The sequence below is a fragment of the Zingiber officinale genome, chromosome 7B (genome assembly GCF_018446385.1).
Source record: "Zingiber officinale cultivar Zhangliang chromosome 7B, Zo_v1.1, whole genome shotgun sequence".
NCBI lineage: Eukaryota > Viridiplantae > Streptophyta > Magnoliopsida > Zingiberales > Zingiberaceae > Zingiber > Zingiber officinale.
Window position 1 is genome coordinate 106,299,207 of NC_055999.1, and position 60,948 is coordinate 106,360,154.

The following is a 60,948-nucleotide window of genomic DNA, read 5'->3' on the forward strand; positions in this document are numbered from 1 at the left end:
CCGGGCGCCCGGACTACCTTTCTCCAAAAACCAGCTTTCCTGCAAGACAAGGTTAGTCCGAGGTAAATAAATAATGTGTATCCTGCAAAACAGAGTGTTAGCACAGTTTATAAGTTTGACATAAAAAGTATGACTTAGATTCCGTCTTTCCGAGATCGGAATCTAGTCACGATCTCGACTTAGAGATCCGAAATGGATCTAAGCCGGATCGACGCCTAATGTTCCCTTCCTGGGAACGCGTCCTCACAGTCACTCCCTTCCAGTGACTTACCTTTACTTACCTGCCAGACGTCCGGTCAGCCCTTCGACCCGTCTGGACTTCCCGCCAAGCGTCCGGTCAGCCCGTCGACCCGCTTGGACTTCTCACCAGCTATCCGGTCAGCCCGTCGACCTAGCTGGACTTCTCGCCAAGTGTCCGGTCAGCCCGTCGACCCACTTGGACTTCATGCCAGACATCCGGTCAGCCCGTCGACCTGTCTGGACTTCGTCTGCACACTCGGTCAGAGTGTTAGATCATAACAAACCTAACTTAACCCGATTTGTCATCCATTAAAACCTGAGTTAGACCGTTAGTGCTAACCGCACCAATAATCTCCCCCTTTTTGATGGAATGACAACCTGGTTAAGTTAGTAAAAATATGTGAGAAAAAAAGTTAAACATTTTGTTCAAGCATGAGTTAGTTTTTAATTTTGTTTTTCTAACTTAACCACATATCCCTCTCCCCCTTTCGCATTCATCAAACAAGGATATATTTTAAACATTCAAAAATACAGAATACATAAAAAAATATGTTGGAAACGATGTCAAGTTAACTTGGGGGAGTTTTAAGTTACACCATATAGTAACTTAACTTTTGAAAAGTAGCTAATTGTAGCAAAATAACTTAGGATATTTTGAGATACTTTTTACAAAATTTTCAAAAATGAGTTTGCAAAATGAAGTGAAGTTTAATTTTCAAATCAAACTTTAAAGCTAGATCCAATTATTGAAATTTTCACAATAAGCTTGTAAAGTTAAAAAACCTTTTTAAACATAAGTTTTATAAAGACAATTTTGTAAAAGTAAGATTTTCAAAACCAAGTTTATCAAATTAGATTTTACAAAGATAAGTCAAATTTGTTAAACATATTTAAAATATTTTTAAAAAGGTATTTTTCAAAAACCAATTTTAAAATATTTTTAGTAAAGGAAAAATAAATATGAGACTAATTAATCCTCCCCCTGAATTTGACATAAAATTTAAAAATTTTGCTCAATTTTTTTTTTAATTGAGGTAGGATTTTCTAAAGAAATTTTAAAGAGAAATTTAAAAAATCTAAGAAATTAAAAAAACTTAGGGGAATAATTTTGTTTTTTAAGTAAATATAAAAAAATGTTAACCTCCCCTTGAATTTGATACTCTTTTAATTTATTACTTTCCCTTAATTTATTAATCCTCCTTATTTTATTACTCCCCCTTAATCTAATGCCAAGGTTTGGGTGTGTTAAATTTCAAAGTCTTAACACATTTGTCTAATTTAGTAACACTTATATTATTATCTCTGTATCCTTGGTATAATTATTTATTTGAGTTTGATTAATCAATAATTAATTTTAGATTCAGGCTTTTAAGCTTTAATCAATAAGATCTTATTAATTCAATAACAGTTAACCATTATCAATAATTTATTGATTAATTTTTACTTGATTTAATACTTTTTTAAAATAATTTAACCTTTGTATTAATTAATTGAATTGGTTAATGAAAGTATTAGTTATAACTTGACTTTCCTTTTAAATTGGATTAACTCAGTTTAAAGTTAGTAGTAATTTGAAGTAAAATTTATTAAAGTATTAAACAAAGTTAAGAAAGGTTCAATTTAAGTCAAACTTTAATTATGTTTTAATTAAAATAATTAATGATTTTAAAACTTTTTAATAAGGTTAAATCTAGGTTCTAATAAAATCAACCTTAGTTCTCAAATAAGGTTAGACTTAATTACTTGATTAAGTTTAAAATCAAAATTTTAAGTTTTAAGTATTATCTTAGGTATGAATTTAAAGTTTTAATTCTAAGTTATAATTTAAGTAGTTTTAAATTTAAGTTTTAAAGTTTTAATTAACTTAAGTGTCTTAGTTTTAACATGACTTTAAAATGATGATTAAAAGAGTTTATAAAAGAAAAAAATAAAAAAAAAATTAAAATAATTTTTAAAAGAATTTTTACAACGAGTTTTAAAATTTTAAAATAATTTTTAAAGGAATTTTTAAAATAAGTTTTTAAAATAATTTTAAAAGATTTTTTTTTAAATGAGTTTTAAAAGAATTTTTAAAATAAGTTTTAAAAGTTTTAAAAAGAATTTTTAAAATGATATTTAAAAGTTTTTAAAATAATTTTTAAAAGTGTTTTTTTTAAATGATTATTAAAATAAGATTGAAAATAATTTTTAAAATAGTTTTTTTAAGGATTTTTAAAATAGTTTTTTTTTAAAGGATTTTAAAAATAGTTTTTAAAGGAAATTTTAAAATAGTTTTTTTTAAAGGATTTTTAAAATAGTTTTTAAATGAATTTTTAAAATAGATTTTAAAAGAATTTTTAAAGTAGTTTTTTTAAAAGGATTTTTAAAGGAGTTTTTAAAAAAGAATTTTTAAAAGAATTTTTGAAGTAGTTTTTAAAAGTATTTTAAAAGAATATTTTAAAATAGTTTTTTAAAAGGATTTTTAAAATAATTTTTAAAAGAGTTTTTAAATAATTTTTTAAAATAATTTTTAAAACAATTTTTAAAAGAGTTTTTAAAATAATTTTTGAAACAAATTTTAAAATTATTTTTAAAAGAGTTTTTTTTTAAAATAATTTGTGAAAGAATTTTTAAAATGATTTTTAAAAGAGTTTTTAAAATAAATTTTTAAAATAATTTTTGAAACAAATTTTAAAATTATTTTTAAAAGAGTTTTTTTTAAAAATAATTTGTGAAAGAATTTTTAAAATGATTTTTAAAATAGTTTTTAAAAGAATTTTTAAAATAGTTTTTTTAAAATAATTTTTAAAATAGCTTTTAAAAGAATTTAAAATAGTTTTTAAAAGAATTTTTAAAATAGTTTTTAAAAGGATTTTTAAAAGAATTTTTAAAGTAGTTTTTAAAAGGATTTTTAAAATAGTTTTTTAAAAGGATTTTTAAAATAATTTTTAAAAGAGTTTTTAAAATAAATTTTTAAAATAATTTTTGAAAGAACTTTTAAAATTATTTTTAAATGAGTTTTTAAAATAATTTTTGAGTTAAAATAATTTATTAAGTTAAAATAAATTTTTGGTTAAAATAATTTTTTAAGTTTAATTTTTAAAATAAACTTTTAAGAAAAAATTTAAGTTTATTTTTTAAAATAATTTTTTTAAAAAAAAATTAACATGTTAATTTAATTAAATTGATTTAATTTTTAATTAATTTAATTTAATTTTAATTAATTTAATTTTTTTTTAGGTCCTTAGTCATCTTACCCGATCTATGTTTTCAATCAGGAAATCCTATAATTTTGTGAGATGAATTAGGTTCAATTTTGGGGTTTGTTTTAACTTTGTGTTAGATTCAGATTTAGCTTTAGGCTCAACAAATAGACATTCTTTGGATAAACTTCTAGGTTATGGTGAGTCACCTGGACATCATTAGAGTAATCATGCCTTCGAGGTTTTCCAAATAGTCCTATCCACTGAACTTAATACAAAACCTTGGTCTAACTAGTTAGGATCCGTAAGGGGTAGCTTCGGCTAGTTCCACTTAGGCAAATGCACCAGGTAGAAGTCATATCTTCCTAGACATGCATAGACTAAGCTTCCCTAACGTACTATCATCTAAAACTTCACCAGTACCGTAAGTCAAGTTAAACTTTTGTCCCTTTTTATTCTAGTCCTAATTACCCTGCCGGGCAGGTTAGTTTTTGGGTACCCTACCGGGTAAGTTGATTTCGGTTACCCTGCCGGGTAAATTATTTTTGGAGGTGCCAGCTATTCTGGAGCCTCCCCCTAAATTGTTGATTTTTCTTTATAAGATTTCTTGTATAATTAGAGTTGGTTTTAGTTAAGTTTTAATGTTTAATTTGTAATTTAAATTTAAGTTTTTAATTTTGAATTAATTAAATTGATCAAATTATCTTTCTTTAAAAGAGTATATTTAATATTTAAATTTTCTTTCAATTTCAATTTTATTGGGTTAATTGAATTATCTTTCTTTAGTAGCTTATTTTTAAAGTTTAAGTTTTTATATATTTTTGAGTTAATTAAATTGTTTGAATAATATTTCTTTAAAGGTTTATCTTTTAGCGTTTTATTAATTGTTAATTTTAAATTTTCTAGATTATTTTTGTTTAATATGTTATATTTGACATTTAATTTTGTTAACTTCCGTTTTGATTTTATCAAAGTGTTTGATTTTATCCTTATATTTTCTTTATCTTTTAAGTTGATATAATTAGTAGAATTTATTAAATAAGTCTTATCTTTAAAATTTAATTTTTTGTTAATTAAATTATCTTGGATTTGAATAGGATTTTCCAGATTGATATTGTCTAGATTATTAAACAATTTATTAATTGTGTCTAGATTAATATTGACCTTATCATCATTATTATTTGAACTTTCGGATTTGTTTAGGTTTAAATTTGAATTTTTAGGGTTATTAATTATTTTCAAATTTTCTGAATTTTCTAAATTAATTAGATTTATTTTATCAGAAAATATCCTAGGGGTATTTTTGCAAGTATTGTCATGTACGCTATTTTCACATATACTTTCAGACATATCCAAATTAACATGCACATATTTTAAGCTACTACTAGCACGGGTGTTTTGGTAAATATTACTAACCTTGAGCGCAACCCCTAATTCAGCAGGCTTCTCCGTTGGATCTGACTCGAGTTCGGATTCGCTTTTGACTTGATCGTCTGACTCCAACAGCTTCTCGTGAAGCTTGATCAACTAGGTCCAAAGCTCACACGCATTCTTGCACTTTTCTAGTCTACATAAAATATTGTTAGGTAAAACACTACAAATAATTTTACTTACATTTTTGTTCAGTTCCGAGTCTTAAGAAGATTTTCTCAATATCAGCCAATAGTCAAAGTTTAGACTTCCTAAGAAACATTTCATTCTTTACCTCCAGTAGTTGAAATCTTGATCGTACGGTGGTGGTTCGTTGGGGTTCCATCCTTCTTGAAGAAGCATTGGTCTTGCACACATGGAAACAGACAAAAAAATCCCAAGACTTGGTCTTGGATTAGCAGTGCTGGAAAATAATATTTCACTATTTTCGAGAGAAAAAAATAATAAAATATTATTAAAATATTAATAAAATATTAATAAAATATTTGAAAAATATTATTTCAAAATTTTGAAAGTGTAATATTTTGTCAATACTAGACAATGGTGAAGAGATGGCTATGTATTTTTCAAAAATAGTTTTGGAGGGAAAAAAAATGAAAGGCGTAAGGTTTTATTTTAATGACGAACGATATCTAATTTTTCTTTAAAAAACACCCCCCTTTGCCTGATTGGTGGTTGCACCAAATCAGAGCGGTACCTGCTCTGATACCACTTGTTGGATCGTGAAGTTTCGATAGAGGGGGGTGAATATCGATTAAAAAATTCATTCGAAAAGAGTTATGCGCAGCGGAAATAGAAAAACAACGCTAACACAAACCAATTTTACTTGGTTCGGAGCCTGTGTCGACTCCTACTCCAAGGCTCGCACACAAGGGTGCTTTCGGTGGGCAATCACTAGTAGTTCGAAAAATTATTACAAACTAAGTGCTGAAATGCTAATGAAAATTAAAGCGATACCGACAAGAAAATTAACCAAAGAAGAAAGAGCGCGTTGTCGGAGCTTTGTTAGCGTCGCAAGAACGCAGAGCAGCAGAGCAAGCAGTAGAAGATCTCTCTTTTTCAGTTGTATTTGAAGCTCCCCCCTGACCCTCCTTTTATATGAGTCTCGGGGCGCCCCGGATCCCTTCCGGGCGCCCTGGTGAGACGTGGCAGGTCCAACCAGCGAGCTCCACGTGGCGACGCGCGATCTGGATAAAAATCGCCTCCCGGGCGCCCAGATTCCTTCCGGCCGCCCGGACCTCCGGACGCCCGGACTACCTTTCTCCAGAAACCAGCTTTCCTGCAAGACAAGGTTAGTCCGAGGCAAATAAATAATGTGTATCCTGCAAAACAGAGTGTTAGCACAGTTTATAAGTTTGACATAAAAAGTATGACTTAGATTTTGTCTTTCCGAGACCGGAATCTAGTCACGATCTCGACTTAGAGATCCGAAATGGATCTAAGTCGGATCGACGTCTAATGTTCCCTTCCCGGGAACGCGTCCTCACAGTCACTCCCTTCCAGTGACTTACCTTTACTTACCTGCCAGACGTCCGGTCAGCCCTTCGACCCGTCTGGACTTCCCGTCAAGCGTCCGGTCAGCCCGTCGACCCGCTTGGACTTCTCGCCAACTATCCAGTCAGCCTGTCGACCTAGCTGGACTTCTCGCCAAGTGTCCGGTCAGCCCGTCGACCCACTTGGACTTCATGTCAGACATCCATTCAGCCCATCGACTTGTCTGGACTTCGTCTGCACACTCGGTCAGAGTGTTAGATCATAACAAACCTAACATAACCCGATTTGTCATTCATCAAAACCTGAGTTAGACCGTCAGTGCTAACCGCACCAACACCATATAGCTATGGGACCAACCTTAGGCGTAGAGGTCAAGCCAAAGATATTAGAGAAGGAATCCCTAAAAGTAGTTTTGGCAAGACCAATGTGACTAAGACTTCTAAGAAGTCTAACAAAGTCACAAAGAAGATTACAAGGGAAGTTATTCCTAGAAGTGACCTAGTAGAAGTGACCAAGACTTCTAAGAAGCCTAGAAAGGTCCTTAGGAAGGTATCTAGAGAAGTCATCCCTAGTGAATACCTAGAGCATCCAAGGAGCACCAATAGGTTTTGAGTTCCTAGGAGCATATTCTCTACACCCTAGATGGGTTTAGAGAGTGTCAACTCAAATTGGAAGGGTAGTTAACCCAACCTTATTAAAGTTGACACTTGAGAGTATTTTCAAGGTTATTGTTAACCTTTGAAAATGAAAAGGATTATGGGGTTACTCTTTGAAAGAGTAATATATGTGCCAAAATTTGAAGAGTTGAACTTAATCTAAATTGGCACACTTAAGAAAAGTATAAGAAAAATCAAGTTAGAATTTTGATACTTTCTTAAGGAATTAAGAGAAAACCCAGACTTTAATCAAATGGGATTAAGCCTTGAAGGGTAAAAAGGTGCCAAGTATTGAGGAATTGAAATTAATCTAAAATTGGTACACCTAAGGAAACTACAAGAAATACCAAGTTGAGATTTTGGTATCTTCTTAGTGTTTTAAGGAAAATCTAAGTGTTAATTTAAAGTGTTACTCTTGGAAAGAGTAAGATGTGTCAAAATTTGAGGAGTTGAATCAAATTTAACTTGGCACAATTGGGAAAACATAAGAAATGTCAAATTGGGGTTTTGGTATTTTCTTAGGGTAATTAAAAGAAAATCTAGGTCCTAATGTAAGATGTTTATTCTTTGGAAGAGTAAAATGTGTCAAACTTTGAGGATTTGAACTTAATTTAAATTGACACATTTAGAAAAGGATAAGAAATGTCAAGTTGGGGTTTTGACATTTTCTTAGAAGGTTAAGGCGAATCTAAGCCTTAATTTGATTTCATTTACTCTTTGAAAGAAATGTCAAGTTGGGTTTTGTCATTCTTTCAAGAGATAAGTAATCTAGGTTTAATTTTTAAGGGCATAGTTAAGGGATTAAGGATACTTAGATAGTCTATCTAGGTATATTTTATCTATGCTAAAGTGTCATGATTGATTGCCTATCATATGTCATGACATCATGTGTTGCATTCATTTGTATTATGAAAAACACAAAAATACCATGTCATGTCATTCATACATCATGTAGCTATAGCATGTTTTTCTTTTAAAAATTGCTTATTTTGATGTATGTCATTAATCATCATGCATTATGTTAATTTCCTTGTAATTAAGGATAAAAGACATTTATTAAGAATGGTAAATATCCCAACAAGTGAGATTATACCAAATGATATCATAGATGGATGATCATAAGTCTCTTTATGCCTAGATAGATATGCATGATCCCTTAGTTTAGGGCAAAACCAAATATACATCTCACAAAGAATCATAAGGTGACTTGTATGTGTTTTAGCACACATTAGATACAAGTGAAATGTTAGGTTGGTGAACAAAACTCAAGATATTGATTTAGTGCATCTTGTTGAGTTTTAGGTTCATCAAAGCACATAGTCATGTGACTTCCAATCATTAGGAAAGCTAATGTACAAGTCATGTGCATTGAGCCCAAAGAACATGGTTGGATATTGACTTTGAAAATGATTTTAAAATACTTTTGGAAAACCTTGGTGAAAACTATCTTTTGATAGTGATCATCATTGAATAGTTAGACACAAACTTGAAGAAAACACTAAAGTGTTTATAAGTTTTCAAATTTGTACCAATCTTTGAAAATAAGAAGTATTTTCATAGAAAACTATTTTTCCTTGATAAAGTATACCCTAAATAATGTCTACATGAATTTTCATGATTTTTAGAATTTTGTAGAATTTTTGAGGAGTTTCTGAATTTCGCTGAAATTGAATTTCAGGAAATCAGGAACCCAATCGATCAGCTAATCGATTGGTATGGGTTCGATCGATCAGCCGATCGATTGGGAAGCCAATTCCCACAAATAGAAGGGTAGTGAATCGATCAGCCGATCGATTGACCCAGGCTGGATCGATCAGTCAATCGATTCAGAGGGAATTTTTGCGAGCAGTAGCTTGCGGAATCGATCAATGGATCGATTGAAGTGATTTCAATCGATTGAGTCCCAACTTCAATCGATTGGGAAATCTGATTTTGGCTTGAAAAGCCTGATTTCAGCACTTCAAGTCACTTTGAGTCTCGTTAACTACTCCAAACCCCTTGGAATACATTTGTATACGTTTAGAGGGAGTTTTTCATGATAAAAACAAGTATGAATTGGTTAAGAGAAACCAAAGTGAAGTTTAGGATAAAGTTTAGTTTCAATTATGAATTTTGAAACCTTAAAACTTCAAGTTTTGATTTTCAAGGGTCATTAACCATTCCTAACCCTTTGGCATACGCTTGTATCCATTTATGGGAAGTTATCATGTTGAAAGCAAGAATGAATTGGTTAAGGTAGATTTAGGTGAAGTTTAGGTTGGGGCTTAGTTTCATTATTGAATTTTGAACCTCAAAACTTCAAGTTTTGGTTTCCTAATTGTTTAGGAATTCCAAGTCATTGTTGATGCAATGATAGAAGTTTGACCATGTTTTTAGGCGGGGTTACTCCTTGAATGCATGAAAATTTACTTTTAAGGACCTTGGGAGGGGGTTAAACCTTCGCGTTGGATAATACTCGGGATTGAGTATTAGAAAGCAATGGAAGATTGGTTATCTTCGTTGTTAGGATGATAAATACTCTCGGATGAGCATTTTGGAGTAGATTACTACTCTAGGGGGAGCATTGGATTAATGAAGGGGATCAGACCTTCATGGGTAAAGTGAAAAATGCTCATGGATGAGCAATTGAGAAAATGATTACTGCTCAAGGGGGAGCATTGAATACAATGAATGAGAGTTTCATTGGGAAGTTGATGCATGCTCTAGGATGAGCATTTTGAAGTAAAGTAGAGCTCAAGGGAGAGCTTTGGCGGTAATGAAGAATATGAGATCTTCATTGTGTTGTTGTTAACAACATATGAGGTTGTCGACAACGTAAAGTTAACTCTTATGGAAAAGAGTTTGTGTTCAGTGTTTGATGTGTGACAAAGGGGGAGAATGGAAAGTTAAGTTAGACCTTCATCCCAAGTAGGGGGAGTTTGCCCTCTAGGAAAGGGAGAGAATGAAAGAAACCTTCATTCATGCCTTGTCATGAAGAGGTTAAGGCTATGAGATTTAGCCTTGATATAAAAAAGATGTTAAGGTTATGAGATTTAGCCTTGGTATAAAGAAGAGGTTAAGGCTATGAGATTTGACCTTGTGATAAAGAAGAAGTTAAGGCTACGGGATTTAGCCTAACTTAGAGGAATTGTCAAACATCAAAAAGGGGGAGATTGTTGGGGCAATTTCCCTTGGTCAAGGTTGACCAGTTTGACTAAGCTTGAGTTGAGTCAAGCTTGAGTCGGGGTTTGAGTTTTGATGTTTGACAATATATGGAGATTGCTAGGGCAATCGTCCGGTTATGGAGATGGTCAAAGGGTTGACCAGGTTGATGAGAATACAAGTCAAGTAGGTCAAGGTTGACAAGAGACTTGACTGGGAAAGTCCTAACTAGAGGTTAGGCATATGAAAGTCCTAACTGGAGGTTAGACGTATGTAAAGTCCTAACTGAATGTTAGGCGTATGGAAGTCCTAACTGGAGATTAGGCGTATGGAAGTCGTAACTGGAGTTTAGGTAGTGGTGAAAGTCCTAATTGAAGTTTAGGTAATGGTGGAAATCCTAACTGGATGTTAGGCAAATTGGAAAGTCCAAGTGTGATCTTGGCAAAGGAGAAAGTCCTGGTGAGGAGCCAGGCAATTGGAAAGTCCAAGTGTGATCTTGGCAAAGGGTGGAAAGTCCAAGTGTGATCTTGGCAAGTGAGAAAGTCCTGGTGAGGAGTCAGGCAATTGGAAAGTCCAAGTGTGATCTTGGCACAGGTTGTAAGTCCAAGCATGTGGTCTTGACAAGGTAAGTCCTAGTGTGACTTGGCAAGGAGAACTCGATAACTAGGATGAGGACGAAGGAAGCTTTTGAAGGAAAGGCGTGAAGGATGGAGAGATATCCGAGGGACGCAAGGCTGATGGAGGAGGCTAGAAGGCTAGTTCGAGGTCAGTCGAGTGTGGTGGTATAATCCGACAACTAGGATGAGGCCGAAGGAAGCTCCTGAAGGCAAGGCGTGAAGGATGGAAGATATCCGAGGGACGCAAGGCAGATGGAGGAGGCTAGAAGGCTAGTTCGAGGTTGGTCAGGTGTGACCAAATACTAAGCACGGAGACCCAACAGGTCACGGTTGACCGGGAGTTGGGTTGGAGGCTTTGGACTTGAGTTTAAGTCAAGTCCAGGCTAGTCAATCGATCGGGTGATCGATTGAACCAGGGTTCAATCGATCAGTCGATCGATTGGTGTGTGCTGCGATTGTGGGAAGGCCCAATCGATCGGTCGATCGATTGGGATGTGAAATCGCGAGCACAGAAGCTTTCCCAATTGATCGAGCGATCGATTGGGAGCTGCCCAATCGATTGGTCGATCGATTGGGCAGAGGAGTTCTGGTGCGATCGCGAGAACACAAAACGCTTCTGAATTGATCCACCGATCGATTCAAATGTTCCCAATCGATTGGGATTCGACCGTTGCGCAGGAAACGAGCGATGGACGACTATGATGAAGCAGTGTTGACGTGGCAATCGATTGGGGATGAATTGGATCGATTGAGAGCACTGTTTAAAGCTTGGGCGGAGCGTTTTCTCCGTAGATCTTTGCGATCTTTTCCTGCGAGCTCACAGCGATTTTTCAATAGTCTTCTCCGAGCTTCTCCACCAGTTCTTGAAGGCTCTTGGGGTGCATCCCCAAAGTTCAAGAGGCAACAACAATCAACAAGTAAGCAAGAAGAAAGGTGTATTTCAGTTGTATTTTTGTATCTTCTTCTTGTGTGAGTGTTGTAGTGTTGTGTGTGTTTGTACGAGGCTTCTCCGACTCCGGCTGCGACCGAGAAGGAGTTGTTTACTAGTGGAGAGTACTTGAGTGTGTGGATCCTTGGATTAGTCACCTCTTCTTGAGGTGGATACCAAGTAAATCCGAGTGTTAGCATTGTGGTTGTTTCTGTCTTTGTATTCCGCTGCATATCATCAAGACAAAGCAAGCATAAGTGCGCGACGAACCGCTATTCACCCCCTCTAACGGACACAAAGGTCACAACAGCTACTACCTTCATAGCTGCCGATCTGAAGGTCGAGCAGAAAGCCGAGCTGATCAAGTGTCTCCGGCGGAACCACGATGTCTTCGCGTGGTCGACACATGAGCTCCCTGGGATCTCTCCTAAAGTTGCGCAGCACGAACTCTATGTCCGACCAGACGCTCGACCGGTGAAGCAGAGGAAGAGGAACTTCAGTGCCGAATAGAATGTAATCATCCGAGCAGAGATAGAAAAGCTCCTAGAGGCTGGCCACATCCGGGAGGTTCAATTCCCGAGCTGGCTTGCGAATGTGATGCTGGTCTCCAAGCCCGGGAATAGGTGGACAGTCTGCATTGACTTCAGAGACCTCAATAAGACGTGCCCGAAGGACTTTTATCCTCTGCCTCGGATCGATCAAATGGTAGATTTAACTGCCGGGTACGAGTTGATATGCATGTTGAATGCTTACCAAGGGTATCATCAAGTGTCGCTCGCCCAGGAGGATCAGGAGAAGGTCAGCTTCATCACGGCTGATGGAACTTACTACTACAACGTCATGTCGTTCGGACTGAAGAACGTCGCTGCTACTTATCAGAGACTGATGAATAAAGTTTTCCAGCGGCAAATAGGCCGCAACATGGAGGTCTATGTCAACGATATTCTGATCAAATCCCTCCGAGCTACTGATCTCAGCGTCGATATCAAGGAGACGTGCCAGACGCTGAGGACATATGTGATCAAGCTAAATCTGAACAAGTGTCTGTTCGGCGCAAGGAGTGGACGTTTCCTGGGCTACATAGTTACCATGCAGGGCATTGAAGCGAACCCGAGCAAAGTGAAAGCACTGCAAAATATGTCGCCGCCCAGAAATCTGAAGGAAACCCAGCGTCTCACCGGGCGGATAACTGGCCTGTCGCAGTTCATCCCCAAGTCATCCGACTGGAGCCTGCCATTTTTCAAGATACTACGTTGAGCCACCAAGTTTCAGTGGAACAAGGTATGCAACCAGGCATTCGATGATCTTAAACAATATCTCAACTCGTCACCCATGCTCGCTAAGCCTGTTGTCGGCGAGCTGCTTCGTATTTATTTGTCCTCAACCGAGCATGCGGTCGGTTCGGCACTAGTAAGGTAAAATGGTGATGAGCAGCCTGTGTACTTTCTGAGCCATATTTTAAAGGATGTTAAGTCTCGCTACACCAGTCTTGAGAAATTGGCCTATGCGCTGATGCTTGCCGCTCAGAGGCTTCGTCCATACTTCCTCGCGCACATAATCATTGTGATGACCAATAACCCTTTGGGAAGAGTCCTTCTTATCCCAGAGACGTCCGATCGATTGATCAAATGGACGACGGAGCTCAGTGAGTTCAACATCCAGTATCATCCCCGAACGACCATCAAAGCACAGTCCTTGGTGAATTTTATCACTAAGGTACAGAATCTTGAACCAGAAGCTGTTTGGAAGATATATATAGATGGGTCGGTCACTCGGCAGGGGAGTGGGATCGGATTACTGCTGATCTCGCCCCAAGAAAAGAGGATGCAGCTGTCCGTTCAGCTAGACTATCGAGCGACCAATAATGAAGTCGAGTACGGCTCGGCACATCGGAGCTATCCGAGTCCTCATACATTCAGATTTGCAGTTAGTCGCTCAACAGCTGATTGGGGCGTTCGAGATAAGCAACACCCGTCTCAGGCTCTACGCTGAAGCCTTCGAAAAGTTGAAGACCAACTTTCATGAGGTAATCATACAAAAGATCCCCCGAGCGGAGAATCAAGCAGCGGACGAATTGGCCAAACTGGCCATCTCTCTATCTCCGATCGGCATATCACAACCGATCAAGCAGGTGTCCCTGGTAGCCCACATTGATCGGATGGAGGGGCTCACCTTCCCAAACTATTGGAGAACGACACTGACTGAATTTCTGCTATCAGGAGCTACACCCTCCGATCGGGAAGAGGCTAACTTATTGAGGAAAAGAGCTGGTCGGTTCACTTTGATCGGGGACCAACTTTACAAAAAGCCATCACCAGGCCTCTGCTCAAGTGCGTCGGATCAGAAGACGCTGATTACATGCTACGAGAGGTGCATCAGGGATCCTGTGGCAGACACCTGGGTGACCGCTCGTTAGCAAAGAAGATCCTCCTGACCGGATACTTCTGGTCGACCCTCCAGGAGGACGCCGCTCGGACAATAGCCACCTGCTTGTCCTGTCAGAAGTACCACACCTTCTCACATCGACCGACCGAGGAAATGAAAGCGTCTACTGTGTCTTGCCCGTTCGACCAATGGGGCATGGATATCGTGGGACCCTTCCCAATGGCAACAGGTCAGGGGAAGTTCCTACTTGTCGCGGTCGACTATTTCTCCAAGTGGGTTGAAGCCGAGCTGCTAGCCAGGATAACCGAACAGATAGTTAAGAAGTTCATCTGACAGCACATCATTTGCCGATTCGGCATCCCCCGTCGGCTTGTCTCGGACAACGGGAGATGGTTCGTTGGTCAAGAACTCAGGGAATGGTGCGAGGGGTATGACATCCAACAGGTCTTCACCTCGATAGCATATTCTCATATTAATGGGCAAGCAGAAGTCCCCAATCGGGAGATATTACGGATCCTATGCGCGCGACTCGACCATATGGGAGGGAGTTGGACAGACGAACTCCCCAACGTGTTGTGGGTGATCCGCACGATCCCCAAAGAAGGAACGGGAGCAACCCCCTTTCACTTGGTGTACGACGGTGAAGCGGTCACCCCCGTTGAACTTGGAGTAGAGTTCGACCGGATACAACACTATAACGAGAACAATGACGAACGGAGACTCCTGGAGCCGGACTTGGTGGGCGAGGCACGTGCTAAAGTCGTCATCTGTCTGATTGCCTACCGACAGAGGATGAGGCAGAACTACAATCGAAGGGTGATCCCAAGATCATTCCAGGTCGATGACTTTGTGTGGAAGAAGGTAAAGTCGGTCGGCGACGTCACCAAGTTGGAAGCTCCATGGGTTGGACCCTTCAGGATCGTGGAAAAGCTCTGCTCGGACGCCTATTACTTGAAGGATGAGGACGGGAGGCTGTTAGAGTGTATACTAAAAGCCTAGCTTTTGGTATAAACAAGAATCACATTGGTCAAATGTCTACATTTATGATAAATGTAGTTGTTCAATTAATTTATATTGTAGATAACATGGTGTGTGGTGTCACACACAGAGGATCATGTTATCAGTACCTTATAAATTATAAACAGTAGCTCACGACCATAATGGAAAGGAACAAACCATTGGAAGGTCGTAGTGTAATTAGGTATTAGTTTATCTTAATTATATAATTACACTAGTACACTTAGAGTGTATTGAGTAGGACCATTAGAGGTCGTTTCTTTTATGCTGACTTTATAAAGAAACAAAGACCTCAGTTATTATGGAAGTGTGTGCTCTTAATCCTAATATAATAACAAGCACATATATTTGATATTTATTTCTTTAATTTATCAATGGGTGAGATTTAGTTCGATGAATCAATAAGCCCGATAAGTTGGGAAATGATATCACTTATAGTGTGTGTTGTTGATTATAGAAGGAAACTGTGTCCTAGTGATCTAGGTTGAGAATGTCCCCAAGAGGAGCTCATAAGGATTGTCATGTTAAACCCTGCAGGTGGACTTCGTCCGAGGTTAGAAGAGGAATACGGTAGAAGATCAAGAGGTCTTTCTAGAAGGTATAACTAGTAATTTTTCTTTCCGCATCATGCTAGTTATTTATGGAAATAATACCAAATACAAGAGGCTTACGATTCTAGTATTTCGAATATGTTTTTCGAAGTTGTGTTCTTTTGTTTTATTTTTTCCTTGTGATTTGATTGTTCTTTTCGATTAACCTAAAGTTATTTTAGGAAATTAAATATTAGATTTCTATAAAAGGTTTTGTCTAGTCGGTGGTGGTTGCTCCCATATCCAAGAAGGTCATGTGTCTCGCCACGTCAGTACTGGGAACCAATTATGGAAATTAATATTTAATGGAATTAATAACTTAAGGCGATTTGGGTCGAACGTGTTAAGTTCCGCAGGAGATCCAAGTCAAAACCTAAAAGAACAAATAGATTAAGTTTTGGATCAAACGTGTTAAGTTCTGCAGGCGATCCAAAATTTAATTTAAAAGAACACATGGTAGCTAGGAAAAGGTTCAGACCTTTGTACAAAATTTTTGTACAGTGGAACCTCTAGGTTTTCCGAGTAGCAACCAACAGAGGCAACTTGAGCGTCCATGGAGTGCGAACCATCTCCAATCATACCGAGTGGGATGAGAGGTGCGTTGATGTAACTAATGTATTTTCTATATCCCTACGCCCTTCAAAATGCAGGACTGAAAGCAAAAGCAAACGTTTGCCAAATTCTTTGCCGAACGACAACCCAAATCGTCGAACGGCGACGTTAAACCTATAAGGGATCGGTGGCCGGCTTGAAGGAGGATTAGATAGACGGCACCCCCAAATACTCGCTTCTTACTACGATGTTAGTTTGCATAGCGGAATACAAACAAAACAAACAAGCTAAACACTAAAAAAAATGCAAAGACTAAGAAAGACAAGCAAACCAATTAACATGTCGATGTAACGTTCGGAGATATCTTGCTCCTACTCCACGGCTGTCCGTAAGGTGAACGATCCATATCCGTGGGTGGATTATCCCCCGGCAAACTCAGGCTATCTCAAGTCGCTTCTTTTGGGTGGAGAAACCTCACCACAACACCAACCAAGACTCTTGAGACTAGTAGATTACTAATTAGGGTTTATCACCACTAATTTCGTCAATTATAACCAAATTCTCAAGGCTTGATTATATAGGCCACGGGTTAGAAACCCCGCATATCAATCGATTGTTAAAACTAACAGTCGACTGTCCACTATAAAAATTCGACCGTTCCATAAATTTAAGTTGGATAGTAGTTATCATATAAGCAGCAGCTGTTTCTTAAGGAATCTCTCCATTCGATCCACGAAGAGCAATGTTGTAAGGCCTCGATGTCTGCAAGGCCTTTTTCTCTTTGTGCTGTTGCTTACTTGGTAGCGGATACAATGGCCTGCCGTGAGACCCCAAGAGCAAGGAGAAGAAAAGCACACTAGTAGCCCCTATAGAACGTTGAGAATGTATTAAATCTTTTTCTGTTCGGAAAAAAAAAAGTAACTTTGATCATCTATAACGAATGTCAATATGAGAAAATACAAACCCTAGGCGTCCTAATCCACGGTTTATTGAAAAAATAATCAACAATCAAAATGAGTAATAGAACCAACGACTCCGCTGGGGATCGAACCCAGAATCTCTGGTTCCGTAGACCAGCGCCTTATCCATTGGGCCACGGAGTCATAGTTATTTGTTGATCGAACAAATAACAAGATCATAATTTCAATTTGTTAACGCATCCTTACAATAGGGATAGATAAGGCACCAGTTTGGACAACGACAAGAAAGCTGTAAATGTCAATAGAATTTATGAACGTTAAAGAAGAGTTAAATAATAAAAATATAATTTGTTTTCTCTATTTTTTCGACAAAACATAATGCACATATTCTTAAATGGTTTCTAATAAAACAAAATAAATGCGCATTAATTCCCTAACATCTCGTTTAGAGAGACTTCGAGGAGTGTAAATAAGTTAAATAGAGCTGACTTTATTTGTGTTCAAATTTATTTATTTATATTATTAAGCTTGTTCAAATTTGTTTCGTAATTCTTTTTATCAAATTTAAGTTGTTGTTTTTTATCAAACTCAATTAATGATATTGATTCAATACATAAAATTTATTTTATTTTTAATATATTATCAACGGATTGTAAAATTTTATAAATTACTGTTTTTATATATTTAAATAATGAAATAAATTTATAATTAATTTTATATAAGACTCAAGAAATTTATTTATAAATTGTTTATATATATACAGGAATACTATGTTGCGGATCAAAATATGCGGACTACTACGGATCGTCCTTGTGGCAAGTGTGTGTCACAGGTTTTTTATTTACTTCTTGCCACGAACCGAATGAGTCCCTCCCTGTGCCCTAGCTCGTGATTCTCCTCTTCCTCCCTCCCTGTGCCCTAGCTCGCCATCCTCCCGACGCTACCCATACTCGCGGTCCTCCTCGCCACACACTCTCTCGCTCGCTGTCCTCCCGACCCTGCCCAAACTCACAATCCTCCCTCACCGCGATCGTCCTCACTCGTTCCACTCCTCGCCGCAGAGACCCCCTCGCCGAGACAAGCTCTCACAGGCGCAGCGAAGAGTGGAACCCCCTGCATAAGCTCTTCGATCTGAAGCCCTGTCCCTCGCCTCACTCGTGATTCTCCTCATCGCAACCCTCCTCATTCGTGGCACTCATCGCCGCCCCCCGCCCCCGCCCCCGCCCCCCGCTCGACACAACCTCTCACAAAGCAGCAAGGAGTGGAACCCCTGCAGAATCGCTTCGATCTGAAACCCTAACTCACGGTCCACCTCTCGGCAGCCGTCCTAGCTTGGGGGGATTAACTCGCGGTCCTCCTCTTCGAAGTCGTCCTCACTAGCTTGCGTGATTCCTTGCTGCGACATATTCTCACAGGCACTGCAGAGCTAGGTTCCACAATCATCCTCGTGCCTTCATTGCCGGTAAAAGTTTATTTTATTAAATTGATTTTGCATCTATGTTATACCGGTAGAATAAAATCCAAGTTTTTGCTCCCAATTGATCAAGAAATATATTTTTCCGCCTTCTGTTTGGACCTATGCAGTGATGAAGGGGATAGATCTCAGTACAAAATTTGTTGTTATTGTTGATTGATAGAGGTCTTTAGCTATCAAAGTATTCTAAAATTCCCTTTCTTATTTTTGATAAATTGCAAGATTATATTGAATGCCTATTAGATGTTGAGTATTTGAATTCAGACCTCCTTTTTCGCATTATCTACAATAATACCAATTGTTTGCTCAAAAGTCAACTGAACCAACCGATTGGTGGAGCTAGTTTCGTGTAATTATTACTCAGTTTTAAAAATTAACTTACGATCAAATTTGTTTATATTTCTGTTGCAAATTTCATCATATTGTTTACAATAGTATTTGTGATCAGATTTATTTCCATTTCTGTTGCAAATTTCATCATATTGTTTACAATAGTATTTGTGATCAGATTTATTTCCATTTCTGTTGCAAATTTCATCATATTGTTACAATAGTTTTATTGTTACCATAGTGTTTCTATTTTACATTATCTACAATAAGTTGTATTTTTTATTTGTTTATCTAATTACCTATTGTCAATTATAATGTGAGGGTGTCCAGAAATAGAAGAAAATAGAGTTGATGATTAAGAATACATTCCCCAAGTTGCAGATGATCGAAAGTCAAAAATTGGAATGAAATTCTCATCACTAGATGAGGCATATTCATTCTATAACCAATATGCACGAGAAGCTGAGTTTAATTCAAGGATGCACATGAGCAAGAAAAATAATATCACAAATGAAGTAACATGGAAACAAATTGTATGCTTTAAAGAAGGACATACAGATCTAATGCGATGGAATAAACATACAAAAGTTGATCAACCGATAAAAGAAAGAGCACGTGGCGCAGTTAGAATGTGTTGTAAATCAAATATTGCATTTGTGAAGAAACAAACTGGGCTAATTGGGTTGTTAGTAATTTTATAGAAACTCATAATCATCCACTCTCGACTCTATGCAAGGTGAATTTGTTACGCTCACATCGTAATATTTCGGTAGCAAAGAAAACATTAACAAAATAGTTTTCAGAGGTCAATGTACTAATTTGTCAACAAATGCGAATATTGGAGATAGAGTATGGAGGGCTTGAGAGAGTAGGTTGTACAGAAAAAGATATTAGAAATTTTGAGAGAAATTTAAAAGATGAACAAAAGGGTATTGATGTTGAAACATTGATCAAGTTTTTTACATCTGATCCGGCGGTAAGAACGGGGGACCCCCTTTCTGGGAAGTCAACGCCACGGGGAGGTCAAAGAATCCAACGTCCGACCGGAGAAGCGAAGACCGGTCGGCCTAACGGGGTCCCAACTGAACCAAGGACGACCCAACAGGACTAGGGGTTCCGACGCTCGTTGAATAGGATCGAAGGGCCGAGCGGATGGAACGCTCGGCCGAAGACATAAGATAGCATACTGCTAACAGTCTCCACAGAGCACCTTACCGAGAATCTCCCAAGTAGACCACTATATGTGATCGGCCGGATGTAAGGCGTGTGCTGGCCGACCGGACGCCCGGCAGGGAATAAGGAGAAAAGGACAAGGGACATCTTCTGATAGTGGGCATGCTCTATAATCCGGCCATACTCCAAATCTTACGACAAGGGGTTCCGCTGTCCCATCGAAGACGTGCTTGGACTGTAGCAGTATGGTGTCAGGTAAGCTTGCTGACAAGCCCTTACTGAGGTATGGGCTGGGGACACGTATTCGCCTCGGTATGTGTGCATGGACTCCTTCCCAGCTCTATATAAGGAGCCTCGCACTTCACCGGAGGTACGCATTCTTTGATACTTGGAGCCACTTCTTCGTTGTTCACTTACCTGACTTGGGCGTTGGAGGGTCGTCGCCGGGAACCCCTTCCCGGCCTGACTTGTGTGCAGGTTCGCCGGAGGTCCGTGCATACAGTCAAGAGATCTGCGTCAGCCGCTTGGAGAGCGCCACATGCCCAGTGTTCGTTGATTCAACTTTCGGACAGGATCAATTTGGTGCCGTCTGTGGGAACGCTCCTACATCCGATCGGAAGCAATGGACGAAGCTAGACGACCGCACTCGGTGATGCTCTCCACAGAGGAGCTCGACGCTCTGATCGAAACCAGAGCAGCCAAGCTAGTGGAACAACAAAGGCAGAAGGCGCAAGCCGAGCGTTCCGAGCAATAAGTGACGTCAACGTCAAGAGGTCGAGTGGCATCAGAGTTCCGACCGGAGAATATCTCAACATGGAGCCGAGATAAAGATCCGGTCGGCATTCAAGGGGAAAGAGGATGGCCGAGCGAACCACCTCCAGCCGTACCGAGCTGGGTGAAAGGTGCGCCGATGTAATTCATTTTATGTATGTCTTGGTCGCCTGTGTCCTTTTAATGCAGGAGGTAAAGTGATAAAACACATTTTGAAATTATTGGCCGAACGGCCGACTACACGAAGACCACGTGCCGCTCGGACCGTGTTGAAATTAGCCTTGAAGGTCGTCGAGCTCCAACGTTAAAAATTGAGAGTCGAGCCGGCGACTATAAACCCTCCGAGCGGAAGACCGTCGAGCTCCGACGTTAAAAATCAAGAGACGAGCCAGCGTCTATAAACCCTCCGAGCGGAAGACCGTCGAGCTCCGACGTTAAAAATCGAGAGACGAGCCGGCGTCTATAAACCCTCCGAGCTGAAGACCGTCGAGCTCCGACGTTAAAAATCGAGAGACAAGCCGGCGTCTATAAACCCTCCGAGCGGAAGACCGTCGAGCTCCGACGTTAAAAATCGAGAGACGAGCCGGCGTCTATAAACCCTCCGAGCGGAAGACCGTCGAGCTCCGACGTTAAAAATCGAGAGACGAGCCGGCGTCTATAAACCCTCCGAGCGGAAGACCGTCGAGCTCCGACGCTAAAAATCGAGAGACGAGCCAGCGTCTATAAACCCTCCGAGAGGAATAAGGCGATCAAGAAGACTCGTACTCGCTGTCAACATCGCTTGACCACCAATGCGTTCCGCTCGGCCCAGTACCCAAAGGTACTTCATCAATATTCAGTGAATAACCCCTTCTGTTGAAGCAGGACACATTCGTCTGAGCGGAAATGTATCGCAAAATACTTCGTAAAAATACTTGTCAAGCATGGGAGGTGTGATAGGAGGCGAGCGGACAACACACACATTGACCAGCAAAAGGACAGCAAACGAAAGGAAAGTTGGTGTTGACTGGGGTTTTGGCTATTCCCTTTGTTTCCGAGTAGATGGTATTCTTATGGCGCCGCTCGGCCCAACTGATGGTCCAGTCAGTCGGACTAATCGCCTCCTTCGACTAGACTTGAAGGGGAGGCAAGTGATCCGGCGGTAAGAACGGGGGACCCCCTTTCTGGGAAGTCAACGCCACGGGGAGGTCAAAGTATCCGACGTCCAACCGGAGAAGCGAAGACCGGTCGGCCGAACGGGGTCCCAACTAAACCAAGGACGACCCAACAAGACTAGGGGTTCCGACGCTCGTTGAATAGGATCGAAGGGCCGAGCGGATGGAACGCTCGGCCGAAGACATAAGATAGCATACTGCTAATAGTCTCCACAGAGCACCTTACCGAGAATCTCCCAAGTAGACCACTATATGTGACCGGCCGGACGTAAGGCGCGTGCTGGCCGACCGGACGCCCGGCAGGGAATAAGGAGAAAAGGACAAGGGACATCTTCTGACAGTGGGCATGCTCTATAATCCGGCCATACTCCAAATCTTACGACAAGGGGTTCCGCTGTCCCATCGAAGACGTGCTTGGACTGTAGCAGTATGGTGTCAGGTAAGCTTGATGACAAGCCCTTACTGAGGTATGGGCTGGGGACACGTATTCACCTCGGTATGTGTGCATGGACTCCTTCCCAGCTCTATATAAGGAGCCTCGCACTTCACCGGAGGTACGCATTCTTTGATACTTGGAGCCACTTCTTCGTTGTTCGCTTACCTGACTTGAGCGTCGGAGGGTCGTCGCCGGGAACCCCTTCCCGGCCCGACTTCTGTGCAGGTTCGCCGGAGGTCCGTGTGGACAGTCAAGAGATCTGTGTCAGCCGCTTGGAGAGCACCACGTGCCCAGTGTCCGTTGATTCAGCTTTCAGACAAGATCAACATCTAAGCAAGAGAAGAATTCTGTTTTTTTCTTTAATTATGAGACTAATTCAGATAACAAATTTAGTAGGTGTTTTTGGGTTGATTATATATCTAGGCGAGCATATAATATATTTGGTGATGTAGTTGTATTTGATACAACATATAACACCAACAAATATGACTTGATTTTGATACCTTTTGTAGGAGTTAATCATCATTATCATCAGACAATTATTTTTGGTTGCGGATTTCTAAGTGATGAGAAAACTGAATCTTTTGTTTGGTTGCTTAAAAAGTTCATAGAAGTCATGTCTAAAGGTCCACCAAGTGTTATCATCACTGATCAAGATCCTGGTATGAAAAAGTAATTGCATAAATTTTCCCTCAAACAGTGCATCGATATTGTTTGTGGCACATACTGAACAAATTTCTAAAAAAATTAAACCCTTTGACTTTTCAAAACCATTATCAAAGCTTAAAGAATGTCATTGCAAATTCTACAACACCTGATGGTTTTGAAAAGTTATGGAAGAGACTATCAAGTGTGCTAACTTAGAGAATAATGATTGGTAATCGTTGATGTATGAATTACGACACAGATGAGTGCTAGTATATTTTAGCCATTTATTTTGTGTTGGAATGTTAAGTAGTCAAAGATCTGAATGCTCACATGCATTTTTCAAGAGATATGTCTCCAATAAGAACTTATTGATGGACTTTATCTAGGGGTGAGCATTCGGTTAATTTGGTCCATAAATTAATCGAATTAACTGATTTAGTGTTGGCTAATCGAATCAAATCAAAATTTTACTAAAACTGAATTAACCGAATTAGCTATTTCAGTTAACACCGAATTAACTAAATTTGTTTAAAATAACAATAAAAAGAATTTATACACAATTAATATCAAATTAATCGAATTAATCGAATGCTCACCCCTAACTTTATCACCTGTTTTAATAGAGTACTGAGACACCAAAGACACAATGAGTTAGTTACGGACCATATTGACATGAATGAGCATATGAAAATTAAGATAAATTGGCCAATGGAAACTCAAATGGTTAAGTTGTACACAAAAAAGAAATGGCCAGAGTTTCAAAGTGAAATGAGCGAGAGTCATAGTTATTATGTGCAACAAGCATTTACAGGAGTTGACTCAGTGGTTTACCATGTGATGAAATTTGAAAGTTCTTCTTCCTTGAAACCAAGGGTACTCATGCATGATAGACAAGGGGATTACATATCATGTAGTCGCATGAAATTTGAGTTTGAGGGTATTCCATGCAGACATATGTTAGTTTTTTTTCGTATCAGTCAAGTGTTTCATTTGCCTAATACATATATACTCAAACTATGGGCACGAGATGCAAAAGTTGGAGCAATATATGCTTTAGGGGAGCAAAATTACATCAATGATCTAAATCCATAAAGGTGTTTGATGTCGAGACACTCGAGGTTATCTTATAAAGCTTCAATATTAATTGATGATGCATCTTTGACTAATGAGGGGACAACCTTTTTGGATGAACAATTCGATTCTATCTGCAACAAAATTCAAGAAATGAATATTAGTAGAACATGTAATGATAGAAGTCAAAAGAAGAAATCTATGGATGAGGGTCTTGGCATTCTTGATCCTTCTTCAGTAAGAACAAAGGGATGTGGGGAGAGATTGAAATCATCAAAGGAGAAATCAACCTCAAATTCTAGGCTATGTCGTGGATGCGGATATTGAGAAGTGTCACATGACAAGTGCAATTGTTCAAATTTGTAGCAAGGGGGGTATGTGTCGATTGATGACACATTTTTATTGTAATTTTACTTGCAAACTCAAATTTATTTCATTACATTTTGTAAATATGACAATGTGTCAATTATTAGATCGACTGAAGATAATAATCATAATATTGTTGACGACATGTATGAATCAGATTTGACATCTATAGCAGGTACTATTAAAATTTTAATATGTTAAATTATAGTGGTTCATTGAGAAAATGAAGTTCATAATTGTATTTATTATTGCAGGTTCTAACAACATGCACTATGATGTTTGTAATTATCTATGGTTGGTATTCATCTATTTCCTTTATTTGTATGTTTGATTGGTTTAGTGCACTAGACGACTACTATTGTTGCTGATTTCACTCAACAAAAATGCAAAACTCTCTGAACTCGTTAATCCTTATGCCATAATGGATGAGGCAATCTATGTCAGAACAAAATATGAGAAGATATTTTATTGAATTTTAGATAGCATGAATGATCTAATTTCAAGAAATACTTTGTTTCATGGATGATTTAAGAGCTATTAGTTGCTTTTCCAGGTGACCACTGGCGGCGGGGCTCTTAATAGAGATACAAACTCTAAACCTCCCTCTAGTAAGAATGATGAGAAAACTGGTGATACTAAGTATTCAACTTATGCTCTTGAGGAGGTTACAGTAATGATTCATTGCACTATAGTTGCATTTGAAGCAAAGGTATGATTAAAAACTTTCACATCCTTATTTGCATCCCTAACTTCTCATTATTCTAGTAAAGGAAGTCTATTCATTGTTTGGTGATATAATGAAAATTTAGGAACATAAACAACATGATCTCATACTATTGCACCCCAGATTTTCTGTATAGAATATTATTTGACTTATGGTTTTCCACATATACTAAGCCTAGGGATATTGAGGTTTTTATCTGAATTCTCATGTCAACCATTGGAATTCTAGTTGAGTATTTAAGAATGAAATAGAGTTAATATTCTTGAGTTTTGTTATAGGACTGTAATTATTCTTTTGCAAAAATCATAGGCGACTTCGACACTACTGGGCCTCCGAGTTCGCAGTCAGCACACAAAAACTACTGGAAGGAGGGGAAAAACTATTGATGCCTCCAAGAAGTGATGAGTTTGATCTTGTTTTATTTTTCATTGAATCTCTATTTCCATGTCATGTTTGTTGGGACCTTGACGTCCGCTTGAGGTTTTTATCTGAATTCTCATGTCAACCATTGGAATTCTAGTTGAGTATTTAAGAATGAAATAGAGTTAATATTCTTGAGTTTTGTTATAGGACTGTAATTATTCTTTTGCAAAAATCACAGGCGACTTCGACACTACTGGGCCTCCGAGTTCGCAGTCAGCACACAAAAACTACTGGAAGGAGGGAAAAACTATTGATGCCTCCAAGAAGTGATGAGTTTGATCTTGTTTTATTTTTCATTGGATCTCTATTTCCATGTCATGTTTGTTGGGACCTTGACGTCCGCTAGAGGGGGGTGAATAGCGTCTCACCTAAATCGTCGCTTCCTACGCTTGTTAGTGCACAGCAAAAATACAAAACAAATCTAACAAATAGAAAGCTAAACCTAGAGACAATAACCAAGACAATCAAACCTCTAACATGTTTATGTAACGTGGTTCGGAGATCACTTACTCCTACTCCACGGTTGTCCGTAAGGTGGACGATCTCGATCCGTCAGTGGATGACTCCCCGGAAAACCTCCGGTTAGCTCGAGTAGTTCCTTGTGGGTGGAGAAATCTCGCCACAAACTCGCACAAGCTCTTGATCACTCAAGAAGACCTTGGAGACTCTAATAGGGGTTAACCACTTCTATTTTCGTCAACATTAACCAAGCTTCCAATGCTTGATTATATAGGTCACGAGTTGGAAAATCTCGCCTACCAGTCGACCACCAAAACCATCAGTCCTGTCCTCTGTGGAGATTTGACCGTTGCAACCCAACGGCTCGATACCAGTCGACTGATACTTCCATCAGTCGACTGCTCCACACTAACCAAATAAACAGAAACATTCTGTTAGCTCACAGTCGACTGCACGATAGACCGCACCAGTCAACTGATGAAAATATCAGTCGACTGCTACAGTACTGCTACAGTAACACTACAGTATTGCTACAGTAAAATCATAATCCTATGATTTAACCCCCCGAGTACATTCACTCAGCACTCGTCCTCGCTCGACCAACCTAGACCTAGCCTTCTACCCTCCTCCATTAGCCTTGCGTCCCTCGGATGCCTCCCCCTCCTTCACGTCTTGCCTTCTGGAGCTTCCATCGCCCTTGTCATTATTGTCGAGTATTCCTTTGCCAAGAGGTTGCGCCTCTGGGACTTCATCCATTGCCAAGTCACACTTGGACTTACGTTGCCAAGACTGCATGCTTGGACTTACACCGTCAAGACTCATCCCTGGACTTTCCTCCTTTGCCAAGATCACACTTGGACTTTTCTTGTTGTACCTGTATCCTGCACACTTATAATGTATATCAAATATAACAATAAACATAACTTAAACCTTTGCCCAAACATCAAAACCTAGGGTACCCAAATTGCTCCAACAATGTTTGCGTGGAGCTTGTAGCTTCATGTTGAGGACTTCATGGCATATTTGTTTCTCTTGATAATTTTAGATTCTCATATTCTAAAACTATCTAAGAGCAATGTTTATGTTGGTGATTTTCATTGGTTAGTGTACATATGTGGTAGTTTAATCTATAACCTAGAAAATGAACAAGTGGTTTTTCATCTGTTCTATATCTTGATGATTTTGTTTTATATGTTGCATCTGACAATTACCTACCGAATTTGTTTATTGGGAATGTATTTTAAATGATTACAACAGTTTATTGAAGTTTATTGATCAGAGGTGTTGGGAGCATACATTTTTCCAAAAAGAATGACTGGTTTCACATAAATGAAAAAGAATGATTAGTTTCACATAAAAGAAGACAAATTGACACTAAAACATGGGATTGCACACCCTTACAACCCTTCGATTTGCAGCAGCGAGGACTCCTCGTAGCTCATCTCTAGAAGCAGAGATAGTTGACTGATATATAGGAAATTTATTAGACAGGAAGGAAGAATCATTGAACTTGGCATGCAGATAGCTAGCTACTGTTGACTTAGCTTCCATAAAATGGCAAGAGGTGATTTGTAATTCATTGAGTACTGCAAAGTACATAGACGATTGATTGACAGGTTAGTCATCAATTAATGAGCAGAAAATAGCTACGATATCATATCATATCATTAGTGGTACACATGCATTTTGTGCATATCCTTTTGGTGGCGTCACGTACGCATGCATTATGTCATATGGAATAACATTTATCAAATAGACCTTTATCTATATAATGATAATCAAAATATATCAGAAATATAATATTAACAAGACAACCAAATTCCAAACATAACAAATGTTTCACAACATATTAAGATAACATAACATATGTTTTAAATTCGATACACCACTTGCAAAATCATTGTTCAACTTGAACTCAAATTTAAAAAAAAAATAAAAAAAAACAACAACAACAACAACAACTAGGAATTGGAAAGTTGCTCTATTTTTTTAATGTATCCTTCAACATTGTTTTTTTTTCAGACCCCAAAAGTTGTTTGTCTAAATTTGAATTTGATCACGAAGTTGAAGTTGCACATGATGAAATGGAAATTGATGCAAACTTTTTATTCAAATGCGCTTGAAAAGCTTTTTGTGCCTCCATTCTACTTTTGTATGATTGATGTATAGCGCCCTTAAAGTCAATAACTTGACTTGATGCTTCTATCCACGTTTCATAAATACCCAGATTATATCCAACAAATGCAACATATGTTTTTCCCTACATTAAAACAGTATTCAGAATTTTGTATAAATAAAATATTAGAACTTAAAATGAAATGATTTACTATTCTTTGATAAAAGGAAACGTTGTTTTGCAAGTTTCCTGCACAACCGATATGAAAAACATAATTGACAGTATACATAATTGACAATAGATGATGGTATAACATAAAAGAAAAACAAAAGATTCAAATCATGTTTTAAAACTTGCAACAAAAAAAACATTAATTTAAAGATATTTCAACAACAAAAGCTTGGGGGGTCTCTTTTAAAGACCCAAGCATGGCTCAATCCCCAAACACTACAAATTTGGTAAACAGATAACCAATTCCCAAATAACTTTTTTCTACTACTACAAAGTGTAAATAATTCTACTCTGTTATGTATTTCAAAACATAAACTTACAACTTATTAACTCTATAACTGTATATTTCAAAAGTTCCAAAATTTTGACCACTAAAGAAATCAAATATTAATGAGTGTTTTTAAACCAGATCAGAAAGTACATCAACTCATTTGAAGATAGTCACCATTGTCAGCAAAAGCATGGTCTCACATGAGGTATTTAGTGACTTGGTCTTATATGAGAATCCTATTTACGATTATATTACTCTATGGATCGTGTACCTCCATGGCATTTCATGCATGGTTATATTACTAATATCTAAATAAGTCAGCACTTTAGCAGACCATGCAAAACATAAATCAAGCAGAAAATATCATATTGACGAAAATTAAGAACTTATGTTTTACCTGAAGTTCACTGTCAAACCTTCTTTTGTAAATAACTAGTAGATGGACATGAATATTGAATTGACATCGATAAATAATTTAGGAAATTTAAATATGATTTACATAAGCATATGAATTTGAAGACATTAATTTCAAAGCACCAAAAATCAATTTATAAAAATAAGCTTTTACCTGCAAAGAAGGGACAAGGACGTTTGTGGAACCTAGCTTTGCAGCGCCTGTGAGAATATGTCACAGCGAGGAGTCACGCAAGCTAGTGAGGACGACTTTGAAGAGAAGGACTGCGAGTTAATCCCCCCCAAGCTAGGACGGCTGCGGAGAGGTAGACCGCGAGTTAGGGCTTCAGATCGAAGTGATTCTGCAGGGGTTCCACTCCTTGCTGCGCCTGTGAGACGTTGTGTCGGGGGGGGATGAGTGTCGCGAGTGAGGAGGGTTGCGGCGAGGAGAATCGCGAGTGAGGCGAGGGACAGGGCTTCAAATCGAAGAGCTTATGCAGGGGGTTCCACTCTTCGTGGGCCTATGAGAGCTTGTCTCGACGAGGGGGTCTCTGTGGCTAGGAGTGGAACAAGTGAGGATGGTCGAGGTGAGGGAGGATCGTGAGTTTGGGCAGGGTCGGGAGGATAGCGAGCGAGGGAGTGCGCGACGAGGAGGATCGCGAGTCTGGGCAGCGTCAGGAGGACGACGAGCTAGGGCACAGGGAGGGAGGAAGAGGAGAATCACGAGCTAGGGCATAGGAGGGAGGAGGAGGAGGAGCTAGGGCACAGGGAGGGGCTCGTTCGGTTCGTGGCGAGAAGTAAATAAAAAAAATCTGTGACGCGAACTTGCCACGAGGGCGGTCTGCAACAGTACGTAGATTTTGGTCCGCAACATAGCTTTCCTATATATATATATATATATACATACTCTAGATTCCATCAATTAACCTCATCGGAATCCAATCTGTCCATCTCTTTCCCACACCTTTGCTCTCCTCCCTCCATTGAGCATGGGGTTTTGGCTGGAGGTAGGAACATCGGCGACCGGTCAGGCAGGGGGCGACATCGGCAAGGTCTGGGTCGGGCACTTCCTTTGAGGACACTTGGGAAAGAAGCTAATGACTTGGGAGGGAGTTTCAAAAGTTATGGCAGAACCCTCTTGTAAAACCAATGTCAAATCAAAGCATCATGGGATGTGGACATGGGCTTAGACCATCTCCAATCTATAATATTATATTTAATATAATTTTTATATTAAAATAATATAATTTCAACACGAAACATTATATCAACTTCAATCCATCCATACCATAATCCATATCACATAAAAAATATATTCTATTTTTCTTATTATAATTTAATTATCAACCTATATTTAAATTTATTAATATTTTTAATAATTTATAAATGTAATTATAATTAAAATATATTAAATAAATTAAAAATAATAATGTTAATAAATTAAATCTTTATAAATATACATAATAAATTTAAATAGGCTACTAAATACCCTTAATTTAAATTTATAATAAATAATAATTACATTTAAATATCCTAGAAAAGGAAATAATAATTAAAAATTAATTACATTTGATTTTATTAATTATATAATAAAATTTAAAAATAAAAACTCTCTTCATGATGTGGTGTTGTAGTATTCATCACACCATATTTAGTGTGGAATTTTGTGTATGGATTGAAGTATTTTATGCTAATTTTATACCAAATTTGATATTTTGATGATGGATTGGATGTGCCCTTAGGGCCTTAGACTTGGTTTCATAACCCATCACCCATGTGATGCAAGGCCGACGGACAAGGGCTTTCTTCTCTGACAGCCTCATCCAACTGGCTCCTTCAACTCACCGAAGCACACGATTAGAGTATGAAAGCGCTCCCTTTGCTTAGAAATAAAGGGGAAGAATGCTCCCTGCTGGCATATAGGCCATGGAGCACACATTGAGAGAGGGTGCATAGGTAGTCCTTCATTGATGGTGCTGCCAGCGAGGAGAAGAGGAAGGGGCGGTGAGGGAGGGTTGTGGGAGGGAGGGTAGACCCTTTGGGGAGCTACTACTAGGGAACAACTTGTTCCCAAATATCGTCAACACAAAGCCACCCACAAACTTTGCTAGTGACTGGTGACTTCACGGGGGAGTTCAAGGGGCGGCCACCATTTGATCTCGTCCAGAAGCTAAGTCAGATAGTGGGAGCCGGTGATGAGGGTAAGGATGTTGACGAAAAGAAGACTTGGATTTAGGCCTGTGGGAGCGCTACAGGCTTTCACCTTCTAAGGGGGTTTGAGTGATGGTCGCCAATGGTACCCATTGTTGGAACCCCAAGGTTGTTTTGGTGTGATCAACAAGTTAAGTTAGATCCTGTGTGTATTTAACCTTGTGTCTAAGTATGCAGGAGCTTAGGAGCACAGGTACTCGAGCGGAAGACGCAGCTAGCGAGAAGGACGGCACGCTGTGCGTCCGAGGGACGAGGCGCTGCGGAAGAGTACACCGGCGGACGAGAAGGAAGCGCGCGGTGGTTCCGAGGGACGAAAGACGCAGCTGGCGAGAAGGTCGACGACCGAGGGACGAAGACTGCGGATGAGTACGCTGGCGGACGAGAAGGAAACATGCGGCAATTCCGAGGGACGAGAAGCCGGAGGGAAGCACGCTCGAGAAGACCGGAAGTTGGGTTCGGGTGAGCCCTATTCCGGATGGCAGAGATCACCCAAGCGAGCGGATCCGGAGGAGAAGACCCGGACCGAGGCGGGACTGAAACGGAGCAGAGGTCCCGGACGTAAAAGTCAACCAGAGTTGACTTTTTGCTCCGGGGCGCCCGGAACTGTCCGGGGCGCCCGGAGCAGCCCGCGGTGCCCGGAACGTGATCTTTGCGTTGGGGGATAAAGTTTTATCCCCCCATGGCGCCCGGAACCCTTCCAGGCGCCCCGACCAAGGCTATAAATATAGCCTTGGTCCAGAAGCTTCAAATCAACTCAGAGATTTACATTCCAAACACTTGTGCGATTCTGTTCTAGTTTAGCTTCTGTCTTTTGTGCTTTCACTGCTGTAAGAGGCTTCTCCGCCTGAAGGAGATATTTTAGTGCACGTTCATTCCTTGGATTAACAACCTCCTTGGTTGTAACCAAGTCAAGTTGTGAGCCTCTTCTTTCTGCTTTTTATTTACTGCTAATTTACTTTATGCAAGTGTTCTGTTGAAAGTTCGAGAAGGGTCTTTGTTTTTCCTACAAGTGGTATCAGAGCCGAGACGCTTCAGGAGGACTAACCGCCGAACGAAGCAACGAGATGGCCGGATCTAACATCCACCCGCCAAAATTCGAGGGGGACTTTGCAAGCTGGAAGAAGCACATGGAGGTATTTTTCGGTACCGATTTTGATTTATTACTAATAATGGAACTCGGTTTTGAAGCTCCCGAGGGCAAAGCAAAAAATCAATGGACAAAGAAAGAGCAGGCCGAGTACGTGGCAAACAAGAAAGCAGAATTCCATCTGCTAACCGTACTTCCGCCACAAGAAGTCAACCGTGTCGGCACCTACAATTCGGCAAAGGAGCTTTGGGAGAAGTTCCTTGAATTACACGAAGGAACATCCGAAACCAAGCTTGCGAGACGGGACTTACTTCGCAACTAGCTCACCAACCTCCGTCTTGAAGAAGGTGAAACAATTGCACATCTACACTCGAGGATACAAGAGCTCATCACCGGACTTTCGAATCTCGGAGAAGAGGTAAGTAACCGAGATTCGCTCAGGTACGCTTTAAATTCCTTCCCTAGAAATTCAAAATGGGCATCATTAGTAGATGCCTTTTACATTTCGAAGGACTTAGAAAAAATTTCATTAGAAGAATTTTTTTCAACATTTGAAGTGCATGAGTCAAGATGTGCAGGAATGAGGGAGCCAAAGAACAACGTCGCCCTCAAAGCTTCGAGAGACGAACCTGAATCGGAATCTTCTCTTGACGACGAGGAAATGGTAATGATGGTAAGACGATTTAAGAAGTTATACAATTCTAGAAAAACTAACCATCCACAGGGTAGAAAGAAAAAAACGATCCGCTGCTACCATTGCGACGAAGAAGGGCATGTCAAGGACAACTGCCCCAAGCTGAAGAACAAAGACAAGGAAAAGGGTAAGAAGCCTATCCAAAAACGAAAGGCCCTGAAGGCGACGTGGGACGATACGTCGTCCGAATCGGAAGTCGAAGCATTCTCCGGACTCGCACTGATGGCGAGTCATCAAGACGACGACTGCGATTCAAGCTCTTCCGAAATGAGCATCGAGAGCATCGATGAAGGGGGAGACACGTCGGAAGAAAGCAGCAGTTCAGGGGGAGAAACGGACAACGAGATCGACAAGGTAAGTCAAGTACGATCTCTTCCTCCCGATAAAATGTTTAAGTTCGTTAAACTTTTAACAAAAGATTGCTGCAAATTAGAAAGTGAAAATAAAATTTTAAAAGTAATTCTAGCTAAGTCTTGTCCCTTAGAAGAATTAGATAAATTAAAAATAGCAAATGAAAAATTGAAACTTGAAAATGATGATTTGAAAATTCAAGTAGATAACTTGAAAAATTATGCATGCTCATCTAAAACCAATTTTAGAAGATTTAATAATTTAAATTGGTACTTTAAATATCACCCGGGACAAATTAGGAACATTTCAAGAAAATATGTCCCTAAAAGCTTTTTAATTAATCCAGTAGGTTAGAACCTATATTGGGTTCCTAAATCATGCTTAAATTAATTTTAAAATTAAAATTAGCGCTTTAAGTGAGAAAATTAAACAAATAATTTCTTTATGAGACTTTGTCTAATGAAGTGGTTGTTGCTCCAATAACCAAGAAGGCCTAGTGCTTCGCCACGACCTGGAAGCCAAAATATTGAAATAAATATTTAATTAACTTACTAATGAAACATTAATACAAGAATTAATTAGTGTTTGAAAAAGGTTATTCAAAACATTTTATTTCAAATTTACTTACTCAGATTTTTTTTTAAATATTCTCAAAAATCATTTTTTTTTTGTTAAGAATCTTTTTAAACAAGAAATCTCAGCTTAAATTACTCAGAAAAACTTTCTAAATTTCTTAAAAACTTAGAATTTTTTTTGAAATATTTTTTCAAGTCTATAGCCCTTAGATTATTTTTCTTGGAATCCCATTTTTTTGTGATCAAAGGGGGAGAAGGGAAAGTATAAGTCTAGGAGGTAGGTAGATAGATTTAATTTTTCTATCTTTTTTTACTTAAATTGCAAATTAAGTTAATTTACTTAATTTTATTTAATGTCTATTTTTACCCTAGCTTAACTTGGGTTGATCACACCAAAAAGGGGGAGATTGTTGGAACCCCAAGGTTGTTTTGGTGTGATCAACAAGTTAAGTTAGATCCTGTGTGTATTTAACCTTGTGTATAATTATGCAGGAGCTTAGGAGCACAGGTACTCGAGCGGAAGACGGAGCTAGCGAGAAGGACGGCACGCTGTGCGTCCGAGGGACGAGGCGCTGCGGAAGAGTACACCGGCGGACGAGAAGGAAGCGCGCGGTGGTTCTGAGGGACGAAAGCCGGAGCGGAAGATTGCTCGGGGAGCAAGAGACGCAGCTGGCGAGAAGGTCGATGACCGAGGGACGAAGACTGCGGATGAGTACGCTGGCGGACGAGAAGGAAACATACGGCAATTCCGAGAGACGAGAAGTCGGAGGGAAGCAGGCTCGAGAAGACCGGAAGTTGGGTTCGGGTGAGCCCTATTCCGGATGGCAGAGATCACCCAAGCGAGCGGATCCGGAGGAGAAGACCCGGACCGAGGCGGGACTGAAACGGAGCAGAGGTCCCGGATGCAAAAGTCAACCAGAGTTGACTTTTTGCTCCGGGGCCCCCGGAACGTGAAGTTTGACCAGAACGCATCTTTCACGTTCTGGACGTTGGGGGATAAATTTTTATCCCCCCCCATGGCGCCCGGAACCCTTCCAGGCGCCCCGACCAAGGCTATAAATATAGCCTTGGTCCAGAAGCTTCAAATCATCTCAGAGATTTACATTCCAAACACTTGTGCGATTCTGTTCTAGTTTAGCTTCTGTCTTTTGTGCTTTCACTGCTGTAAGAGGCTTCTCCGCCTGAAGGAGATAATTTAGTGCACGGTCATTCCTTGGATTAACAACCTCCTTAGTTGTAACCAAGTCAAGTTGTGAGCCTCTTCTTTCTGCTTTTTATTTACTGCTAATTTACTTTATGCAAGTGTTCTGTTGAAAGTTCGAGAAGGGTCTTTGTTTTTTTTTACAGGCTATTCAACCCCACTTCTAGCCGACCCAACGGTCCTACACCCACGAGCCTACGTACATACAAAGTCGACCAAGAGTAGATTGGGAGTTGTGCCCAGGAGTAGTGAGGGACTAAGCCCTGGGACCAGATCGGCTAAGAAACTGACTAGGAGTAGACTGAAAGTTGTGTCCAAGAAAAGTGAGGGACTAAGTCGACCGGGAGTAGACTAGGAGATGTGCCCAGGAGTAGTGAGGGATCGAACTAAGCCCTGGGGACCTGACTGGTGCTTATGCTGGTTGGGAGTTGATTGGTTATGCGGCATGAGGGACCAAGTCCCAGAGGCATCTGCCGCCTGTGATTGCCCCATCTTTTTGACTTTTGACCGCCACATTAGCTTAATTATTGACCTCCCACGATTTCTGAAACCCTTCATTATACACCATATCAGTGAACAATCTTGGAAAGCTAGAGACACCAACAAGCAGGATCGTCTCAATCATTTTTAGGCTTTATGCAAAAAAAAAAAAAGAGGTCCTAATCAAAGTGAATATAAATAAGATTTAAATTATTAAAAGTCAAAGGTTGTAATAAAATTGAGGCTCTATGTTTAGATGCGGTGAACAAAGGTTCATTAATAGAAGGGAAAGGGAGGGAAAGGAAGGAGAAGTAAAGTATTTATATTCTCCATGTTTGGGAGGGAGAGCAGGTCAATTAATGTAACATATGTGTTTGAGAGAAAAGTGAGGGTAATAAAGATTAAATATATAAAGTTACAAAATTACTTTCACTTTTGTTAAATATTTAAGTGTTCAAGAACCTAGTGCATCTTACATACATTTATTAGTTAAGACTTACGCGTTCTAGCAATGTATCTCATTTGTTAAAATCGGCATCGACGTTGGTGTCGAAGTCAGCGTCGACATCAGCATCAAAGTCGGCATCAGTGTCGAAGTCAGCGCCAACGGAGTACGAACGTCGGGCGGTGCGAGTGTTTTTCATCGTGACGCAAAGAATACCTAAAATAATAATTTTTAGAATTAATATAATAAAATAGAGATAAAATTGGAACATTTTTTTTTTAGTTCCCCTTATCCTTCCTTACAAGTTACAACCCAAATCGAGGTGTAAGAAATTCTTTCATTTCATGAGTAAGGAAGATTAAAGGTTATCATTCCTTACATTTCCTTTAAATTTCTGTAACTCACTACCTTCCAAACAAGGTTTTAAGTATCCTTTCTCCTCCCCTTCCCTCACCTCCTCCCAACAGTGCGTAAGGGTTAGAATGAATGTTGATGTAAGTCTTGGTAAAGCCCCTTCGATGATAAGTCAAGCCTTAGTGATTAAAAAAAAAGTAAAAAAAAAGGGAAATAAAAAGGTGGCAGAAAAAAAAAATAGTTGTGAGACCTGGCTCCTTGGCGTCGCCCTTTTTGCATGTCACGAGGCGCTCCAAATTAATAAAGATTAGAACTCATTGTACTTAAAGTAATCACGTGTAGTAAGGAGTTCCAAGTCGTATTTTTCCGAGATTAACTAGTAAATGTGTATGAATTCTAAAAGTGATTCCAATAAAAATCTAATTTCAACTAGATCAAAGAAGATCTATTCTCTTCTTAACATGATCCATTTCATCTCATCAAGTTATCACAATTAAGCTCAGTGTCTAAATGCATCATTCTCCCTTGAAATTCCATTCCAATATTTTCAATTCACATTCACAAAAACACTTAAATTCATATGCTCAATCAAAGTGATGTTTAAAAATAGGTAATAATCGAAAACTCAATTAAACATTTCATCTTCAAATATACTCGTCATCACAATTCCAATTCAGAGAAGAAAGGCAACAAGTAACAAGTATACTTAAGACCTTAATCAAACTTGTAAAAGCCAAAGTATCATCCAATCCTCATTCTCACTAGATTCAACCATTAAACTCAAATACTCAATCACAGTTTCATTGAATAGAGGAACAACCAAACCCTCATGTTAAGGATTCAACAATTAAGCTCATTCACAGCAATAATGAATTCAGTGAATAGATTTATACTCCCTAACTAATGAACTGAAATTAACAAGCTAGAAGTAATTTAAACTACAAATTCTAAACAGGACACAAATTGTAAAGTCAGTATGTAGCTTAAACAAGATTCAGATTGCATTACTTAACATTATCAGAATTGCAAGTTAAAACATCAGATACGGGGTTGCAAAGAAAATTCTAACAAAAACATGAAACAAGAAGAAATAACAAGGTAAAGGAAATCAGATCTAGAGATCTGAGCAATGTGATGAACAATTCAAAGACAAAGTTAAAGAAAACAAAAGCCTAAAGACATTCCACAAATCAAAACTGAAACTAAACCTCTCTTCTCTCTGTTGAAACCACAGATCTGCCTCTGGGAACGCCTTTCCGGCAATCACCGGCTACCTTAAATCACCAGCCGCCGAAGAAATAGAGCACTCTTGCTAAATCCGGAGACGCGAGGTGGAAATGAAGATGGATCGATCTCTGGAGAACCGGAGAACGCCCCTAAATCCCCCAGAGAGAATGGAAGAAGCTCAGATTGGAGAGCGCCCCTAAATCTGGCTTGGATGAAGCTCACGGACAGCAAGATCACAACCGGAGAACGCCCCTAAATCGCTGCTCTGCGCTTCGTCTGCTGGTCGCCGGATAACTAGAGGTTCACCGGAGATGAAGAGAAGTGAAGATCAGATCTGGAAGTGGAATGGGAATCTCGGCGACGCGGAGAAGAAGAACGATGCACTGTAGCTCAAATCGTGAAAACGCCGAGTCCGTCTGTGCACTGTAGCTTCTCAACATTTAAATCATCCTCACATCTGATCCAACGGCTGAGATGCTTCGGATCTTGATCAACGGTGGAAACCAGTCTAAAATCCGATCCAACAGTACTGATCTTCATCTACGGTCCAGATCTGCTCCTCATTAGGTTAGATGGACCAGATACTTGGCAGATGGCTCAGATATCTCCAATCTTTAATGGATGGTCCAAATCAATCCAAAGCTCGATCGCCTCGTTAAGCCCTTAATTTGAGCCCAAATGCGGTCTAATTTGATCGGGTCCATGACCCTTTTGATGCCTACATAATAATAAGTAAATATTAGCATCAAATACCATGAAAATAAACTAATTTGCAATTATGTCCAAAATCATATGCAATTATGAAATATGATGTAAATGTGAGATTAAGCTATGAATAGACCAATAAAAATATGCATTATGATTCAAAATACTATAGCAAAATCATGGTTATCACTCCTTTGTATACAACTCTAAGAGCATCTCCAATGGGAGATATTTAGAGAGGATATTTCTTCAAATATCCCCTCTCTCAAATACCTTATGCAATCCCTGATTTACAATTTCCTCTATTCTCATCTGAAATAGGGTACGACGATATTATTCTCAATCAAGCACCAGAGATGGGCAACGAATCAGATGAAGATCATAGCAAGTAAACAATATGAACCGTTGCATATGATATCTCCTTGTAGCAGCATACACAATTATGAGTGAAGATTCAATAGTTGGTAATGCCTAGAAGAGTGAGTCTTTTTGGAAATGGGTGATGACATATTACAATACCAATCACGGTAAGGGAGCTAAAAAGAGAACTACGAAGAAAACAAAATCATATTGGGCTTCACTGAAAAAGATCATGAATAGATATAATGGAATCTAAAATAAATGGTATAATGATCGACCAAGCAAATGGAGTGATGAGGATTTGATGGTGCGAGCTCATGGAGAATACAAGAGTACTTTTAAAACTACTCTCCAATATGAACATGTGTGGAGGATCGTGAAAGATAGTCCGATGTATGCTCCTCAATCCTCAGAGCGATGAGCTACAAAGAAAGCAAGAACATCGGAATCATCATGTGCACATACTGACTTTTCTAATCCTAACACAACTGTTGATCTAGATGATAGAGAAGTCTGATCTCGTCCAATGAGACAGAAGGCAACAAAGAGAAAAGGTAAAGAAAAAGTAGGCTTAATTAATAAATTGAATCATATTGTGCAATAATCAATGATACATTTGGAAGAATATAATAACAATAAGAAAGTGGATCAACTCATTTAAGCACATCAACTCCTCGTAATGAACACACGATACATGACAAATGAACAATTTCAAAATCATCTAGCGGTATGTGAGTAGCTGAAGAAAAAATTGAACATGTAATTAATTTCTATGATTTATTTTATCCCCTGTTTATTTATTTTATTAATTATAGTTTATAATTTCTATGGTTTACATTATGTGTTTTATTAATTTAATATGGTTTGTATCTCTGTATTTCAATTTTAAATTAGTAAAATATTTATATTTGTATGAAATAATATCTTTCTTAAATTTATATATTTTCTATTGTATTTTTCTTAAAATTAAATATAAGTTAATAAAATGACTATAAGACTCATAAATTTTTAGTTGATGAGATATTTGATTGTAGAATTGGGGATATTTGAGAGAAAATAGTGGATGGGTGGGACTATAAATATTTGATTGGTAGGATGTGAGATTTGAGTATTTGAATAATAAGATATTTAAAGAGTGATGTGGAAATAGAAATCATAAATATTTGAGAGAAATATCCCTAACTAGATGCTCTAAGGGCATCTCCAATGATTAGAACTCTAAATGAGTTTTTTTTTCAAGATCCCAATATGCCACATCAACTATATAAAAGCTCATTGAAACATCTTCAATGGTTAAAGCTCTAAATGAACTTTCTTATAATCCATGTCATAGCATGAGTTGCATGACTTCATGCATATTACATCAAATTTGACACAAAAGAGCAGCTTTGTGTTTTCACTACTGCTCTTAAACTACAAACCTCTAGCCTCACCTTTATAATGGTTCAAGGCTTTTTATTCAGCTTTTTTGATTTTACAAATCTCTCATAAACTTTGTATTGGAGATGCCCTAAGAGAACGGATAACAACCTCACCGGGCATTAGGAGCATCTCCATGCGTACTCCCCCATGTCTACTTCGTGTCCGCTCCGCGTCTGTCACACCCTCTTGCGTCTTTGTGGACATGTATGCGCCATGTGTGCTATGTCCTCCCACTTCTTTGAGGACATTACATCCGCCACTCAACCACACATCCAACCAAGTCTTCCATCGGGCTTAAACCAAATCGGTTAATTGTTGGTCGCGTGATTCCTCTTCATGGTCTACTGACTTGGTTCGGGCATGATCTTACGTCCAGCCAGTTCAACTCAAGCGCCACCTTGAGTCGGGCTAACTCAAGGTAAGCTCGGCAATGAGTCAGGCCGGTCAGGCTTGAACTCAGTTGGGAGTCGAGCCAACTGGATCCGAGTCTAGTTTCAAGTCGACTTACTTTGACTCTAATTTGGTCGCGACTTGAGTTGGCCTGATTTTGTGTTGATCGGGTCCTGGGATTTGCCACGTGACTCCTGATGATCCCGCCACACCTAAGATGTAGATCTCTGAACTATCACACTGAGTTTGAATCTGATACCGAGCTCTACAATTCCTCCTGAAAACGTTTTCTTTTTTCTTTAGAGCCTCACAAAATCCAGCAAATTTCTCCCCATGTCCATTCTTCCCAGAATGCTTCAGGTATCAATGCTGCTGACAGAGTTCACAATTTCAATAAACCCTTGTGAATGATGAATAACACCAATGAGTTTCAGAAATGTCTGTTGAATAAGGTTCCAATCTTTTCCAGCTTGCATTGCAACTCTGACTTAGCTGGCCATCAGGCAAGGAACAAAGAACACGTGGAAATGGAGAGGAAACAAAATACAGAGAGGCATCCATGGACACGGCCTTCCAACTACCATTTTGGCGTTGCCATGATGCCATCTTTGAATGAGGCTTCAATTCCAGCTGCCATACTACTCCATTTTGACTTGTCCACTGTAACAGTGTGCTTTAACTCGCAAAGCATCTTCTGTTTTACTCTTGTTTTATTAAGTCATTTTCTCTCACTCTCGATCGATCTACTATGCTTGTCAGAATAGTCTCGAGGATTTTCATGCTCTCTAAAAAAACAAAAAGAATTTGAATTAATAAATAATTTTCTTCTATTGTTAGGTGGCTTACATCGCGGAGACGACTTAGATCAACGGCCAACCGAACCGAAAAATACGTGCGACCGGGCTATCCGCGCCGGGAACCACGATCCGACTTTTATGCATACCCGAGGCACATTGTTTGAGTTACGACTTCACACGTGGCTCAGCCTTCTCGCTTGCTCGCGGGCACCGTTTCCCTGGGAGCGCGACTCGAGTCGCTTCTCATGTCGTTGCTAATCTCGCGGACAACACCGGCGTTTCATCCTAAGATCCGGCACGTGCCGACACGTGCCGAGCGTTGTATACAACCCAGCGCAAGAGAGAAAAGGAAGATCCGCGGTTTGGTCTCCATCTTTCGATTCGATATCTCTTTTGTTCCTTTTGTTCTCCTCTTCGATCAAGGAGCGGAGAGAGCGCGGCGGAGATGGCGGCAAAGGAGGCAGCAGCGTCGGTGCCGAGCACGCCTCTGTTGAAGGATGAGCTCGACATCGTTATCCCTACCATCCGGAACCTGGATTTCTTGGAAATGTGGCGGCCCTTCTTCCAGCCTTACCACCTGATCATCGTGCAGGACGGCGACCCAAGCAAGACGATCAAGGTGCCGGAGGGTTTCGACTACGAGCTCTACAACCGCAACGACATCAACCGCATCCTTGGGCCCAAGGCCAACTGCATCTCCTTCAAGGACTCTGCCTGCCGCTGCTTCGGCTACATGGTCTCCAAGAAGAAGTACATCTACACCATCGACGATGACTGCTTCGTAAGTCAACGCTAGATCCATCGCCGGATTTTGATTCTCATTTTTTTTTCCTTATAGATCTGCCTTTTGCCAGTTGCCTATGCATAATCTGACATGTTATTTTTCTACTCTAACGAGGTTCACTTTTTTTTTTTAATTCAAAGTCCCTGAAAAATCTCTCATTTCACATTCTAAACAATCTGGACCCGAATTAGTAAGTGATACTTATGAATAGATCTGAGTTCGTCCACTGTATTTCTAAACAATTCAAATATGTGCTGGAGAAAACTGTCGTTCTTTAACTCGTTTATGCATTTATTTTCCATTTATCTGATTTGATTGGCTGGACTATGCTTGCATCTCTATTAGGTGGTACTAGAACACGTAGATCTGACTTTCCAGAGTTTAAGTTCCTAAAAATTCGAAGTTAAGGGTATGCTAAATAAGAATTGAATGTTAATCTGAGATAGATCTATCTATTAGTGCAACAATTTGTGCAAGATTGTTAGTAAATAAGAATGGAACTAGATGTTAAGCCTGAGAAAACGCATGGCCTAGGAAGTATTTATGGTAATCTCTTTTGCTTTATCATAATTTCCCCATCATATATCATCAGGAGATCTGTATTCTTTGTTTCCCTCCTTATGTACTAATCTCATGTGGCTTGTACTTGGTTTACCCGTTTGACCTACTTTTAAGTCATTTAATGTTATTTTAAGTTCCCCTGTATCCACAAGTATTTAAACAAAGTTTTTTGTGGCTCTAGTTTCAATGTCTCGTATCACTATTTATCTCTAATAATTTGTAAAGCAAATGCTATTATGATTTAGATTATTAGGCTGTAGTATCAGTCAGGTGTCTACTAGTTTCAATCTTCTATTGCTGTAAAATATGCATTTAGGTAGGCATTTGATATGTCAAATACAAACTAAACCATTAAGTTTGCTTCCTGGACTGCATTTTTCATTGACTCAGTGGTTGAGTGGTTAGGAATTTAATAAAATGTCAAGAGAAATTTCTTGACTCATGTATTAGCAAATATTTTGGATTGATGGTGTCAGCTATCTCAGCTGATGAGGACCTTATAAGTTGTTGCCAGGTCTTCAGTTTGAAACCCACTTTCACCCAAGAGCTTGAGGCTTCCATGGCTGTCTCATTTGAAAAATAAATAAATAAATAAGTGTGTGATATTGCACTGCAAAGCACTATTTTGGCAGATATAACCTACACTTTTATTATGTGTTATCTAATTGGATATTTGAATGTTGTATAATCACAGTTAGCTTGTTTTAATATGCATGATTTATTGTTGCACATGGAACACATTTTTTTTTGGTTATGTCTACGTCTAATTGATTGTTGTTTTGGCATCCCTTGCTCCTTGTGTCTAAAATACCTGTTGTCTTTCATCTTAAATAGGTTGCTAAAGATCCCTCTGGCAAAGATATCAATGCACTTGAACAGCACATCAAAAATATTTTAAGTCCTTCCACTCCATTCTTCTTCAACACTTTGTATGATCCCTACCGAGAAGGTGCAGACTTTGTTCGTGGATATCCTTTCAGCCTCAGGGAAGGTGTTCCAACAGCTGTTTCTCATGGCCTCTGGCTCAACATTCCTGACTATGATGCTCCCACTCAGCTTGTGAAGCCTCGCGAGAGGAACAGCAGGTGACAACTGCCTCAGTATTATTACTTCACAGCTAGAGGATCGTAGTAGTTGTCACATGAATTTAGCCTGCAAATATGTGGTGTTTTAGGTATGTTGATGCTGTTCTTACCATACCCAAGGGAACTTTGTTTCCTATGTGCGGAATGAATCTGGCTTTTGATCGACAGCTCATTGGCCCTGCGATGTACTTTGGCCTTATGGGTGATGGCCAGCCTATTGGACGTTACGATGATATGTGGGCTGGATGGTGTATCAAGGTCGGTTTTCTCCATTAGTTGTAAAATTTTCTCTTCCATGGCTTCAAAATATGTCTCACATGGTGCTCTGAACCTGATGTATCATATCTTACTATGTGGCCGTTTGGTTTTATCATTCGACATATAGTTTTAGTTCACTTTGGCGATCCTATGTGTAAGCAACCTAACATCGCTATAATTTACTAAATTGTAGGTGATCTGTGATCACTTGGGTCTGGGAGTGAAGACAGGCCTACCCTACATCTGGCACAGCAAGGCTAGCAACCCATTCGTTAACTTGAAGAAGGAATACAAAGGAATCTTTTGGCAAGAAGAGCTGATCCCCTTCTTCCAATCTGCTGTCCTCTCCAAGGATTGCACCACTGTCCAAAAGTGCTACATCGAACTCTCCAAACAGGTAAAGGAGAAGCTTGGAAAGATCGACCCTTACTTTACAAAGCTTGCGGATGCTATGGTCACCTGGATTGAGGCCTGGGACGAGCTCAACCCTGCCGGAGAAGCTGCAGTCGCCAATAGCACGGCCAAGAAGTAGAAGAGACAATCCTAGCCTCATCGAACATTCGCAATTTCCTGAGTGTCCTTGCTTTATGCTTGTTAGATGTAACTCAAATTCATACGCCACTTGATATGTTATGGTTACTCAGTTGAAGCTTGAGATATTTTTTTTTTTCAGTCGCTTTGTTGTATTATTTTTCATATTTGAGTCGACAATAAAAAGGATCTATTGTCTTAAAATGTGTAACTAATGATGTTGGACATTTTTTAACAGGAAGATTAACTTTCAATTTTCAATTCAATCGAAGAATCCATTTGATCAGTATATAAACTTAAAATGTCGAGTGTTCTGATAAATAAGTTGGACCGCTGAGGGTTCACCGAGGGATTTAAAAGACGACTCAAATTATTTTTGATATAAGTTATTTTACTTTTTAGCTTTTTTATTTCTTAATAATTTTAAAAATAATTTATAAACTTTAATACAAAATTCAGACCCGATGGGCGTGGTATGGGTTACTACAACATGAGGTGTTTGGGTTGACTCGGTCCTTAACTGCCGAAGAATACGATTTCGAATATTGAAACTGAATAATTTTGTCAAATATTGGAGAATTACGGATACGAAGGCGGCAGACCGATTCAATTCCTGAGGGTCCGGCTCACCGGTCCAAATAATTAGGTCAACTTTCATTGGTCGGCAGCCGTGGGACCCAGTGACGACCACCACCGATGAGTCATGCGTGATATGACCACTCAAATTTTTAGTTTAATTTCATCAAAAAAATTTTTTAAAATAATAGAAAAAATCAATATATTTTTCAAAAATAATAGAAAAAGCAGGTCAACCTCAACCCCATTATTATTTCACTGTACGCTGTCTAATGCTGCTTCGCCACCGACCATCAAGGGTCCACTCCACCGAACGGCCTTGATTATCTTTCAGCGCCCGATCGACGGTCGAGAAGGCCCTCCGGGGTCGTCTGTCGCATAGCGAAATCAACGGTTCCCTTCCTTCCACGGATCTATTACATTATCCCAGCTACAATATTTGCACATTACCACCTCAGAATTTAAATATTATTTATTTTTCTGAAATTTTATAAATCATTGCACGCACTTTGAATGTAAATAAAGACAATGTTCATGATTAACTTTGATATTTGGTTTGGGAAAAGATGATTTTTATCCATTCAATCAATATACAGGTCAATTAAATAAATAGATTTAATTTAATTATTAAACTAAATCAATAATTTATTTATATTCATGAATAAATATTGTAAAATGTTTAATGATATTCACAAGTAAAGTTTTAAATTTATCAATAAAATTTTATCAAACTTATAAATAATTTTTTAAGCCAATTAAATTAAAGGACCAAAGTGAAATTTTCTGTAATATAAGGCCCCTCCGATCTGTTCCTCACTCTGTCCTCTTGTACACAGACGGCTGCTGTGGTGGTGGCATGGCGGTGGAAGAATCCACCACGACGGCCGACGATCCGATCAAATCCATAAAAATTTGATCCCTTCCACGGATTCCTAGCTCATCGATCGACCTTTATAAAACCTCCTTTTCCTCTCTCGATTCCTTTAAATTAATCCTGTACGTTCTTTCTTGATCGTTGAAGGAGCTCGATCGATCAGTGCTAGTAGCTAGCTATACGTCCTCTGTGATTTCTTGCATGGCGGATTCCGACAACGAGTCCGGCGGAAAGGGCGGCGGTGCGGCAGGTAAGGAGCAGGACCGGTTCCTTCCTATCGCGAACGTGAGCCGGATCATGAAGAAGGCGCTGCCGGCGAACGCGAAGGTGTCGAAGGAGGCGAAGGAGACGGTGCAGGAGTGCGTGTCGGAGTTCATCAGCTTCGTCACCGGAGAGGCCTCCGACAAGTGCCAGCGCGAGAAGCGCAAGACCGTCAACGGCGACGACCTCCTCTGGGCCATGGCCACCCTCGGCTTCGACGACTACGTCGAACCCCTCAAGACCTACCTCCAGCGATTCCGCGAGACAGAAGTCGACAAAGCAGCAGTTGGTGCCTCCTCCTCCTCGGGAAACGACTTCGGCGGCGGGATGATGGAAACGAGAGGCGGCGGCCGCCAGATGATCTACGGTCCGGGGGCACCGTTTCATCCCCTGGGAAGCACTAGCGAAGGTGGAAGACACGGCAGAATATGATCTGTAATTGTGTTTAATTTCATTAATGAATTAATATTTAATCCTTAATCTTCAAACTAATGCACTGTTAATTACCTAAAATATTTACTTTTTTTTTTGAAAAAAAATGTTGGATTTAAATTGTCAAAGTCATATCATGTCGCGCATTAATTCTATAAATGCGACCCAACAAAAATCTGGAGCACATGTGCTCCCCATCTCATCTACGTGATTAAGGGGCAAATGGAAGGCTTTATTTGCTTTCTGCTTCCACTTGTGATTAGGCCTCTGCTGTAACATTCATGGACCTAATTAATTAACAGCTGTGGGCTGTGGCTTCTACTTGAAGTCGACATGATGATTACACAACCGATTAATTTATTAACCAGAAAATAAAATCAAGAAAATAATTAATTAAATTAATCAGACTGTATATTGATATATATATATATACACACCATTTCCATTTGACTCTTAATCTCCAAAGCCACACGGAATAATTAAGAAAGGTCGAGGTTGGAGGCCGGCCATGCTTATAATAAGTCTTAGCATCACGCTCTTAAGATTTTTTGGTCCATTTGGATCAAAATTGTTATGGCAAAAGAGGCGAGCGAGTGAGTGAGCCGGGAATCCGCGTGTGCTAGCCTCAGTTCATCCGCTTTCGAACGAGGTTTTTAGTTAGAAATAGAAGCAAATTAAAATAGTTCGCGGGTTGGTTTGGTGAGCTATTGTAGAGATGCAAAGTTGTAACTCTAGCTTCAAACTCCTCTTAGGTCTAAATAGCGAAGCAACTTCTCTATATCACAAACATTGTGCATTTACTTAATGATACGGGAATAATTAATTAGAGGTTTCATGTGTGTCGATAATTCTGTTGAGGGAGTGGTCAATAGTTCAAGGGGGTCAATCGGGTCACTTCCGCTTGGGTTGATCTATCGGCTCGCCATGCCCAAACTGATTCAGCATTCGAGATTTGGCTAGGCACCATTGATTGATGTTCATGCAGCATTCAACCCATTGACACCAATTTATGTTGATGTTGTTCGGAATTTGAGTCATACGAAAGTCGGCTGAGATGTTATTGGTGTTGACGGAGAGGCGACTTGGACACCCCTAGCATATGTACCCAGGAAAACGGACCCCCCACGTGGGACTGACGGACGACGGTGACTAAACCGGCGGTACTTGGACTCTGTGCACACTCAGACAAACACACGAAACGTTAGAGATAAAAAATCAGGGAAAAAGTTTCCGGCGCAGACCCTCCGACGCTCAAGTCAGGTTCTTTTTCCCTAGAAGAACAGTGTACGAAAGAAAAAGAACTGTAGAAGATAAGTGTGAATGTGTGCGTACCTGCTCAAGGGAGAAGACCTCCCTTTTTATATGACCGTGCCTACCTCTGGAGCCTGACCGATGTCAGAAAATGTCGGGTGTCAGGGTCTGTCGGGTGATGGAGGACGCGTGACACCCTCTTATGAATTGAAAGAAGGTTTCTACTCGCAGATGACAGCATACCATTGGAATATTCCTTGACATATGACAGTTATTCCCTGATAGACTGTTACGATTCCCTGACATTGTTACGATTCCCTCACATTTCTAATATCACCGAGTAATATACTAGAATCCCCACATATTGCTCCATCTGGACATATTGAAAGAACAAGGGGGGATGGTATCTTGGGTCCTGCTCCATCTCCACAAATTCCTGATGAAGACTCAGCGGCTAGTGGTGCTCCACTCTCTAGTTCTGATTCTCATGCTCCATCTCCATAAATTCCTTAAGACTCAACGGCTAGTGGTGCTCCACTCTCTAGTTCTGATTCTCATGCTCCATCTCCACAAATTCCTGTGGACTCGGTGACTAGTGAAGATCCACTCTCTAGTTCTGATTCTCGTCTGTCTAACCTCTCATCTCCGAGTAGCTCTGATGATGATATTCCTCGGCGGATGCTTCCTCTAAGCGATATTTATGCACGATGTCAACCAGTTTTCACTCGTTATCCTCTTTCACGTGCTCTTCTTGCTTATTCAAATTTTGTTGAACCTTCTAGTTTTACACAGGTAGTCAAAAATCCAAATTGGTGTGCTGCGATGGCTACAGAATTTGATGTTTTTCTTCGTAATGCAACCTGGAGCTTAGTCCCTCGTACCCCATCCATGAATATTGTGGGTTCTAAATGAGTTTACCGAATTAAGTATCGTGTAGATGTTAGAGTGTATACTAAAAGCTTAGCTTTTGGTATAAACATTTATCTAGAAAAAAGAATCACATTGGTCAAATGTCTACATTTATGATAAATGTAGTTGTTCAATTAATTTATATTGTAGATAACATGGTGTGTGGTGTCACACACAGAGGATCATGTTATCAGCACCTTATAAATTATAAACAGTAGCTCACGACCAAGATGGAAAGGAACAAACCATTAGAAGGTCGTAGTGTAATTAGGTATTAGTTTATCTTAACTATATAATTACACTAGTACACTTAGAGTGTATTGAGTAGGACCATTAGAGGTCGTTTCCTTTTATACTGACTTTATAAAGGAACAAAGACCTCAGTTATTATGGAAGTGTGTGCTCTTAATCCTAATATAATAACAAGCACATATATTTGATATTCATTTCTTTAATTTATCAATGGGTGAGATTTAGTTCGATAAATCAATAAGCCCGATAAGTTAGGAAATGATGTTACTTATAGTGTGACTTGTTGATTATAGAAGGAAACTGTGTCCTAGTAATCTAGGTTGATAATGTCCCCAAGAGGAGCTCATAAAGATTGTCATGTTAAACCCTGTAGGTGGACTTAGTCCGACATGACGATAAGGTTGAGTGGTACTACTCTTGGACTAAGATATTAATTAAATGAGTTGTCAGTAACTCACTTAATTAGTGGACATTTGACATCTTAAACATAGGGAGACTAACACACTCATAATAAGAAGGAGCCCAAAAATGTAATTTGGGATTGGTGCAGTAGTTCAATAATAATTCTTTAGTGGTATGAATTATTATTGATGAAGTTAAGTTGTGTGTTCAGGGCGAACACGGGAAGCTTAATTTCATCGGGAGACAAAAACCAATTCCTCCTCTCGGTCCCTATCGTAGCCTCTTGTATATAGAGATTTATACCCACCATATACCCACCTTCTTACCCACTTTTGGTGGTCGGCCAAGCTAGCTTGGAACCCAAGCTAGGGCCGGCCAAGACCCAAAGGTTGAGCCAAGTTGGTGGTCGGCCAAAGCTTGGGTCCCAAGCTTAGGTAGCCGACCACTAGAAAATTAAAAGGAATTTTTTATTAAAATTATTTCTTATGTGGATATCATGGTTTTAAAAGAGAGTCTAAAATTTAAATCTTTCCTATTATATCTTTCTACAAAAGATTAAGAAAAGATTTGAAATCTTTCCTTATTTGTAGATTAAAAGGATATTTTAATTTTGAGAAAACTTTCCTTTTTTAACCATGTTCATGTTTTAAAAGAGAGTTTAAAAATTAAATATTCTCTTTTATTAGTTTCTACAAAAAATTAAAAAAAGATTTGATATCTTTCCTTATTTGTAGATTGAAAAGATATTTTAATTTTTAGAGATAACTTTCCTTTTTGAAAATTATCCACATGTTTAAAAGAAAGATTTTAATTTATAAAATTTCTTTTTTACTAACCATGAAGGGATTAAAATTATTGGAGAAATTTTTATAAATTTCTGGAGATAAATTAGGAAGTTTTAATTAATTAAAACTCTCCTTGTTTATAGCTTGTGGTGGCCGACCATTATTATTAAGAGAAGAAAATTGTTTTTAATTAAAATAATTTTTATTTTTCATGGCAAAGAAATTAAGAAAGTTTTTATTTAAAATTTCCTTATTTATCAAGACCAAGGATTATAAAAGAAGGGGTAGAGGTGCCTTAATGGCTAACGACTCTATTCTATTCTTCCTCTCTTTTCCTCCTTGGTGGCCGGTCCTAGCTTCTCCCTCTTCTCTTCTTCTTGTGGCTGGCGGCAACCCCTCTTGAAGCTCTTGATGGTGGCCGGTTCTAGCTAGGAGAAGAAGGAGAGAAAGGAGGTTTTGTTTCATGCATCCCTTGGAGCTTGGTGGTGGTGGTCGGACCTCTACTTCTCTTGGAGAATTGTGGTGGCCGAAACCTAGAAGGAAGAAGAAGGTGCTTGGTGGTTCTCATCTCGGAAGATCGTTGCCCACACAACGCTCGAGGTTAGAAGAGGAATACGATAGAAGATCAAGAGGTTATTTGCTTACAAAGAAAGGTATAACTAGTAATTGTTTTCCGCATCATACTAGTTTTCTTTGTATAGTTATTTTTGGAAATACCAAATACAAGAGGCATATGATTCTAGAGTTTTCGGATTTGTTTCGAGGTTGTGTTTCTTTTCTTTTATTTTTCGAATTTTTGATTCAATTGTTCTTTTTGGTTAACCTAGAGTTATTTAAGGAAATAAATATTAGCTTTCCTTAAAAGACTTTCTCTAGGCAAGAAGGCCATGTGCCTCGCCATGCAGTCCTGGAAGCTAATTTTGGGAATTAATATTTATGGAATTAATAACTTAGGTAGATTTGAATCAATAGTGTTAAGTTCCGCTTGCGATTCAAATCTAAACCATTAAGAACAGATAAGTTAAATTTGGAATCAATGATGTTAAGTTTCGTCTGCAATTCCTAATTTAACTTCTAATGAACACAATAGGTTATTTAAGGAAAGGTTTGACACTTGTACAAAAAAAATTTGTACAGTGGAACCGGTACGTTTTCCTAGGACTAACCAACAGTAGATGGTTCTATTGAATGTTACAAAGCTCAGCTTGTTGCTAAAGGTTTTAATCAACAACCGGGTATTGACTTTAATGATACTTTTAGTCAGTCGTCAAAATTACAACTATCCGATTGTTACTATCTATAGCTGTAAGCTCTAATTGGCCAATACACCAATTAGATGTTTCCAATGCTTTCCTTCATGGACATCTTAAAGAAACTGTTTATATGGAGCAACCTCCTGAATTCATCCACCCGCAACTTTCAACACATGTGTGTCAACTTCAGAAGTCTATATATGATCTTCGACAAGCACCTCGTGCATGGTTTTATCGTCTATCTACCTAGCTTCATACTCAGGGATTTTCTGGCTCAAAAATAGACTCTTCCCTATTCTACAAATGTAATGAGGAATTTTCAATATTTGTTCTGATTTATGTGGATGATATATTAATAACTGGTAGTGATCAAAACGACATTACTATTTTACTACATCTTCTCTGTCAAGAATTTCCTATTCGGGATCTTGGCAATGCTCATTTTTTTCCTTGGCATAGAGTTTCTCTCACATTCTGAAAGTTGTCTTCTCTCTCAGAGCAAATACATTACTGGACTCCTACAACGAGCTAAAATGGATGGTGCATGTCCTATCTCGACACCAATCATTGAGGATGATTTTACTGCACCTTCATCCTCCTCTTCGATGTCTGACCCCCAGATCTACCGTAGTATTATTGGTGCCCTACAATATATCACAATTACACGACCCGATATTACTTTCGTTGTGAATCGTGCCTGTTAATTTATGCATGCTCCTACTGAACATCATTGGGAAAGTGTTAAGAGAATTCTTCGATATCTCAAAAGACACTATTCTGTGTGGTCTTCTTTTATATCGTCAATCTTCACTTGAGTTGATTGCCTACAGTGATGTAGATTGGGCTGAATCTCCTGAAGATAGACGTTCTACTAGTGGATATGCTATATTTCTTGAGCGAAATCTTATTTCTTGGCTTTTAAAGAAGCAACCTACAGTCTCTCGCTCGAGTAGTGAAGCTGAATATAAAGTTATCGCTAACGCAACGTCAGAAATTATTTGGCTACAATATCTTCTTTCATGTGATAATATTGGAGCAACTTATCTTGCAGCAAATCCTGATTTTCATGCTCGTATCAAGCATGCAGAGATTGATTTTCATTTTGTTCGCGAGCGTGTGGCGACTCGACAACTTTCAGTTTCTTATATCTCTACGAAAGATCAAATTACTGATATATTTACCAAGCCATTATCTAGACAACGTTTCACCAAGTTAGCACTCAAACTCAACGTTCATGCACTCCCGTTGAGTTTGTCGGGGGATAATGACAATAATGAAAATAATTTCTAATTGATTTCAATCAATTAGAATTTATTATATTTGACACACAATCAAGATCGACATGAATCAAATAGTAAAAATAATATTTCTAAGTCTATTTTATTACTATGTTTATAATTATTATAATTGTATGCCTTATTTAATCTTTCCATTATTGTTTTGGATAATTTGTCTATTGGCTTTAGTAATAAAATGATAAAAAGCTTTATATTATTTTTTTCCTCTATTTATTAATTTCTACATGTCCCACCCGAGTTTAGCAAAGAGTAGTTCAGGCTGATCGTTAGGGTGTGGCGCCTGACCCGAGTTTTGATGAGGGAGACGAGCTGCGACAAGTGTCTCATCTTTCACGCTTGGAGTACTGAAAGGCCGACCGAAAATTATTTTGCCTGTCTATGTAGATCGGGTTGAGGAACCAGATAGTCGGGGAATGTCAAACCTTACTCCAGACTACCTCTCATGTCTTTGATCTAGAATCTTGATATGTCAGTATCCGACCGAGAAATGCGGCTGATGATGTCAGACGGTCTAACTCCTTTCCCCTAATTACTGATTGTCACGTCCCCTTGACTTCTGACTGTCACGTCTCCCTGACTTTTAATTACCACGTCCCCTTAACTTCTGAGTTCTGACTGCCTAGCCTTATTGGACATAACCTTTATGCACCATATTAAACGTTCATTCAACATTCAACTTAACATCATCGACTAACGTTCATTCTACATTCGGCTCAGCACCACCAATCCATTTGGTTCAATTACACTTATCTGACGCTCTGTTTAAAATCCAATCGATCGGTTCACACTCTACCCAACACTAGTCAGTCTAACCAATTGGACACTTTTTCCAAATTCCAGTTGGTTCATCGACTCGACGCTTCAACCCCACCAGCCAATGGCATGTAAGGTATCATATGGGTGGTCAAAGCACATGGGACGACATGGTGCACCAATCATATGCTAACTCGTGCATGATTGTTTTTCTTAGTATAAAATATCAACAATCTGAAATCTCCTTTACCAGTGTATAACAAATATCCATCATCAATTAATACCTAAAGCGAAGTATTCAGTTGGTTCCATCGACTAGGCGCTTCGGCCCCACCAACCAATGTTGTGTAAGATATCACATGCATGGTCAAAGCACATGTGACAGTATGGTGCACCTGTCATATGATAACTCACACAAGATTATTTTCTACAATACAAAATATCGACAATGTAACATCTCTTTTACCAAGGTATGACAAATATCTTATCATCAATTAATATATGAAGAAAAGTATTCAACAACAATAATATAAAAGACATTCGCTCTTGCGGTTAGTGGTACACACAGATATACAATTACACACATATATAGTTTTGCAAATTAATGTTCCTTTTCTTCATTTCTTTATCGATAAAAATCTATCTTGAGAGTTAGAATGACTGAGTTAGATATCCTTGACTTTCATTCTACCCCTCCTTCCTTCTCTCTCTCTCTCTCAAGATAACCAGCATCCTTGACGTCCCATTCCTGCTCTTGGTCATCAGTGACTTCATCAACATTAGAAATAACTCACTGATCGTTCGTCAGCCATCTCAAGAACAACTTATCTTATTTTTTAGATTTGCTCTCCACTACTAGATTGTTATGCTCCATAAACTAAAACTAAAACAATAGACAACCACCTTAAAAACCTCTTGCAGATTTATATATTACCAATTGTCTCTCATTATCAAGTGAGATTTATATATCTGAACTAAACAAATCATGAACTAATAAATAATAAAAGGAGCATATAAGTTGATAAATACTTGCATTTTTCAGACTCAAACTTTCCCTTTCTCGTACCTTATCATGCAATTGGGTCGAGAAGTATAACTCTCTCAGTTCAACACTCATACATTACTGAAACTTCCAATCTGTAGGATCAAAACAATTCATGATTTAACCTTAGAAGAGTGGGTGAGACATTGATTACTACCCAAGAACTGGAAGACCAGTCACTTAGAGTTTTGTTGTCGAAGTTTTTCTGAACAGGACAATGCTTCTACAGGTTGCTAACTGAGAAAATTCAGAAACTGTTTTACTTGGGGTAAAAGATGCTATTGCAGAAATGGAAAAAGTTTTCTCTTGTTGATCAGCTTGTTCATTCCTGAAAAGAGATTGAGTTGTTCATTGAAGGTTGTTGAAATAAGTGCTTCTTGGGCAACCTTCAAAAGTCATAACTAAAGGATATCTCAAGGTATCAAAGAGATGTATTGAGTTAACTAATGCTCTTAGCCGACTCTACTATATCACAGTTCCTGCAAAAAATAGTATATAGATGTTATTTTAAACAAAACACAAGTTGAAAAGCAACATAGAAAAAGGGAACTCAACCAACCATTTGTTGCTTCCTGTCCTCTTGGATATCTTGAAAGCTATGAACCATGTGTTTGTCATAATCTGTCTTCTGGGACTGTAATAGAAACAAAATAAATCAAATTGTATGTGTTCATGAAAACACCAAAATATGCAGTCTTAGTGCATGGAAGGAAAAGTGGAGAGGCAACTTATGACAGATGATGTTGCTTTGTGATTCTCTTTCTTGAATAATCTTGAGGTGAAATGAAGCCTTATGCTTTCTATCATTCAAATCTGAATCTATAATTTTCACATCCTCAAAGAGCACTTGATATGTTGCTTGTAAAATGGTTGGAGGCCTTCAAGAGCCTCCTCCCATGCATGTCGCAAAATTGTAGCAACACGGTGCCATATGTCCTTCAACTTATTATTTCGTGATTTTGCCTTGATCTCCTTCTCTTGACATTTAGCAATTTCAACTCTATCGAATTGTGTCCACCGTTAGAAGTTGAATGAAACTTGAATACGAACTATAAATGTTTAATGTACATGAATTAAGTGAAACATAAATCTTATAATTCATGTATTTAATTAATGATGTACAGTCTATGAGTTTCTATTAAGTAGTATAGATACTCATGTAATGTGAAATTACAAAGTACTTTTTTTTAATACAAAGTCATTATACTACAACTATTCTTTTCTTCTTAGAAAGCTTAGAAAGCTTTTAAATTGAGTGTAGGAAGGCACCAATAGCTCAGTTCAAACAACTAAGGTTGTTACCATATTTCACTATCCAAAGTATTTTCCTCCAACTGTATCTTTAAGTTCAATAACTTTGACAGAGTATTTAATTTACAAGTAATTTTCTTCTCCATGGCTATTGATCAAGAAAAGGCTAATATTTTGAGAACCAAATGCATCATTTCTTCCCAAAGTCTTCTCAAACATGTATAAGAGCATACTTTCCTCGAGTAAAATCAATGTCCCTTAATATAGAGACACAATTCTTTGCTAAAGATATTCTTTTATTGTCGTATAATTCTAGAGCAAGACTGATGTTTCCCATACCTCCTGGTCCTCCGGTCTGAAAATGGTGGAGACAACTGGCTGTGCTTCTATAGTTAAATGTGTGAAGACTCCACTTCACTCTGTAAAATCAAGAACGTTAGTGCTGAGTCTAGGAAGGGATCCCGGCGTTGACCTCCGACGCTCAAGTCAGTTACCGACAATAATAAAGAACAAAGAAAATTATAACAGCAACAAGAGCATAATCACAAATAACGTATACCTTCTCCGGCGTATAGACCCCCTTTATATAGTGGATTTGTAGCATACATGCATGTTTCTCAAAGCGCATGTGCGTTTTTCTAATTTTTCTATGAAAAGATAAGTTAGAAAAGTGTCTTTGACATTATTCCTTAACAGGCCGTGATATCCCTGACATAACAGTTGAAGCTTCCACCGTACGATTTGTCAGCTAATCATGCTTTGTTGTCAGCAACACGAACTCCCAGAAAAATATGATGAGCTAAGCAAGGGGTCCCACTGCTTGGCCGAGCGGAGGAGCCGCTCGAGCGGGATTCCCCGCCTGATCACTCGAGGTTGTCCTTTTCCATAGTCTCTCGACTCGGTAGGTTATTCCTCGTACGATCGGACAGGCGGTCCGATCGGACTAACCCTTATAGGGTCATCATAGTTGCAAACATCCATCCTTCTCTCTTTAGTCGTCAGGCTATTGGGGCGTTGCCTATCACTCGGCCGGGCGAGCAATCTGGTTGAATGAGCCTTCGAGCGTCACCCTCTTCATGGATCCTCCTTTCGCTGAGTGGGCGGCTATGTCCAATCGACCCGTTGCCACCCGCTCGGCCAACTTTGGTGGCCCGACGATTCCATACTTTTGATCGTCTTGACTTTGACCTATACGTAGATTATTTTTCCTCACCTTTTACCACCGCATCACCTCCCATGCCAATGATAGATAACTTAAGGATGCCAAACTTGCTAAACACTGACGGATCCAGTAGCTTCAGCAACAGATCTAGCAGTTCAGAGATCTCTCTGCCTTCTCCAAGCGCTTTAGTTTTGAGAGAGAAGAAATTTTCAAAGTGACTCATCGGCGTCGCGGAGCCGGGCTTTAGGATACCTGGGCTATAGCCCGGTGACCCAATTAAAGTTGTGTTAATTTTTAACTTTGATTGTATTGATTTTTTTCATTCCCAAATAGAGCAAAATGGATCTTAGCCCGGGAAACCTTTAGAGGAGATTTGCAGCCCAGGCGGGCTACAAATCTTGGCTCCGCCAGCGATGATACCAACTGTTTGGCTTTGGCTTCGACGACGACTGAATCTGACAAAGTAATCACTTCCTTTCTCTTAGCCTGCATGAAGGATGACCACAACACAGATCACCATTCGCTCTCCGCAGAACGCTATGAGAAGATTAACCAGAGAAAGAAATGGAAGAGGAATGAGATGGCGAAGGATTACTCGCCTCGTCTCCTCCTCTTTTTGCTCGATCCACAATCAGAGTCAATATGTGAGTCAACGGCGCCATCAGAAGCTGTTCTTGAGGCGACTCAGGAACTCTTCTTCTTCTTCCTCCATTAGCATGTTGATTGAGCTTGCTTTAAGAAGAAGAGTCACTAATAATTGTGCAGGTCTGATAACTTTCCCGAGAATGATCGGATTATATTGGGTTTATTGTACACGATCTTTGTTTCTATGATTCAAACCCAGGATCTCAAAATTACACTAGAACAATTTTACCGTGTGTTGAAATGAAACAAAAATACACATATAAATAACCAAATTTAAATTTGCAACTTTTTATTACAGTAGAGGAGCATAGTGAACAATGTCAAATTCAGGAGAAGAAGAAGAGGACAATGTCTTACAAAACAGACACTCGCACAAAGCTACAACACAACTAAGCGACACCTTGTTTTCTATTATATTCCACACCTTCCTTTTGATCAATCTAAAGTTTAAGACGACTGAAACATACACACGATCAAAAAAGTCATCCACAACACGGAAATATGAATGCCGGGAAGCCTCGCTGAACAAGAGGACCCCCCACACTACCCAGAATCCAAGCACAAATCCTAGCACCGCACTGATATACAACCAAATCGCATCATGATTGTGCGTCTTGATCTCATTCTTGTAAGCTGGCTCATCTGTTACTACCTTGTCACAAGAGTTGTTTAAAGGAAAGCCGCAAAGAAACGGGTTGCCCATGAATGCAGATGGATCAGTGAAGGTATTCAGTTGGTTTCCTGATGGAATACTCCCTGTCAAGTTGTTGTAGGACACATTGAAGTGGCTCAGAAAGGTCAAATTGGACAATGCTGGTGGAATGGAACCTGAGAGCTGGTTTCTCGACAAGTCTAAAGACTCCAGCTCGATTAGCTGACTGAACTTGTGAGTGATCTCTCCGGTAAGATGATTTCCTGACAAATTCAAGTTCCATAAGCCTAAAAGAGACGTGATTTGTTCAGGAATTTGGCCGGACAAGTTGTTATCTGAAAGGTCCAAGGTTGTCATTATGGAAAGCAATTTGTCATAGAAGTTCTCTTGGTTTTTAGTTACCAACAAAATGGTCTCTTTGTAGGAGCCAACATCGACGATCTTCCCCAGACTCTTAGGCGATATTCTGATGGAGCTGAAGTTGCCAAAGGTTGGAGGTATAGTTCCTATGAAACTATTGTGTGATAAATCCAATATCTGAAGAGAAGAGAGGTTTGACAGCTGAGGTGGAATATGACCATGGAACCTATTCGATCGAAGGATGAGAATCTTGAGATGTGGCAGTCCATGTCCAATCGAGGAAGGAATACCTCCAGTGAACTCATTGCTTCCGAGATCTTCTGAGTCTTGTCAAGTTCTTCATGGAGATGGGTAAATTCCCATTCATGTTGTTGTTTTCCAAGTGCAGAGACAGCAGAGCTTTTATGGAACAAACTGTGCTAGGTAGCACTCCGGTGAGATTGTTGCTCGACATGTCGAAAACTGCCAAATCTGTTAGATCTTGCCAGCAATTAGGCAACTCTTTCGAGAGATGATTTCTCGAGAGGTCAACAGCAAGCAAATTTGTCATTCTGCACATAGAAGAGGGCACTGGACCCTCAATATTGTTCATTGAAAGAGTTGCTTCGAAGAACCAAGTTAGCAAGGCTTGAAAGGCCTCCCAGGCTTTCTGGGACACTGCCCTTCAGTTGGTTATCCCAGAGCATTAAGTTCTGGAGGGAGGAGAGCCGACCAAGAGAAGTTGGCACTGGACCTGAAAATGAGTTTGAGAAGAGGAGAAGAGACTCCAAATTCTTGAATTCTCCTAGCCATTCCGGCAAACTGCCATTCAATTGGTTGCCACCGAGGTCCAGACTCCTCAAACTCTCCCTGATGCATCCGCTAAACATTCCTTTAAATTGGTTTAAGTCTCCGGTCATGTTCATCCAGGATAAAGAAAGTACTTGTAGCTGACAGTGCTCCTCTAATCTCACTGAAGGGTCACCATAAATGAAATGATTATAGGAAAGGTCGACTTCTTTCAGAAAGACTTTATTCTCGATAGCATCTGGAAAAGGAATAGAAAAGTAGTTTCCTCCGAGGTAGAGAAATTCCAAGCTAGTCAAATTGAGCAACCACCCAGGAAGAGTAGAATTGAAATAGGTATAGGACAGATCAAGTGTGGCAAGAGATGTAAAGTTGAGATGAGGAAGAGAGGGGAGGATATGATCTGGAATAATGCACTGATATAATATCAGTGCTTGCAGCCATTTTACCCCTCTCGCGAAGCTGACATAGCTCAGGTCGAGGTGCTGCAAGGAAGCAAGCCTCGAAAGCCACCGCGAATTGTCAAGGAGCAAAAGTGAGTTGGATGAGAGATCAAGGACTCGTAAGTTGGACAGATTTCTAAGTTGATGAGGGATTGGTCCTTCGAGATACAATCCAGAGAGATTAAGGTACCTCAGGTCATGAAATGAATGCATGAATACAGGAAGGGGGCCTTCAAAGTCATTAGAACTAAGATCCAAGTAGGTGAGGTGCTCAAGGGCGGCCAATTGGAAGGACTGATATCACCTTCCAATCCGATATTTTGGAGGCTCAGGTGGATAATGTGTCCAGTGGAATTATTGCATCCAACTCCTGGCCATAAGCAGCAGTCCTTGCCGACCCAAGAGGACAATTGGCCTGCAGTGATTCCTCTTTTGAACTTCAAGAGCGACTGCCTCTCTGTATCATGGCAGCAACTGAACTCTCTTGCTTGGAAGAGCAGGAAGAAGAGAGCAAAGACAATTGGCATGGATTGAGGAACTCTGACGACCTCCATGATGTTCAAGGAGTAACTATACAATACCTGGATGATATCGGTATATAACAGTGGAATAATTTAGAATAGATTGCTTTGGTGTGTACATGGAGAATCTAAGACTCGGAGGGTCTAGTCTTCGTATCGGCTATTCAGTCATTAATTGCTTTAATGTGTACGTGGGTTTGGAGGATTAATCTTTGTACTGATGTTGGAAAAAAAAACAAAAGTGATTGGACAGCAGTTAAGAGACTTGTTTATTCTGAAGCAACGTGCACGGTGGTTCAAGGCTTCAAGCTGATGGATGTTCCACATCA

At 39.3% G+C, this 60,948-nt stretch overlaps 4 protein-coding genes and 1 non-coding gene across 5 annotated transcripts; 2 read left to right on the forward strand and 3 right to left on the reverse strand.

Moving 5' to 3' along the window:
• Positions 1 to 17,263: 17,263 nt before the first annotated feature.
• Positions 17,264 to 17,336, reverse strand: TRNAR-ACG. The gene has a single exon. It is a non-coding gene; the product is annotated as a tRNA-Arg (tRNA).
• A 24,497-nt stretch (positions 17,337 to 41,833) lies between these two features.
• Positions 41,834 to 44,977, forward strand: LOC122006740 (UDP-arabinopyranose mutase 1-like). The gene is made up of 4 exons (XM_042562345.1): positions 41,834 to 42,273; positions 43,672 to 43,922; positions 44,012 to 44,180; positions 44,374 to 44,977. The coding sequence occupies exons 1-4, from the start codon at positions 41,938 to 41,940 to the stop codon at positions 44,710 to 44,712; spliced, it is 1,095 nt and encodes a 364-aa protein (XP_042418279.1). The 5' UTR covers positions 41,834 to 41,937; the 3' UTR covers positions 44,713 to 44,977.
• Positions 44,978 to 46,094: 1,117 nt separating this feature from the next.
• LOC122006741 (nuclear transcription factor Y subunit B-1-like) lies at positions 46,095 to 46,995 on the forward strand. The gene has a single exon (XM_042562346.1). It carries the CDS (start codon positions 46,363 to 46,365, stop codon positions 46,852 to 46,854), a length of 492 nt encoding a protein of 163 aa, XP_042418280.1. The 5' UTR covers positions 46,095 to 46,362; the 3' UTR covers positions 46,855 to 46,995.
• Positions 46,996 to 55,269: 8,274 nt separating this feature from the next.
• Positions 55,270 to 59,325, reverse strand: LOC122004646 (receptor-like protein EIX2). Its single transcript, XM_042559499.1, has 4 exons — positions 58,282 to 59,325; positions 57,573 to 57,698; positions 55,359 to 55,433; positions 55,270 to 55,278 (listed from the first exon to the last, which is right to left on the reverse strand). Exons 1-4 carry the CDS (start codon positions 58,864 to 58,866, stop codon positions 55,270 to 55,272), a joined length of 795 nt encoding a protein of 264 aa, XP_042415433.1. The 5' UTR covers positions 58,867 to 59,325.
• A 122-nt stretch (positions 59,326 to 59,447) lies between these two features.
• On the reverse strand, positions 59,448 to 60,652 carry LOC122004647 (receptor-like protein EIX1). Its single transcript, XM_042559500.1, has 2 exons — positions 60,403 to 60,652; positions 59,448 to 60,328 (listed from the first exon to the last, which is right to left on the reverse strand). The coding sequence occupies exons 1-2, from the start codon at positions 60,650 to 60,652 to the stop codon at positions 59,448 to 59,450; spliced, it is 1,131 nt and encodes a 376-aa protein (XP_042415434.1).
• Positions 60,653 to 60,948: the final 296 nt, after the last annotated feature.

Excerpts from the sequence above, each read along its gene's own strand:
- LOC122006741 (XM_042562346.1), top strand. The coding sequence starts at position 46,363 with ATGGCGGATTCCGACAACGAGTCCGGCGGAAAGGGCGGCGGTGCGGCA.
- LOC122004647 (XM_042559500.1), bottom strand. The coding sequence starts at position 60,652 with ATGGAGGTCGTCAGAGTTCCTCAATCCATGCCAATTGTCTTTGCTCTC. Across the intron at positions 60,329-60,402 it reads CCAAAATATCGGATTGGAAG|GCCCCCTTCCTGTATTCATG; the intron begins GTGATATCAGTC and ends ATGACTTTGAAG.
- LOC122004646 (XM_042559499.1), bottom strand. The coding sequence starts at position 58,866 with ATGACAACCTTGGACCTTTCAGATAACAACTTGTCCGGCCAAATTCCT. Across the intron at positions 57,699-58,281 it reads TTAGATTGATCAAAAGGAAG|GCTAAGAGAAAGGAAGTGAT; the intron begins GTGTGGAATATA and ends TCCTTCATGCAG. Across the intron at positions 55,434-57,572 it reads GCTGCAAATCTCCTCTAAAG|TCCCAGAAGACAGATTATGA; the intron begins GTTTCCCGGGCT and ends TTTCTATTACAG.
- LOC122006740 (XM_042562345.1), top strand. The coding sequence starts at position 41,938 with ATGGCGGCAAAGGAGGCAGCAGCGTCGGTGCCGAGCACGCCTCTGTTG. Across the intron at positions 42,274-43,671 it reads CCATCGACGATGACTGCTTC|GTTGCTAAAGATCCCTCTGG; the intron begins GTAAGTCAACGC and ends CATCTTAAATAG. Across the intron at positions 43,923-44,011 it reads CCTCGCGAGAGGAACAGCAG|GTATGTTGATGCTGTTCTTA; the intron begins GTGACAACTGCC and ends GTGGTGTTTTAG.